We start from the raw sequence: 72,089 nt of genomic DNA on the forward strand, positions 1-72,089 counted from the left end.
ACAATCATGAAACAGTAGAACAAAATGGGAGCACTCACACCTTTGAATTTCAAAACTTTCTCAAGGGAAAAGTAATCAAAACATTGGATTACTCATGTAAGAATATATAGATCAATAGAATAGAAGGGAAAGTACAGAAATAAACCCATACATCTATGGTCAAATGATCTTCTACAAGTGTGTGAAGACTGTCTGAAGGGGGAAGAAAATCTTCTCAACAAATGCTACTGGGACAACAGGATAACCACATGCAAAAGAATGAAGCTGAAATGTTACCAAGCACTACATACAAAAATTAACTCAAAATGGATTAATGACATAAATTTAATAGCTAAAATTATGTTTCTTAGAAGAAAACAAAATTTACATCTTAATAACTTTGGGTTTGGGAAAAGGATTCTTAAATATGCCACCAAATGCATGAAGAATTATATTTTTAAAAAATAGGTAAGTTGGGTTTCATAAAAATTTAAAACTTTTATGTATCAAAGGACATTAACCAAGACAGTGAAAAGACAATGCACAGAATGGGAGTAAAGATTTCCAAGTCATATACCTGATAAGGGGTTTGTATCTAGACTATATAAAGAACCCTTACAATGCAATCATTAAAAGACAGATAACCCAATTTTAAAAGTAGGCAAAGGACTTCATTTCTCCAAAGAAGAAATACAAATCACCAGTAAGCAACTGAAAAAATGTTCAATGCCTTTAGTTACTAGGGAAATATAAATCAGAGAGATACTCTCACATCCAAAAGAATGGCTCCAATAAAAATAAAAAATCAGACAATAGCAAGTGATGACTAGAATGTGAAAAAAATCAGAATTATCATACACTGCTTATGAGACTATAAAAAGGTGCAGCTGCTTCAATAGTCTTGCTTTTTTTTTTTAAATGATTAAGCATGGCTCACAGTTGTACTATAGGAATATACAAAAGAGAAATGAAAACATATACTCATATAAAAAAGTTGTATACAAATGTTTGTTGAAGCCTTATTTCTAATAGCCAAAAGTGAAAATAATCTAAATATAATTCATAATAGATGAATAAATTAACAATATGTGGTGTATGTGTATGATAGAATTTTATTTATATAATTAAATCAAATGGAACACCAGAAAGATTCCAAATCTGTCTTTCATGATTTCTAGTCATTACCTCCTTCTTCTATCCAAAGTTAAACATTATCTCAACTCCTATTACATAAATAGTCTGGATAATTTCTTTAACTATTTATAAATGTAATCATATGCATGTGTTGTTTTGTTTATTTGATATACTGAACTTTTTTTATTAGAATTTTCCATTTGAAATTATTTTTCTTTTCACTTTTTGGATGATCATGTTCCTTGTAACAATAATTTGAATTTAAAATTTTACGTTATTGCTCTTAATTTGTAGTGTTTATTTCCCTACTATAATTGTTACAGGAAAACTACTTCTACTTTGGTTTTATCCAATGCCAACTCATAGCATGAATTATAGCAGTCATTGGATAATTGTGTTGAAATAATGAAAACCTAATGGCAAATGATTATAACAGATAATGAAAATCCATAAGAATCAAAATGTTACCAATGAGTTTGAAAAAATGCATACACATACACAAAAATAAACACAAAATGGCTTAAAGACTTAAAGACATGACACCATAAAACTCTTAGAAGAGAACATAGGCAAAATATTCTATGACATAAATTGTAGCAATATTTTTTTAGATCAGTCTTCCAAAGCAAAAATTAACAAATGTACCTAAACATAAAAGCATCCTATTTTATTACTTTTCTTTTTTAAAAGCTGCATCTCTTATTTTTAAACATTTTGTATGTATTTCTTGTGCATGTTCTATAGTAAAAAAATAAATCCCTGTAGTGGGATTTTTATTATTTTTTCAATTTTTTGAAGTATAATTGGCATATAACACAGTATAAGTTTAGTAATGATTTGATATATGTATATATAATGAAATAATTACCACAATAAGTTTAGTTAACATCCAACACTTCATATAGTTGAAATTTTTTCCTTGTGATGAACACTTTTGAGATCAGCTATCTTAGCAACTTCTAAATATACAATACAGTATTGTTAACTATAGCCATCATGGTGTATGTTATGTCCCAGAATTATTTATCTTATAACTGGAAGTTTCTACCTTTTGACCACTTTTACCCAATTCTCCCACTTACCTCTGGCAATCACAAATCTGATCTCTGTATCTAGGAGTTCAGTGTTTTTAGATTCCACATATAAGTGAGATCATGTTTCTATGAGTAAAATAAGTCAGACACAGAAGGCAAATACTATATGACACCATTTTTATAAGGAATCTAAATCAGTTAAAAACCAATAGTGTTTTTTGGTTTAAATTGTTATCATTGGTTGTCTCACAGCTATATCAGCTTTGAGTATAAAAAACTATTGGTTACTACCTAAAAATTAAATACTTTGTCTTGAAGTCTGATGACTATCTTTAGGAAAGTCCCTAATATCACCTCAAATTTTTCTCTTGCAAAAGAGACTTTTATAGAATCTAATACTAAAAGGTGAAAAAGTAGACAATAGTTTTTAATTAAAAATTTTACAACTCATACCATTTTCTGGATTGTTCTTGTCTATACAGATTTCTTTATTTACTGCAAGAGAACAGAAAGTTATCGTATACTTCTTACATACTATAGTTAATAAATAACCACAGGACATAGAACAGTTTGCCCAGTGAACTTATAAAATTAGTTTAAACCCTACACTTTATATGCTTTCAATCAGAAGACCATTAACCTACACTATCTTTTAATATTCTACTCATTGATTGCAAGTATTTTCTATGCTGAAATACTTAATAGTGCTGAGGGCTTCTGAATTGAAAATAAGACATATGCAAAGAACACCTGGAGAAAATAAGTATTCGGGAAATTTTTTTAGTGTGGCCCCTTTGACAATACTTCAAATACTGTGAGCTCCTCAGGCTACTGAGCAACCATTTCTGTGGTCAAGATGAAATATTCAAATGTAACAATTTCTGTTGAACGTCAACTTATGATTGTAATTTCTCACAGTTATACTATATCAATTTTAGATAATTTAGGAACTTAAGGAAGTAAGAGATACTGCAGGAGTCTTCAAAATAAGAAATTGACATTTGGTTTCCTTATTTTCTTGTCAAATATATATTTTACTTAGAAGTCACTAATGATATACCCATTGATGGTAACATATCTAAAGCACCTAGTATTTTGTAAATTACCTTAAAAATACAATGTAATACAATTTTGGAGCATAATTTTAAGGTTCGAAAAATAATACATATGGGACTTCCCTGGTGGCACAGTGGTTAAGAATCCACCTACAAATGCAGGGGACAGGGGCCCAAGCCCTGGTCCGGGAATTTCCCACATGCTGCAGAGCAACTAAGCCCACCCACTGCAACTACTGAGCCTGTGCTCTAGAGCCCGCAAGCCACAACTACTGAAGCATGCATGCCTAGAGCCCATGCTCCACAATAGAGAGAAGCCTCTGCAATAAGAAGCCCATGCACTGCAATGAAGAGTAGCCCCCGCTCGCTGAAACTAGAGAAAGCCCACACACAGCAACGAAGATCCAACACAGCCAATAAATAAATAAATAAATTTATTAAAAAAATAATGCATGTTTGTTGTAGATAATATAGTTAAATTAAAAAGTCAATATAGGAGGAGCTTCAAGATGGCAGCAGAGTAAGACGTGGAGATCACTTTCCTCCCCACGAATACATCAGAAATACATCTACATGTGGAACAACCCCTACAGAACACTTAATGCTGGCAGAAGAATTCAGACATCCCAAAAGGCAAGAAACTCCCCACGTACGTGGGTAGGGCAAAAGCAAAAAGAAAAAACAGAGACGAAAGAATAAGGACAGGACCTGCATCAGAGGGAGGGAGCAGCAAAGGAGGAAAAGTTTCCACACACTAGGAAGCCCTTCACATGTGGACACTGTGGGTGGCAGAGGTGGGAAGATTTTGATCCACGGAGGAGAGCACAGCAACAGGGGTGTGGAGGGTGAAACAGAGAGATTTCCGCACAAAAGATTGGTGCTGGCCAGCACTCACCAGCCCGATCTGCTCACCTGCCGGGGTGGGGGGGCGGCTGGGAACTGAGGCTCCATCTTTGGAGGTTGGATCCCAGGGAGAAGACTTGGGTTGACTATGTGAACACAGCCAGAAGGGGTGTGCACCACAGATATCCAGGAGTGTGTTTGGGAAAGGTCTGGAGCTGCCAAAGAGGAAAGAGATTTTTCTTGCCCCTTTGTTTTGTGGTGTGCGAGGAGAGGAGATTAAGAGCGCCACCTAAAGGAGCTCAAGAGACGGGCGCGAGCCATGGTTATCAGCGCAGACCACAGAGACAGGCATGAGACACTAGTTTGCTGCTGCAGCCACCAAGAAGCCTGTGTGCAAGCACAGGTCACTATCCACACCTCCTCTCCTGGGAGCCTGTGCAGCCCGCCACTACCAGGGTCCTGTGATCCACAGACAACTCCCCCAGGAGAACACACAGCACACCCCAGGCTGTTGCAACGTCATATTGGCCACTGCAGCCGCAGGCTCACCCTGCATTATGTATCACTCCAACCTCCTGGACTAAGTGAGCCAGAGCCCCCGAATCAGCTGCCACTTTAACCCTGTCCTGCCTGAGCAGGAAATAGACGCCCTCAGGCAAACTACATGCAAAGGTGATTCAATCCAAAGCTGAACCCCAGCAGCTGTGAGAACAAAGAGAAAAGGAAATCTCTCCCAGCAGCCTCAGGCACATTGGATTATATCTCCACAATCAACTTGATATACCCTGCATCTCTGGAATATCTGAATAGACAAGGAATCATCTTAAATTGAGGTGGTGGACTTTGGGAGCAGTGATATATATATATATTTCCTTTTTCTCTTTTTATGAGTGTGTAGGTGAATGATTCTGTGTGTGATTTTGTCCGTATAGCTTTGCTTTTACCATTTGTCCTAGGGTTCTGTCTGTTTATATATATATAATTTTTAACGTTTGTGATCATTGATGGATATGTTTCTTTGGTTTGGTTTCTCTCTTCTTTACTTCTTTCTTTCTTTTTTTTAATAATTATTTTTTATTTTAATAACTTTATTTCTTTATTTATTTCTTTTATTCTCCCTTTTATTCTGAGCTGTGTGGATGACAGGATCTTGATGCTTTGGCCGAGTGTCAGGCCTGTGCCTCTGAGGTAGGAGAGCCAAGTTCAGGACATAGGTCAACCAGAGACCTCCCAGCTCCATGTAATATCAAACAGCAAAAGATCTCCCAGAGATCTCCATCTCAACACCAAGACACAGCTCCACTCAATGACCAGCAAGCTACAGTGTTGGACGCCCTATGCCAAACAACTAGCAAGACAGGAACACAACACCACCCATTAGCAGAGAAATTGCCTAAAATCATAGTAAGGTCACAGACACCCCAAAACACACCACCAGAGGCAGACCTGCCCACCAGAAAGACAAGATACAGCTGCATCCACCAGAACACAATCACTAGTCCTCTCCACCAGGAATCCTACACCACCCACCAAAACAACCTTAGCCACTGGGGGCAGACACCAAAAACAACAGGAACTATGAACCCGCAGCCTGTAAAAAGGAGACCCCAAACACAGTAAGTTAAGCAAAATGAGAAAACAGAGAAACACACAGCAGTTGGAGGAGCAAGGTGAAAACCCACCAGATCAAACAAATGAAGAGGAAATAGGCAGTCTACCTGAAAAAGAATTCAGAATAATGATAGTAAAGATGATCCAAAATCTTGGAAATAGAAAAGAGAAAATACAAGAAACATTTAACAAGGACTTACAAGAGCTAAAGAGCAAAGGAACAATGGTGAACAGCAAAATAAAGGAAATTGAAAATTCTCTGGAAGGAATCAATAGAAGAAAAGCTGAGGCAGAAGAACAGATAAGTGACATTGAAGGTAAAATAGTGGATATAACTACCACAGAGCAGAATAAAGAAAAGAGAATGAAAAGACTTGAGGACAGTCTCAGAGACCTATGGAACAACATTAAATACACCAACATTCAAATTATAAGGGTCCCAGAAGAAGGAAAAAAGGAAGGGACTGAGAAAATATTTGAAGACATTATAGTTGAAAACTTCCCTTATAAGGACAGGAAATTGTCAATCAAGTACAGGAAGCACAGAGAGTCCAATAAAGGATAAATCCAAGAGAAATATGCCAAGACACATATTAATCAAACTGCCAAAAATTAAACACAAAGAAAAAATTAAAAGCAGCAAGGGAAAAGCAGCAAATAACATACAATGGAATCCCCATAAGGTTAAAAGCTTATCTTTCAGCAGAAATTCTACAAGCCAGAAAGGTGTGGCTTAAATTGATGAAAGGGAAAAACCTACAACCAAGATTACTCTACCCAGCAAGGATCTCATTCAGATTTGATGGAGAAATTAAAACGTTTATAGTCAAGCAAAAGCTAAGAGAATTAAGCACCACCAAACCATCTTTACAAAAAATGCTAAAGGAACTTCACTAGGCAGGAAACTAAAGAGAACCAGAGATGTACAATAACAAACCCAAAACAATTAAGAAAATGATAATAGGAACATACATATCAATAGCTACCTTAACTGTAAATGGATTAAATGCTCCAACCAAAAGACATAGACTGGCTGATTGGATACAAAAACAACACCTGTATATATGCTGTTTACAAGAGACCCAAATCAGACCTAGGAACACATACAGACTAAAAGTGAAGGGATGGAAAAAGATAGTCCATACAAATGGAAACAGAAAGAAAGCTGGAGTACCAAGTCTCTTATCAGACAAAATAGACTTTAAAATAAAGACTATTACAAGAGACAAAGAAGGTCACTACATAATGATCAAGGGATCAATCCAAGAAGAAGATATAACAATTGTAAATATTTATGCACCCAACATAGGAGCACCTCAATAAATAAGGCAAATGCTAACAGCCATAAAAGGGGAAATCAACAGTAACACAATCATAGTAGGTGACTTTAACACCTCATTTTCACCAATGGACAGGTCATCCAAAATGGAAATTAATGAGGAAATATAGGCTATAAATGACACATTGAACAAAATGGATTCAATTGATATTTATAGGACATTCCATCCAAAAACAATAGAATACACTTTCTTCTCAAGTGCTCATGGAACATTTTCCAGGATAGATCTTATCTTGGGTTACAAATAAAGCCTTGGTAAATTTAAGAAAATTGAAATTGTATCAAGTATCTTTTCCAACTACAACACTATGAGACTAGATATCAATTATAGGAAGAAAACTGTAAAAAATACAAACACATGGAGGCTAAACAATAACTACTAAATAACCAAGAGATCACTGAAGAAATCAAAGAAGAAAAAAAAAACCTAGAAACAAGTGACAATGAGAAGATGGCAACCCCAAACCTATGGGATGGAGCAAAAGCAGTTCTAAGAGGGAAGTTTATAGCAATACAATCCTACTTTAAGAAACAGGAAACATCTCGAATAAACAACCTAACCTTGCACCTAAAGCAATTAGAGAAAGAAGAACAACCCCCCCCCCCAAAGTTAGCAGAAGGAAAGAAATCATAAAAATCAGATCAAAAATATATGAAAAAGAAATGGAGAAAACAATAGCAAATATCAATAAAAATAAAAGCTCGTTTTTGAGAAGATAAACAAAATTGATAAGCCATTATTAGCCAGACTCATCAAGAAAAAAATGGGAAAAGACTCATCAACAGAATTAGAAATGAAATAGGAGAAGTAACAACTTACACTGCAGAAATAAAAAGGGTCATGTGAGATTACTACAAGCAACTATGTGCCAATAAAATGGACAACCTGTAAGAAGTGGACAAATTCTTAGAAAAACACAGACTTCTGAGACTGAACCACAAAGAAATAGAAAATATAAAGAGACCAATCACAAGCACTGAAATTGAAACCATATTAAATATCTTCCAACAAACAAAAGTCTGATACCTGAGAGCTTCACAAGTGAATTTAGAGAAGAACTAACAACTATCCATCTCAAACTTTTCCAAAATATAGCAGAGGGAAGAACACTCCCAAACTCATTCTAGGAGGCCACCATCACCCTGATACCAAAACCAGATTAAGATGTTACAAAAAAAAAAACCTACCAACCAAAATCATTGATGAACATAGATGCAAAAATCCTCAATAAAATACTAGCAAACAGAATCCAACAGCACATTAAAATGATCATACATCATGATCAAGGGGGTTTTATGCCAAGAATGAAAGGATTCTTCAATATATGCAAATCAATCAATGTGATATACCATATTAACAAATTGAAAAACAAAAACCATATTATAAATTCAATAGATGTAAAAAAAAATTTTGACAAAATTCAACCTTCATTTATGATAAAAACCCTCCAGAAAGTAAGCATAGAGGGAAGTTGCCTCAACATAATAAAGGCCATATATGATAAACCCACAGCCAACATCATTCTTAACGGTGAAAAATTGAAACCATTTCCTCTAAGATGAGGAACAAGACAAGGTTGTCCACTCTCACAACTATTATTCAACATACTTTTGGAAGTTTTAGCTACAGCCATCATTTAAGAAAAATTAAAATGAATCTAAATTGTAAAAGAAGTAGTAAAACTGTCACTGTTCACAGATGACAGTATACTCTATATAGAGAATTCTAAAGATGCTACCAGAAAATTATTAGAGCTAATCAATGTATTTGCTAAAGTAGGAGGATACAAAATTAGTGCACAGAAATCTCTTGCATTCCTATACACTAATGATGAAAAATGTGAAAGGAAAATTAAGGAAACACTCCCATTTACCATTACAACAAAAAGAATAAAATACCTAGGGATGAACATACCTAAGGAGACAAAAGACCTGTATACAGAAACTATAAGACACTGATGAAAGAAATTAAAGTTGATAAAATAGATGGAGAGATATACCATGTTCTTGGATTGGAAGAATCAACATTGTGAAAATGACTATACTATCCAAAGCAATCTACAGATTCAATGCAAGACTTATCAAACTACCACTGGCATTTTTCTCAGAGCTAGAACAAAAAAAATCACAATTTATATGAAAACACAAAAGACCCTGAATAGCCAAAGCAATCTTGAGAAAGAAAAACAGAGCTGGAAGAATGAGGCTCCCTGACTTCACACTATACTACAAAGTTACAGTAATCAAGACAGTATGGTACTGGCACAAAAATGGAAATATAGATCAACGGAACAGTAAGGAAAGCCCAGAGATAAACCCATGCACATATGGTCACCTTACCTTTGATAAAGAATGTAAGAATAAACAATGGAGAAAAGACAGTCTCTTCAATAAGTAGTGCTGGGAAAACTGGACAGCTATATGTAAAAGAATGAAATGAGAACAGTCCCTAAAACCAATGCCCCAAAATAAACTCAAAATGGATTAAAGACCTAAATGTAAGGCCAGAAACTACCAAACTCTTAGAGGAAAACATAGGCTGAAACTCTATGACATAAATCACAGCAAGATCCTTTTTGACCCACCTCCTAGAGAAATGGAAATAAAAACAAAAATGAACAACTGGGACCTAATGAAACTCAAAAGGTTTTCATAGCATAGGAAACCATAAACAACATGAGAAGACAACCCTCCAAATGGGAGAAAGTATTTGCAAATGAAGCAACTGACAAAGGATTAATCTCCAAAATTTACAAGCAGCCCATGCAGCTCAATATCAAAGAAACAAACAACCCAATCCCAAAATGGGCAGAAGACCTAAATAGACATTTCTCCAAAGAAGATATACAGATTGCCAACAAACACATGAAAAAATGTTCAACATCATTAATCATTAGAGAAATGCAAATCAAAACTACAATGAGATATCATCTCACACCAGTCAGAATGGCCATCACCAAAAAATCTATAAATAATAAATACTGGAGAGGGTGTGGAGAAAAGGGAACCCTTTTGTGCTGTTGGTGGAAATGTAAATTGATACAGCCACTATGGAGAACAGTATGGAGTTTCCTTAGAAAACTATAAATAGAACTACCATACAGCCCAGCAATCCCCCTACTGGGCATATACTCTGAGAAAACCATAATTCAAAAAGAGTCATGTACCAAAATATTCATTGCAGATCTATTTACAATAGCCAGGACATGGGAGCAACCTAAGTGTCCAATGATGGAAGAATGGATAAAGAAGATGTGACACATATATACAATGGAATATTACACAGCCATAAAAAGAAACGAAACTGAGTTGTTTGTAGTGAGGTCGATGGACCTATAGTATGTCATACAGAGTGAAGTAAGTCAGAAAGAGAAACACAAATACCATATGCTAACATATATATATATATGGAATCTGAAAAAAAAAAAAAAGGTCATGAAAACCTAGGGGCAGGACCTACTAGGGAATGGACTTCAGGACACGGGAAGGGGGAATGGAAAGCTAGGACAAAGTAAGAGAGTGGCATGTACATATATACACTACCAAATGTAAAACCAATAGCTAGTGGGAAGCAGCCACATAGCACAGGGAGATTAGCTTGGTGCTTTATGACCACCTAGAGGGGTAGGGTATGGAGGATAGGAGGGAAGGAAATGCAAGAGGGAAGAAATATGCAGATATATGTATATATATGTATATGTATAGCTGATTCACTTTGTTATAAAGCAGAAACTAACACACCATTGTAAAGCAATTATACTCCACTAAAGATGATAAAAAATAAAAAAGGAAGAAAAGAAAAGGAAAGGAGGAAAAAGCCTCCACATTGGCTTGGTGGTCTTGGGATGAAATGGATGCAGAAGACAGCTTGATTGTCAAACTGGAAACTTTTATTTTCCTTTTCCTTTTCTTTTTATCTTTCCTATCAGGGCTTCTGCACACTTCCCACCCCCTTCTTTCAAACAGGAAAGACGCTAATTAGCTGCTATTTTTGGTAAAACAACTGTTGTTTTAGACTTCTTGTTCAGTGAATGTTATAGTTTTTACTGCCAAATGAGCTTTGGCAGTTGATGTAGGGGATCTCTTGGGAACTTAACTTTTTCCCAAGTTTAAGTGTAAAACCTTTTTTGTTTGAATTGGCTTTTAATGGGTTCTTCAAGATTTGCTCTTGGCTCTTTGATGCGGGACTGAATAGCACTATGTTTCCTTTGAGCTTCCAATAAATAAAGGATCCCATGTCCTCCTGGGCACTTTTTGGTGATTTTGCTGTGTGTGGTCTCTAATAGCCAGATGCAGATTCCAGGAAAATGACTTATAAATGAATATAAATAACCTTATATTTTTAGAATTTTCTTTGGCTCATTCTACTTCTTGTAGCAGATGGCTTTAAAGAGCATTAGTTATGTATATATTAAATATAATATAAATATACCAATATTAAATTGATGTGTAAGTGTAATATATTAATATTTATATTAAAGTCTAACAATTATGTATATTAAAATATAATTTTGCATAGCATATATTATATACAAAGTATATGACTAATGTAATGTATTTCTATGTTTAATATATTCATAATATTAATATGATATATTATGTAATATTGATTGTAACATAATTATATCATAATATATAGAGATATAATTATTATTATCTGATATAATACATTATATTTAATATATTCTATATGACACAATATATTGTGTATTATTATAAGAACGTTATTATTATAAGATAATATATTATTATAATGTATTATAAGAACATTATATTATATAATTTAAATATAATACATATATAAAACTATATATATTTTAATTATACATTACACATACAAGTATGTATAGCTATTTATAATTTTATTTACATAGGAATCTCTTCATCATAACAACTGATGTAAAAATATGCTGTATTTAAATCAAATAGGCCATAATTTCACTACTTACACATAACTACTCTTAAAATCTTGAACCCTGTCTAAATCATGCTTACATATCTCTCAACCTGTTTTTCTACACTTGCATGTATGCAATCATTTATACACAATATATATGTGTACTACCAGTTTTCACTTCAATGTATATAAATATATGACATATATAATTATATTCCTGTGTATGTATACAAATATTAATCAAAGGTGTGTGTATATGTATGTATATCATATGTTTATATAAATATATCATACAAATAATGTATGTGTATATAAATACATGACTATATACATACATACACAGAAATATACTTATTTAAACAAAAAGGTCCTAAATAATCATAGTTCTCTAAGAATAAAAGTAGTTATGTCTCACTGTTTCAATAACTTTTTATACTTTTCTACTGTATGTGCTTCTATAATTGTTATGAACAATCCCCATTTGTTGAATGTTAAGTTGTTTTAATTTTTAGCCATTATTAATGAAGCTATGAAGAATTAAAAAAGGTCACTATGAAAAAGAAAACAATATTAATATTATTACATAGAATAAATCAGTAGTGACAATATTTTGGTCTACTTTGCTCCTAGTTTGCTTTTTCTATGAGACCTGATTATTTTATTATTAAACTATGACTACTTAATACATATATCTTTTAAAAAATTTTATTGTGATATAATTGACATATAACATTGTATTAATTTTGTCATAGTTACAAGTTGGTGTACCTTGTTTTTAATACGTTATATATTACAAACACAATATTCATTCATATGATTTGTAAAAGCTCATTATTTGCAATCATGTAATTATATCAACATGTTTATACATATTTTTTAATGTTGGTTGTTTTACCTATTAACTTTATAATATTAATAAATACTTATCTAATATATATTTGAAGAAGTAAAATGTTATACCTTTCTATCTATTATGTTGAAACAATATGTTTTGTTAAATTTCCACAATTAATAGTTTTTAGTTACTAGTTTTATCCACACTTTCTAGTCTTTCTGGAGTACACACTCTCCAAAGGAGAATACCTTTGTTATGACCAAAATGACATAGAGAAGTTAGCTACATATGATGGGGAAAACTGGAGATTTTAAATGAAACAAAGACTTTATTAATTCTGTATGTACATACATAGGTTAATTTACATATTGAATTGTTTCTTTAAATTAATGGGTCTTTCAACTATTTTTGGACTATGTTTTAAAAATGTCATCTTCCTTTTGGTAGATATGTCAAGATGGTTTCTACCCCATACTTTCTTATGAATACATACTCACACACTTATGAAGTCAAAGTAAAGTATGGCATAGTCCAGGGGAGAATAATACTAAGTTTGGTCTATAGTGTTAGGTTTACCTAAGGAGAACATTCAACCCATAAATGCTGATGTATTTTGGTTAGAGAACCATCTTTTTAGACATGGCAATATTTGTGTCTCTCAAAGAAAATGAAACATAAAAAGTCAAGTAAAATTTATTTAAATATATGATTTAAATTTACAATAATATAAATTAGATAAAAATAAGATGAAAGACATCAGAATAACTTGTCTTCTGTGCCACATTGTGATTTAAGTGACTTTTTAAAGCTGTCTCTTTTTAAATAACCACCACAACAATATTTGATAAATCCTACCATATCCTAATTCTCATATGAGGATATTTAAGCATAAAATGATGGCACTACTTTCTCAATGTCACATGCCACAATTCTAACTCCATAAGTAAAGAGAACAAGAAGAAATGGAATATGATATGTCTGCAAATAACAATTGAGCACAATTTGAAAATTAAATATACAAGATGAGAAAACTTATTAATACAAACAGAGACTATGAATATTGTGGCATACATAAAGAACTGAGATTCATCTATTAAAACTTCTTGCTTAAAGATTTAAAAATAGAGCTGAAACAATATTCAATATTACAGTTGAGGAAACAAAACTTAAAAGGAATATTCCTAAGTGGAGGATGAGAATAATTTACCATGTACTATATAAAAAATATAACACACACATTTATTTAAAAATGCCAGCCATAACAAAATCTCACGCATTTTTTATCAAGGAGATTAAGATGTTACCTATAAATGGATGGAGACCTTTCTACTGGTTGCAGATTCCCCTTCAGAACTGGGAAAAATTATTTCTCAAAGTTTTCACCAGGATAAAAAAAAATTCCAAATTAAATGTCATCCACACATTAAAACAGAAATAAACTATTGTTAGATGCTCAAGGATTTAAAAAGCATACCATTCATCTACACATATTCTTAGAGATTTTCTTTTTTTAACTAACCAAATAATAAATCAAAATACAGTCCTCAAAAAAAAATTGTATAATTAAGAACTGATTGAAAGTACTTCAATGTGTAATTAAAACTAAATTACTATAAAAATACACTTAACATATGGTCCATGAATCTTACTCCTAGATATTTACTTAAGAGAAATGAACACACATAGTCACACAAATACCTATAAATGAATTTTCACATAACTTTTTTTTTCTTAATAAGTCAAAACTGAAAACAATCTAAATATCCAATAACTGATGAATGGATAAATGAATGATAGTCCAGCTATAAATAAATTATATGCAAAAATAAACAAAGAAATAAAAACTATTGAGATATACAACATGGACATATATCCAAAGCCCTATAATAATTGAAAAGTTTAGATACAATGTCTCTGTATTTATGTGATATTCTTCAAAAGGTAAACCTATAGGAAAGAACACAAATCAGTGGCAACTGTGGACTTGGGGGTACTTGTGAAGGACATTGGAAGCAAAGAGGAAAAAGGAGTGTATGGAGAATAATAGAAATATTCTGTATCTTAGTTTTGATTATATTACTCTATGAATCTGTCAAAACTAATTGAATTGTACACTAAGAAATTGTCAATTTTATTGTAAGGAAATTATAAAAATAACTTTTAAAAAGATTTAAAAATACAAAAATCCCTACTCCTCTACTCTGTAGCTCTCGATCTGTGCAAGTCACTAATAACTTTAACCATTGATTTTATCATCTGTCAAATGGGATGATGTTGAAGGGAGAAGTAAATGAAACATATACATCAATATTTGGCACACAGTTTATGCTAGAAAAATTGGTGACTATTAATGTATGTGTAAAGTGATGATGATGATGATGTGTAAAGTGATAATATATGTGTAAAGTGATTTTATATACTTATAATTCCAGGAGACAGTCCAAATACAGGCATGAAAATCTGAATAGAACCTTAAGAAGTCTCTGTACCATTTTCCCATAATTTTACATGATCTACATAATTTTTCTGAGTGAATGGACACAGTAGGTGATATCAGTTTGAGCCTGGGATAGCCATACTGACATAGCTTTCTTGGGAAGACCCAAAATATGGGTTGGGTTGAATGTAAGGATCTAGGAAAGGAAGTGCAAAACTGTTGGTGAACTAATGCTGAGTAGGAGGGAATGCTCATTGTTTAGCATCTAATTATCACCAGTAAAGAGAGGTAGGTGAAAAAGTGTAAAATATGCAAAGATCATAATAAAATTATTGTGGAATTAAAACTTTAAACCCACAATCTCTTAATTCCAAAATAGTTGCATTTTTTTTCTAAAAGTTACTTTATGTTAGGAATTCCATAGGATAATTATTGTCTTAAAAGCAAATATTCACAGCCAGAACCCTGGCTGGCCCAAAATATGACTGATAGCTTCTTGATTGATATTCAGTGTATATATTAAATGTAGAAATGTTGTAAATTTTAGACATGATTAAATATTAAAAGGTCATATTCTTTAACAGAAAAAACTATTTTTAATAAAACACAGGGTTTGAAGTCCCTTTAAAGTAAAATGATTTTTTAATATTTGAATATTTGTATATATTATTATAAAATTTTAACTTTTGACATTTTTCCAGATACCTGTTACTTCCCAAGTTTTCCCCATATTAATGAAAGCATTTGCATTCACCTAGGTGCTCTTCCAGAAATCCAAAATTTATCCTCAATAAATCATTCTCCCACTCACAAATATGTTATTGAATCTTATCTATTTTATTTCCAAAAAAAATTTTTAAGCATCTAGGCTATAGCCACCATATAGGTTTTATGTGCATACCACTTCTATTCAACATAGTACTGGAAGTCCTAACCACAGCAAATAATAGAAAATAAAAAGAATTAAAAGACATCTAAATAGAAAAGAAAGTAATAAAATTATCTCTATTTGCAGATGACACAATCTTATATGTAGAAAACATAAGGACTCCACCAAAAACAACAACAACAACAAAAACTGTTAGAACTAATATGCAAATTCAGTAAATTAACAATTCAGCAAAGTCTTAGAGTACAAAATCAATACACACAAAACAGTTGCATTTCAGAGGTGGTTCAGACATAAAGCTGCATCTGAGAAAGACAGGGGTAGCCATTACTGGTGCTTACAGAGAGAGCATATCAGAAGCAGCCCTCATCTCTCTGTGAAGCTGGACCAACACAGCCTGTGCAACAAAACATGCTGACAGCCCATACAGGACCCACCTTCCCTGCTGTGCTGCTCCATACCAGGGAAAGGATGGCAGAGACTGAGGGGAGAGCTCAGTTGTGAGAGAAAAGAGAGGTTCAGACAAAGAAGCATCTGAATAGGCAGTCATTACTGGCATTACATGAGCAGCACATCAGAAGTAGTCTGGGTCTTGGACACAAGCCAGACTGCCACAGCTAGTGCTCCAACCTGTGCCAAGTGCCCACATCAGTCCCTCTTGCTCCAGTACTGCTGCCCTCTACATTTAGTGTTCCAGTGCTGGGATGGAAGAAAGCACACACTTAAAAGGAACTCAATCAGCTTGACCACAACCTTCAGGGATTTAGCTACTACTTGGGAACAGACCCCACCCCCAACAGGGCAGTGATGGCCACTAAGAAGAGGGAAAGCCCTCTTTCACACCTGGATTCAGCCCTAACTATTTCTCCAGCTCCACCTCTTACCAAAATTCCAGCACACCCTGAAGAAAGGTATGGCTTGTACTCATATCAATACCAACTCTCCCACAAAAGTTACTGGGCACACGCACACTGTAAGGGATCCTCTCATATAAGGACACCCCTAAGAGACTGCAAAAGGTAATTGTTTTACCTAGTTTCAGGCACAGAGAAAGGAAAATAAGATAACACAGAGAAATTGGCCTTGACTGAACAAGCAAGAGAAAACCCCTGAAGAAATAAATAATGGAACAAAAATATACAAATTGCCAGATAATAAGTTCAAGGCATTAGTAATAAGAATGCTAATTCAGTTAGGGAAAAGAACAGATGAACACAGTGAGAATTTTAACAAGGAACTAGAAAACATAAAAAGAACCAGTCAGAACTGAAAAATATAATTGAAATGAAAAACAATCTAGAAGGAATTAATAGCAGACTAGGTGATTCAGAAAAATGCATAAGTGATCAAGAAGAAAGAATGAAAATCCCACGATCAGAAAGAAAAACTAAAAACAAATTTAAAGAATAAGAACAGTGTAAGAGACCTCTAGGACAACATCAAACATACATTCCCATTATAGAAGTCCAAGGAGAAGAGAGAGACAAGGGGTTCAAAAATGTATTTGATAATATTATTGCTAATTTTTTTTTCAAACCTGAAGAAGGAAACAGATATCCAGCTACAGGAAGAACAGAAGATTACAGAGAGACCCACACCAAGACATTATAATTAAAATGGCAAAAGTGAAAGATAAAGAGAGAATTCTAAAGGCAGCAAGAGAAAAAGAGTCATATACAAGGGAACCACCATGAGACTATCAGCTGATTTTTCTGCAGAAACGTTGCAGGCTAGAAGGGAGTGCCATGGTATATTCAAAGTGTTAAAAGGGAAAAACCTGCAATCTAAGATACTTTACATAGTAATACTAACATTTACAGTTGAAGGAGAGAGAACTTCTCAGAGAAACAAAAACTAAAGGAATTTATCAATACTAAGCCAACCCTAAGAGAAATGTTAAAGGGTCTTCTCCAAGTGGAAAAGAAAAGAAAAGAAAAGACAATAACAAGAAGTAAAACTCTATAGGAAAGAAAAAACCCTACTAGTAAGGGCTGAATGTCAACTACTTAAATAAGCTAGTACAAAGATTTAAAGTCAAAAATTGTAAAATCACCTAAAGTAATCAGTAAAGAAATAAACATGATGTAAAATATGACATCAAAAACACAAAATGTGGATGAGGGGAGAACTACAAAGACAATTAGAAAACAAGCAATAACATGGCAGTAAGTACATACCTATCAATCATTCTTTAAATATTAATGGACTAAATGCTCCAACCAAATGCATAAGGTGGCTGATGGAATTAGAAAAAAATAGACCCCACTATATGCTGCTTACAAGAGCTTCACTTCAGAGCTAAAGACACACACAGACTGAAAGAGAGGGTGATGGATTAAGATATTTAATAGAAATGGAAATAACAAGAAAGCAGAGGTAGCAAAATAAATTTTAAATCAGAGTCTATAACAAAAGAAAAAGGAGAACATTATAAAGGGATTGATACAAGAAGATACTCCTTAGTATATACACACCCAATACAGGAACACATAAATCTGCAAATCAAATATTAACAGACATAGAGGGAAAAATTGACAATGATACAATAATAGTAGGGAACTTTAACACCCCACTTGCATCAAAGGACAGATCATCCAAACAGAAAACCAATAAGGCAACAGTTGTCTTAAATGACACAGTAGACCAGTTGGACATAGTAGGTATCAACAGGACATTCCATTCAGAGTCAGCAGAATGCACACTTTTCAAGTGCACATAGAATGTTCTCCAAGATAGATCACAGGGTAGGCCACAAAAGAAGTCTTAACAAATTTAAGAGGTTAGAAATTATATCAAGCATTTTTTTTGTAACCAAAACAGTATGAAACTAGAAATCAATTATAGGATGAAAAATGGGGAAAGCACAAACAAATGGAGACTAAACAACAAGCTATAATAAAACCAATAGATCAATGAAGAAGTCAAACAGGAAATCAGAAAATACCTCAAGACAAGTGAAAATAGAAACACAACATCCAAAATCTATGGGATACAACAAAAGCAGTTCTAAGAAGGAAGTTTATAGTGATACAGGTCTACCTCAAGGAACAAGAAAAATCTCAAATAACCAACCTACCATCTAAAGGAATTAGAAAAAGAGAATCAAAGCTCAAAGTCAGTAGAAGGAAGGAAATAATAAAGATCAAAGAGGCAATTTTAAAAATAGAGACAAAAAAATAGGAAAATCAATGAAACCAAGAGCTCTTTTTCCTTTTTGAAAAAATAAACAAAATGATAAACTTTCAACCAGGTTTACCTAGAATAGAGAGAACCCAAATGAGCAAATTAAGAAATGAAAGAGGAAAAATAACAAGTGACAAAAAAAAATCATGAGAAAGGAAATGGATAAATTTCTAGAAACATATAATCTGCCAAGACTGAATCAGGAAAGAATACACAATCTGAACAGACTAATCACTAGTAGTGAAATTGAATTTGTTAAAAAAAAAAAAAATCCAGCAAACAAAAGTGTGAGACCAGATGGCTTCACAGGAGAATTCTACCAAACATATAGAGAAGAGCTAATACCTATCTTTCTTAAAATATTCCAAAAAACTGAAAAGAACATTCCCAAATTCATTGTAAAAGACCACCATTTGGTATCATTACCCTGATATCAAAACCAGACAAAGACACTACAAGAAAAAAAAAAGAAAGAATATTACAGGCAAATATCTCTGATAAATACAGATTAAAAAATCCTCAACAAAATATTAGCAAACCAAATCTAACAATATATAAAAAATATCATGCACCATAATAAAATGGGATTTATTCTAGTGATGCAATGATGGTTGAATATTCACAGATCAATCAATGTGATACACCACATTAACAAAAGGAAGGCTAACAATCACATGATAATCTCAATGGATGCAGAAAAAACATTAGACAAAATTCAACATCCATTCATGATAAAAACTTTCATCATAGGTTGTATATATTAAGAGATACAAACTACTAAAAATATTGAATTACTATGTTTTACACCTGAAGCTAATACAATATCATAAATCAACTATACTTCAATTTAAAAAATATAACAGGAAAAATTCATGAGCAGAAGTAATATCCATATTGAAAAAAATCCTTGTGTTCCAGAGAAATCAATGCACAAAGGCACAGACAAGGATGTAACCTGGAAACAGTTAATTCATAAGCATACGAAAAAACTTTCACAAGTATATAAGTGGAGGAAACAGATTACCTAAGCTAACAAAAAAACAAACAAGAGCTGACCAGTTGTGGCTTTTACTCTGGAAGCTTAAATTTGGAAAATAATGCAGTATCATACAGAGTTTTGAGAACAAAAGATTTCAATTTACTGTTATCATAACCAGCCTAGTCACCTTTAACTTGTGAAATATCAAAAAGACATCTCAGATATACATGGACTCAGAAATATGTGCCCTCCTTGAAAACAATTATTGAAAGAAAAGCTTAAGAATGGAGAACTAGAAAAGGATTGTCCTTAGGTCTGAAACCAGTTAAAATAGGGATATGTCCAAATCAGTGCTTAGCAAATGCTTTTTAGTCATAAAATTCTTTATCTAGAGGAACTCGTTCTTGAAAACCCAAAATATAAGAGAGCTACAATTGTCATTTTCTAGTTAAAGAGGTATAAAGAACCAAGAGATCCACCCACTGGCAACCTCTGGGCTACCTTTTCAAACCTGAGGACTCAATGGAATAAAATTTGAAAACAACTTCTCAAAAAAAAATTATTGTAAATTTGCCTATAGAACTAAATGCAGATGTCAGAAGTAATTGTCAAAGGAGATTTATAATGGATAAATACATTTGAGAATTAAAAAATGTCAGTTGTGTTTCTGTACACTAACAAAAAATAATCCCATTTACAATAGCACCAAAAAGAATAAAACACTTAGGAATAAAGCTATCCAAGGAGTTGAAAGATTTCTATTATTGAAATTATTAAAAAAATGATGAAAGAAATTAAAGCAGACACAAATAAATGGGAAGATACTCCATGTTCAGAGTTGAAAGAATTAACATTGTTCAAACATCAATTCTACCTAAAGGACTTTGCCTGATTATAATGTGTAAATATAGTTTCATCAATGCTAACAAATGTACTACTCTGGTGAATAATGTTGATAACGGTGGAGACTATGTTTGTGTGGTGAAAGGGGATAAATGGGAAATCCCCCCAATATTTCTGTGAACCTAAAACTGCTATAAAAAATTCTTTAAAAAAGAAGTTTCCATGGAGTCACAACAGCCCCAAATAGGCAAAGCAATTTTGTGCAAAAATAAAGCTGGAAAATTGCATTTCTTGGTTGCAAAATATATTATAAAGCTACAGTAATCATAACAGTATGATACTGCCATAAAAACAGACATATAGTCCAATGGAACAAAATAGAAAGCCCAAGAATAAACCCATTGATATGCTGTCAACTGATCTTTGACAAGGAAGCCAAGATACACAAAGGGGAAAAGATAGTTTGCTATCTTTCCTAATATAATATTAGGAAAACAGATTATCCACATGCAAAATAATGAAATTGGACCCTTATTTTTTACTACCCATAAAAGTAAACTCAGAATGAAATAGAGACTTATATGTAAGACTTAAAACCATAGAAGTCCTAGAAGAAAACACAGTAAAAATTTCTTGACATTGGCCTTAGCAATGATTTATTGGATATAACACCAAAGGCACAGGCAAGAAAAGCAAAATGAACAAGTGAGATTGCATCAAACTGACAGCTTCCATGAAGCAAAGGAAATAATCAATAAAATGAAATTTCAACCTACAGTTAGGGATAAAAATTTTTAACACTTTCTATTTACTCATTTGTTTCAAGTGTTTTTAACTGCCTATTAAATCATTTTTATCATAGATGATTAAAATATTTTTCAGATAATTCTAACAACTCATTTATCTTCATTTTGGCATATACTGACTGTTTTTTTTTATTCTTTTGGATATCTTCATGGTTTTTTGTATAATTAATGATTTTCAATTGAGACCTGTACATTTTCAGGTTACGTTATTAATTTCTGGATTTTATTTAAACGTTCTATTTTAGTTGACTTTCTTTGACACAACGTCAGCAGGGGAAGGATGTTGTTTCATTAGTTCCAAGAAGAGGTAGAAGTCCAGTGTGGTAAAAAGAATAATGCCCACTCCTCCAGGAAGCCCATGTCCTAAAACCTGGAACATCTAAATATGTTCTATTACATGGCAAGGGGTGATTAAGATTGATTAAGATTGCAGATAACATTAAGTTTGCTAATAGACAATGAGATGCAGAGATTATACTAAATGGGCCCAGTATAATCACAAGGATACTTGTAAATATAAGAAGGAGGCAAAAGTGTCAGTACCAATGATTGATAGATGCTATATTTCTGAAATTAAAGATGGATGAAGATTCCACGAATGAAGAAATGCAAGAACCTCTAGACACTGGAGAAGGCATAGAAACATATTCTCCCACAGAGATTCCAGAAGGAATTCCGTCCTGACAACATCTTAATTTTAGCCCAGCAAGATTCTTTTCATCTTCTGAATTCCAGAATTGTAGCTAATAAATGTACATGTTTTAAGTCACGTCTGTAGGAATTTGTTACATCAGCTATAGGAAACTTATATTTTTCTAAATTGCCTCTTTACCAGTTCCTTACAGAGAGTGGAATTTTGTTGAATCTTCTTTTCTTGTGGCTATTAATATTCCCAAATGCCAGCTTCTCTAGCTCCAAGTCTGGAGTATATGAGGCAAAAATAAGACCACTGAACTCTATACTGTGTCATTCCTTATGTCCTGGTATCCCCAGCCAGGCTGTTCTCACCACCTTTAAGAGTCTTCTTATGTTTGTTTTACATATAATATCAACAGTTTATAGTTGAAAATGTTGGCAGTAATAGAGAAAAGTATATCTACTCCTTCTTTCTAGAAGCAGAAGCCATCCTACAATTAACTATTAATAGTTAACTACTCAAAGGTCAGTAGGTTTCAATCCTGACTACAAATTTTGTCATAATATTACCAACATTTGAGTATAAAATTTTAAATGAGAGAATGTTTTCAAGAAACCATTAGGGAGAAAAGAGAAGTCTACAAAATATAAAAAAAAAAAATTAAATTTTACCAAAATGTAATTCTAAATATAAAGAAACATAGTAAAACATACTCAAGATAGGTAGATAAAATTAATTAAGTAGGGAGAGGTGGAAAAATATAGCATCATAATGAGAGTTCTTAACATAATTCTCTTGATTATCAAAGATGAAGCCAACAAAAACTCTAATTATAAAAAAGTATTGAGTAATATGGTTAGTAAAATCCAATAAGTAGACCTATACAGAGTTTTGTATTCAACTACTAGAGAATATACATATTTCTCAAGCATACATTGGACACTATAAAATTTGATCACAGTAGTAGGCCTTAGTACAATTATTAGTAAATTAAAAAATAATTATTATGTTGAACATACCATACATGGCCTGATGACAATGCAATCCAACTGAAGTTAAAAAGAGAAAACATTTTTTTAAATCTCCATTTATTTGGAAATTAAGTAATACAATGTTATATGTCTATGAATCAAAAATAAATCATAATAGAATTTTTTCAAATATTTAAAACCAAAGAAGATAAAAACATTGCATATAAAACTTGTAGGATGAAGCTAAATCAACATTTTGAGGTAAGTTTATTGCCTTAAATGTTTACTTTAGAAAGAAAGCCTAAATATTAATTATTTACAATTTAAAAAGTTGAAGAACAACACAAAAATTCATGTATAATAAGAATAAGACAGAAAAGAACTGAGATCATTTTTTTATTTTGGCAGCACCCTGCCAGAACTGAGGCTATTTAAATATTAAATGATTTAATTTATATTATTAAATTAAATTAATATTAAATTATTAAAATAACTGAGGTTATTTAAATATTAATTTAAATAACTGGTAATATGCTTCTTAAAGAAATGCCAAGTTCAAATTTCTTTACAGGTGAATTCTGCCACACATTATATATTTAAGCACATATTCTAACCTTATTGAAAATCGTTTGGGAAATATACTATGGAGGAATACTCCAAAATAGTTTACATAAGGCTATTATTATCTGTATTTCCAAAACACATAAAAACTGAAAGAGAAAGAATATTACAATCACATTTCTCTGTAGATGAATTCCAAATAAAATAATAGTCAGCTAATCTGAGTGTATTAAAGAGAAAACCCTTCATGAAAAATTTGAGACTAATTCAGGAATATAAGGACTATTTACTGCTGGAAAATTCAGATTTTTCACTGCATTCAAAAAGGATATGACCTATGCATGCTTTCCCACCTAAAAAAATCATATCTCCCAGGCTGCTAAAGAATATTATGATGATCCTCCATCACAATTTTTATTCTTTTCTTTCTTATTATTTTGTGTTCTGACTTACATAAATTGACTATCCATAATCCTTGTTTTATAACATACATCATAACTTTTCCATGAATGGTCTTGTTTTATCCCTGTGTTGCAATCAATGAAAATTTTGTGGTAGGATTTCATTTACACACACACAAACACACACATCTGCATATAGATTTATCATTTAAATGGTGTTTATTTTTCTTAGTTTCAAGCTTTTTATTCTCTCTGGTTCTTACCATCCATCAACCTTTATTGCCAGAAGAGTTCTTAGGACTCCACAGTTCTGGGAGAGGGAGGCACAAAGTCTTTTTTGGGAGAACTGCCTATCTATCCTCCCTCACTGCAGATGATAGAAGCACAGTGTCAGGGTAGGATGGCAGATTCAGCTAGTATTTCTTTTTGAGAACAGGTGGCATGAAACAATCCCCCATGTAGTGATAGCATCAGGTAAACTGCAGACTTTTAGAGTGCTGTTAGGGGGGATGAGCAAGTCTGGCTGGATCCTTTCAGAATTTCCCTTCTCCACATCCTATTCTGAGGAATGTTAATGCTTCCATTGGGCACAGTGAGTCCACTCAGGGCACAAGATGCTGTGGAATGGCTCCCAGGATGGCATCCATGACTAGATTATACAGCATTCTTCTGCGCTTTGCCTTAGTTTTTGACTTTGTTAAATTACTGTGAGACAATGCAAAATAGCCATTATAAGTTATTCTTGGAATCTAGTTAGTAATCTAGCATTCACTGTTGGCATTTTAACTTTTTATTATGACTAAATAACTATTCATATTAAAGGTTTGTGAGAAGTTTTGTCACCTTTTCCCAGCCAGATAGCTTTTTAAATTGAAAATAATAATGAAATATTTGAAATTACAAAGATGTTAATGAGGTTACCTGAGTTAGCTTTGGTCACAAACCACTACTGTGAGCATATTGAGGTTAGACAGCATGAACTCACTGAAATTACAGCCAGGATACTGCTAGGACTTAATTCAACTTGTTTAGCTAATCTTGGGAATAGGAGTAGGCTGATTATGTGATAAGAATTAATGAATGCTCAAAATTGGTGCACAGAAAATTTTGAAGATGTAGCAATGTTGAATTAGGTCATAATAGGGTATAAATACAAAGAAAAGAAAGTGACATCAGAAGGCTAATATAAACTAAGACATGAAGATAAAGCAAACTGAGTAAAAGTAAAGGAGTGAGATGCACTATGATAGAGAAAGCATATGTAGATTTAGCTATGAATCAGATACCAAAGCCAAGTAACAAATTATTTGAAAATGAATTATGGAGTTCAGGCAAAAACAAAAAGTATATGGTGAATAAATACTACAAAATGATGATGTGACCTACAGAAGAGGAAAGAATGTTTAATCATTCATTTATTCAAAAAATATAAATTGCACTTCAGCAACACACAATACAGTAGGTACAGATGAATGAATGAGCCCTGCTTTCCTGATTAGGACACTAAATGAGAAAAAGAAACAATTATACATACATGTAGTAATAATAAGAATAGGGTGTGTGAGACTCTATAAAGGAAAGGATATTTTTGTATGAGTAGAGTAGGATAAATTTTCCTAAAGAGGTGATATGTAAGCAGGATAAGATAAGGAGAATAAATCAGTCATAACAGCACTTCAGGCAGAAGGTAAAAGCATCTGGAAAGAGTATAAATTCTTTAAAACTAATGTGTATGGAGGTTATTAAAAGAAGGGAGAGAGTTAGACAATGTGAAATTGGTGAGTTAGGCAGGATTCAGCTCATTTAGTGCTTTGTAGTTCACTTGAAGAAAACAGGATTTTGTCCCATGTGCAACAATAACCCTTGAAAAAATGTAATCAGTGAGTGGCATACAGAGTTTAACACATTAGAGAAAAACTCCTGGTTGCTGTGTGAAGAAAACAGAAAAGACAGATCAAAGTGAGGAGACAAATTAGAAAGTTGTTGCATTAATCTCCACTCTATGAAGAAATAGTGAAATAGACTGAGGTAATGACATTGGTGGTATAGTAAAGATATGACTAGGATTAAGATATATTTACAAATAAAATCAACACAATTTGCTTATGGACTAGGCTATAGAGGATATAACAAAGCAATGTTAAAAACAACTTGAAGGGTTTGCCTTGAACAGTATGTATACTAAGTGAAAGAAGTTAGGCAAATAGTAAAGAAGGGCACAATAAAATTTCAAAAATGTTGCATTTGAGACACAAAGTTGGAAAAGTTCAGATTTCACATGGTACTGTGTGTGTCAGCTCAGAAGAGATACCTGCATTGAATTTCAAATGATAATTAACACATTAACAAAATTCCAAAGCTTATAATGATAAAAGAAGTCTTAGAAAATTCCTAGAGTTCAGTAATCATTTCAAAGGAACCAGGGCAAAAGAATCTTTTTAAATTAGAAATTAGAAGAAGAAACAGCAGCTAGAGGGAAATAAGCAAACAAAAATAATATGGTGTCAAGAAAGTTATTTGGCAAATGGAAGCAGTGATATTAACATTGTGGGTCAAATTATAGGAGCTAATTTGAGCCTGAATCAGTTGAAGAGTAAATGTAAACTGATGTGGTGCTTTAGGCAAAATATCTTTAATGTACTAGCTACAAGGGAATGAGGTCTTTAACCAAAAAAAAAAAAAAAACCCACAGAAAACAACAAATAAAATACAAACCCTCTGTAGGATTTTACTATAACATATTTGTGTGTTTGTGAAAACATTACACTAGAACAGGGAAAATTTGAATATGTAAGAGAGACAGAAAGAGAAGGTAAAGTACAGTCTATGTTAGGGTAACAGTAAATGATGAGTTGGTAAGTGAAAATTAGACAAGAAATGAATCATTCATCTTTTTCTTTTTCTTTTTTTTTTATGTGGTACGCAGGCCTCTCACTGTTGTGGCCTCTCCCGTTGTGGAGCACAGGCTCTGGATGCGCAGGCTCAGCGGCCATGTCTCACGGGCCCAGCCACTCCACGGCATGTGGGATCTTCCCGGACCAGGGCACGAACCCGTGTCCCCTGCATCGGCAGGCGGACTCTCAACCACTGCGCCACCAGGGAAGCCCAAATCATTCATCTTTACTCAGTCCTGGGAAAAGAGTATCAATTGCTGAAGAATGCAGTTTTACTCCTCAATTGTCTTTGAGGAGAAAATTGCAGATGATACAGGGATTTTAAGAACTGTACTTTAAGTTGAACTTGGATATCATGGAACAAAATAAGAGTTTTCATAAAATTAGTAGCTTTTATAAAAGTATACTTCTTGTGCCTTATGCCACAGTTTATTATCATTTAATATAATAAATTTATTAAATAAAATAATGATTAAAATCCATAAAAATACAAGGTTCCCAATTGTGGCAAGAATTTAAACAATACATATATATGTGTATATATATACGCATACATTGTATATATATATATATATATATATATATATATATATACATAGTCAATCTGAGACACATTGATCACAAAATAACAAAATTTACTATTTTGAAAGTAATATTTACAAATATCAAATTTTCTAAACATTTCTAATAAAAATAATAATAAACAGTTATCAAAAAGCCTATTTTCTGAATACTGAGGAGATAGTTTAATATTGAAATAATTTTTTAGAAGACAGATTAAATATAAAAAATACTTTATGTACTGTTAAACATATTTTAGAATCTTGAAAAATTCCTGCCTTTTAATATGTTGGAGAGAGTATTAAAGAGAATAGATGGATACTATTTATGAAAGTTTGAGAGGCTTATAAAATGTGATTTATTGTAAATAATTCATGATGCACTTTGCATTACTAAAAAATGTGTTTTTTTTCAAATTTACTCTTTGTATATAAATAGCCATGCATGGTAGTCAAACTTTAAGAGATAATTTAATATTTTGTGCAGTTTTTTGCATCTGTTTGTCTCTGCATAAACAAAACATGTAAAATTTCTCCAGAAATTTTTCATATATTTTCTGTTATGGTTCCAAAAAAATGATAATAATCTCTTCAAAGTTTATAGGAATTTAATTTTACTTAGAAATTATTTTATTTTATTATAGAATCAGTTTTGTTGCTTTTGGTAAATTTGTGACTAAATGGAATAAGGCAATGAAAAAAAGATAATCAGGTAAATATTAAAATCAACCAATTCAAATAGGCGATGTTATGATAAATAACTCTCCTTTCAGATCTACATAGACAGTAACACAGACAGAGGATAGAGAGGTGAGTCCAGAAAATTAAAGCTAAGAAATACTGCAATTGAAAAAATATATACGTAAGTAAGGAACAAGATAATTCAAGAGTGATAATATAAACATTTTTTAACTTTAAAATTTTGTCTTGGAGGTGAAAATATCATGGCCTTTTTTTGAGATAATTTCTATAATGAAAGAACTTTAAAGAAGGACACAATCAGACTGCTGGTTACCATTGTGTATTATTCTGGATAGCTAAGGTTATGTTGAGGCTTAAAAACAAACAACAGTAACAACAAAACTATATAGTAATTTCATATTATAACAAAGTTTTGTTTCTATGTTTTGTTACTATGCAAAGTCAACTGTGACTCCAAACAATTTTCAGGCAGTTCAAAGACACCTGCTTGTGTTTCTACCCTTTTACTAAGAGGCATCTTACATGATTATTCCAGGAGAGAAGGAAAGTCTCACATAGGAAATCAGATCCTTGGCTTGGAAGTTGTTTACATTCACAACCAATTAGCAAGAATTTGTCATGCAGCCCCACCCAGCTGCAAGGGGACTGAGAAATGTACTTTTCTATGTATCCACAAGAGAAAGAGAATCAGATATTGTAAACCACAGAATTCCTTTAACAACCTAAAACATATGGATATGGATATGATGGTTTTCTCTGTATATTCAGTCTCTCTGGGAGTATCATGCTATATTGCAACTACTAGCATTTATAATTTTTTTCTTAACCTGTCCTGAAAAATCTTACTATGATAATAATGATCTTTAATGTAAAGATCCATTTCTCAACACTGACCCCACCCTAGAAAAATCAGGAATTCAAACATCATGTATAAACTTTAAAGTTGTGTGATCATTACATGAAAAGTTGCATCCTTTCACTCACTATCACAAAGTTGAAATTGCATATTTGTCATTTCTATCATTGGATGTGTTGTTTGAACATCCTGATACTGATTACTGAGCACACTACTCCCTCTAGAGCTTGACCTTCTAGAGTTTCTTTTCCCATTCTTTCCCATCTATCCATCTCTCTTTTATCCACATTCAAATTTCTTTCAAATTATGTCTCAGAATCACTTTTGTATATGCAAAATTAGTACTACGGATGAGAATGTATGGACTGCTCTGAAATTGAGGGTATTTTTTCTTCTCTTTAAAAATCATCTCACTTCCTTAGAAATCAGTTCTAGGCAACACTGTGTTAGTGTTGGGTAGTTTAAGTTTGTACCTAAATAAAATATTCTTTAAGCAGATCCTGGCATAAAACTATAAAATTTATGTTAGTTATTATTGTTGTTACAAACAAATAGCATTCCATATGCTTTTACTCTTATTCAACCCTTTATCACATGTAAAATTTTGTCAAAATTAAATTGTATTTTTTCTCAAATTTTATTGAGATTTTTATAGTTTATATTTTAAGAGTTTTCAATATCTTATTGTTTCATACTTATGTTAGCACCACTTATTTAGACTTTTTGTAAATGATACCAAATTCATTGATATTCTATGTTTATTTTACAAATATTTTTCCCATTACTGTCAATTCATATCCTGTAGTCTCTAATTTTTTCCTAAAAGGATTATAGAAATAGCATACTTTCTGACTCCTTGTGTGTCAGTGAATGCCCTTTTCTCGTCTTCCCTGAACAGGTCAAAACCTGTCACAGAGGGCATGCAAACATTTTCTTCACATAATGCTGATAATCAGCTCTTATCTTCTGGCATTGTGTTGAACAATCTAATGTCAACCTCACCATTTCTTCATTTTGATTGTAGGGTTTCTTCTTTCTCTCTTTTTTAAAGCACCAGTATCTAATTACAAATTTGTCTTCATCGATATTACCTATCATTGTCAACTCATTTGATCTCTTTACTAAAATCTTTGTTCAGATAGAGAACATTTAATTTAAAAAAATGTCCATATTTCCTAGTTTATGCTAATTATTGTTTGGTTACCTCTCCTAACACACTCCTTACCTATTCACTTTTTTCACACATTTTGTTTTTTACTCAGACACTTCAAACACATTCTTGCCTAAAGGTCTTACATTTACTTTTGCTTTTGTCTGTAACACTCCTCTATTTGATAGTCACATGCCCAGTTTCTATCAGTTTCTGCTCCAGTGTCACTTTCAGATAACACAGATACTTTCACAAAACTAGAAGATCAACATTCATTTACACAAATATTCACACTCCCAATACTCTTTATAACCTTGCCTTTCTTAATTTCACAGAACTTCTCATATAACGCTCCTGTTATGTGTTTATTTTAATTTTTTGTGTAATTATTCCTGCCATTGCATACACAAGATGAGCTCCTTAAGACTACGTTCATCATTTTTTTTTCTTCTCAAGTTTATCATGCTATCTCCAACTCTGAGAGAGGTTTCTGGAATATATAAATACTTTTAGATGATAAATGAACTGATGAATGGATGTATTAATGAACAACAGATGGGTGAATGAATTATTTCCTCACTTTACACCTGACAGAATACAAATTACGCAAGTGTAGGATCTCATCATTTTTCTTCATATTTGTTCATTTTACCGTCATTAAAAAATGTATTTTGGGACTTTCCTGGTAGTCCAGTGGCTGGGACTCTGTGCTCCCAGTGCAGGGGACCTGGGTTCGATCCCTGGTCAGGGAACTGGATCCTACATGCTGCAACAAAGATCCCGAGTGCCACAACTGAGACCTGACGTAGCCAAAAATAAATAAATATTTTTTAATGTATATTTTTCCTTTGGTTATGGAAAATAGCTCCACCTGGCCCTTCTCATTACTTTTTGTGTGTGTGTGTGTGTGTGTGTGTGTGTGTGTGTGGTACACGAGCCTCTCACTGTTGTGGCCTTTCCCATTGTGGAGCACAGGCTCCGGACACACAGGTTCAGTGGTTATAGCTCATGGGCCCAGCTGCTCCGTGTCATGTGGGATCTTCCCGGACCAGGGCACGAACCCACGTCCCCTGCATCAGCAGACGGACTCTCAACCACTGTGCCACCAAGGAAGCCCTCTCATTAATTTTTATTCTCCAATTTGCTGCTGATTTATGCTAATGCATGTTCATATTTGTCTGTATGTTTTTTATCTATAAGGAATCTATCCATAACTCAAGTTATTGATTATGTAGCCTTATACTTTTACTGTGTTAATGCAATGTCTCCTTGAGCAAAGTTGAAAATATGAATTAAAGTGAGATTACAAATGAATTCAAGTGGTAGAGTGAAACCTGATATAATGGATCAATCATTGCTAAAACTTTGGACTTTGTGTTTATGCTCTTTTAGAGGCCCCATCATTACTTTATTCAATAAATCTTTATCTTACAAGAATATCCTCACAAAGAATCACCATTTACTTAGTGCATCACCAATGTTAATTTGAAAAGTCACAGAGACCACAATGGTCTAATTTCCATTAACTCCAGCACCAGAAATTTTTCTAATCAAATTAGAAAAATTTGATTTGTCTTTTTAATTAAATTTAATGCTAACTGTTAATTTGACTAACTGTTCCACAGTATACAGTAGTCTCCAACCTATGAATTTCTAAATTCAGTAATTTTGTGAGATTTTATCAAGTATTAAAATAGACTTTTCCTTTTTATATGGTACATCATTAGCTGGTTTGAAATTTCCTGTCTCTGATCTTTCCAGTTTTGTCAAATTGACAAAATGGCCAGATTTTAAATAGAATAAGAATGTAAAATTTTTGTAATAAGAGAAGAAATTTAATATTTACCACATGTCCAGAACATAATAGGTCAAACTTTTAAAGTAGTGACCATAGATAAAAGAGTAAAAATTTTAACAATTATAACAGCTAATATGTACTGGTCCTTAAATAAGTTACAACTTTTATATGTAAAACAAAATTCACATTTATTTTTTTCATTAAATACTTATGATAATTCCATGGAGAGTGTTTTTTCGTTTGTTTGTTTTTGTTTTTGTTTTTTACCTTACAAAAGAGGGTAGTTAGGGTCATGAAATGTAAGTAATGGGCACAAAGCACAAAGTAATGATTTTGTATCTGGCAACACCATATTTTGAATTCAGATCTGTCTCCACATAGAACCCATGTTTTATTTACTTCCACTTACCCAATTTTATCTACTATACTGTTCCATATAATCATTCATTTCTTTTACATGAGCAACAATTGTTTCAATATTGATGATATAAAATCTTACTTTTAATGTGAATGTCTTTTTTTAATCACTTTTTTTTTACATCTTTATTGGAGTATAATTGCTTTACAATGGTGTGTTAGTTTCTGCTTCATAACAAAGTGAATCAGTTATACATAAACATATGTTCCCATATCTCTTCCCAATAGAGTCTACCTCCCTCCCACCCTCCCTATCCCACCCCTCCAGGCGGTCACAAAGCACCGAGCTGATCTCCCTGTGCTATGCGGCTGCTTCCCACTAGCTATCTACCTTATGTTTGGTAGTGTATATATGTCCATGCCTCTCTCTCGCTTTGTCACAGCTTATGCTTCCCACTCCCCATATCCTCAAGTCCATTCTCTAGTAGGTCTGTGTCTTTATTCCTGTCTTACCCCTAGGTTCTTCATGACATTTTTTTGGTGAAAGTCTTCTTTTCTCTTATTTGAGTAGAAAAAATATAGAGGGAAAAAGGTAGTTCCAAAAAAAGAAATTCAGGTTCTCAAATACTATGAAGGACTACTCAGGAAATGCAAACTAGGATAATTTTTCAATTGTTTTTCATATAAATAACAATAATAACAGCAATAATAATAATGATGTTTTCATTTCTTGAGAATTTATTGTCATATATTAATCAATTATTCTAGTATATCTCCCTTTCAGCATTTAGTATACCCTTACAAGAAATTTAATATTTTATAGATTAAGAAACTCAGACACAAATGTGTGAGAGTTTGTGTGTGTGAGTATTTACATTCACACATTCCCTTTTTCTTACTTATGGAATATGCCAAGTTTTCTGTTTCTTAACCTGAATGGTACAAATGAGTTTATATATCTGTGTCAGCACTTTGGTGTACTATGAACAGTCCAGCAGTTTGTGGACTAACAAATTTTGACCAATGTTTTCTGTTTGTTTTGGCTACAACTAAGAATACATTCTGACATAGGTACATCAGGGATAACTCTGCACTAACCAGATTGTATAAAGTGATAAACAGTGTAATAAAACTATAAAACTCATATCTAGGATCAACGAAATAATGCACGTTACATAGGACATAGAAAATTTTGTCTGACAATATATCAGAAATTACAGGCAGAGCAGTAAAAAATTCTAGGGCATAGTTGCACAAAGCTGAAGTGCATTTAAACTAACCATGAATGCTTTAAAAAGTTTATGAAAAATCATGTTACTCTCATAATGATTATTACATGTACAGGTTGTTTTTAATATCATGCTGCACTGTTATACTTTATTTATGAATGTTTTGTTAGTTTAAAGTATCCTGCAAAGTTTTTAACATTCAAAGTGGTCAAAGATGATAAAGACGCTAAACTTTGTCATGGTGTATAATCTACAATATTCCTAATTATCTTTGAAGGGGTTTCAACAACATCTTAGATGGACAAGAAACTGTCTTAATCCAGTGGTTTATAAATTAACTTTTAATATTATTAAATTTGTGTATTTTTCTTCAAAGCATTGACTTGCCAAGAACAGTTACCCTCCAATATCTTGATTTTCAAACTCATATTCCTCACAGAAGACATAAGTAGTTTTCTTATCAATATAGAATGATGACAAAAAAATTAATCAAGTCAATAAAGCATTAAGTAATAGCTATTACCAAATGATTGAGATAGTCCAATCCCCAGAGACCAGTCATATTTGAAAACACTTGTTATAGCATTCACTTTCTCTTTCCAACTTAGGAGCCAATGCTTAAACCCCTCCTCATCGTCTCATTTGTTAGACTTTTATTTTGGATTCAACCCTGAGTAATCTATTGTCAAACAAATGGAATATTCAGAAAAAATTATTTTGCAGATATGTTAATAAGTGGAAATAGGTAATGTTCTTTAAAAATCATAGTTTATTAATCACCTGGAATTTATTCAAGTCCTTTATACATCTGACAACAAAATTAGAGTTGTTCATAGTATTTTTTTCTCTGAAAAATATGATATGTGCCTTTATAATAATTATTGTTTGTAGTTCTAGTCATCTGAAGTTAATATAATTTCATGTATTAGTTTCCTAAAAGCTACATCTCTAAAATTAGAAATTATTTCTTTCATGAAGAAAGCGAATTTCAACAACATAATTTAACATTTTGAAATATAAAATATTAAATAATTTGGTATTATATTGGAGAAAATAGCTGACATTTGGGTAGATGTTATAATATGAGCAGTTTAATGTATCAGTTGAAATCTCAGGATTTGAATTCAAACAGATCTTGGTTTAATGTGAAGCCATATTATTTTCAATTTCCACACTTCATTCTATTCATTAATTAAATGGGAATAACTGTCCTACAATGTGAATTATTATAATAACGCACATGTATAATATTATTATACATTATTTGATCGTACACACATATATCCTATACAATATTCATTTATGTATTAGTTTCTTGTTACTGCTGCAGAAATTACCACAAACTTAGTGGCTTAAAACAAGACAAATTTATTATTTTATAATTCTGGTTGTCAGAAGTCCAAAATGGCTTTCACTGGGCTAAAATCAAGGTGTTGACAGGACTATGTTTCTTTCTGGAAGCTTTAGAGAACAATCCACGTTCTTGCTTTAACTTCTAGAGGCCACCTGCATTCCCTGTCTTGTGGGTCTCTTTCATCTTTAAAATCAGCAATAGCAGGTAAAGTCTTTCTCACATTACATCACTCTGATACTGACAACACCTCTCTTGCATCCCTCTTTCATTTGTAAGGACTCTTGCAATTACACTGTGCCCATGTGGAATCCAAGTTAAATGATTATATGATCCAACTTAGATGATTAGCAACCTTAATTTTATCTGCAACCTTAGTATCTGTGATACTGTAATTACATTTTTTTCTATTTTTTAAATCACAATAATGGAGCTACAAACCCCAGCATCAAACCACAATAGAATTTATTGCTCTCATATCTGGGAGAGTTGTCAAAACAGCTCTGCTGCTCTTGGTTAAGCTCATTCAAATGCTATTAGTAAGCTCTTTCTGGTCTAATCTGAAATGACTTTAGCTGGAACATTCTGGACATGTCTATTTACATGTTTTTATTCTCCATCAGACTACCTAGGGAGATTGTCACAAAAATTCCTGATAAGAAGGAGTAAGAGCAAGCCCAGTCAGATGTATGTCTATTAGTCTTCTGTTTAGGTCGATTTGCTAACATCTCATTGATAAAAAAGTGACAAGACTGAATATAAGATCAGATTAACTACAAAGTTATATGGTGAATGGTGAGAGGAAAGAAAGAATGAGGAATTAGGGCCATTTTTGCAATCTACGACTAAGGCATTTAGCTATATTAAAGACTTTTAACTTAGAAAGGTAGCATATTTAATGCAATATACATATCAGGCAATTCTAGGAAATAGGGAATCAATTGGGTTAAGAAAAAGTCATTTTAGTTAATATTACTTTACTTGGATGATTAAACCATCACTTTATTGTGTTTGATCTTTTCAAAGAACTGGTTGATTTTCTTTATTTTATGTTTCATTTATTTCTGCACTAAACTATTATGTTTTTCCTTCTTGTTTTAGGTTTAGTTTGTTCTTTATCCAATGTATTAAGGTGAAAGATGAGGTTGTTGTTTTGAGATCTCTCTCTTTCTCTCTCTACATAGATGTTCACAGCTATAGTTTTCTCTCTAAGCATTGATTTTATACTGTATTCCATAATGCTCTCCATAAATTTTAGTATGTTATGTTTTTATCTTCATTCATTCACTCATTTCAAAGTATTTTCTAACTTCCTTTTCTAACTTGGCTTCTTCTTTGACTCATTGGTTATTTAGGATTATTTTTAGAATCTCTAGTTATATGTGAATTTTCCCAATTTCCTTCCATTATTGATTTCCAGTTTCATTCTATTTAGGCTAGAGAATATACTTTCTATAATTCCAATCTTTCTTATGTTTTCTGAGTTTTTTTGGTCTAATATACACTCTATCCTAGAAAATGTTCTATGTAGACTTGTGAAAGAATATGTATTCTACAGTTGTTAGTTGAAATGTTCTATTGACTTCAGTGAGGTCCAGTTGTTTATAGTGTTGTTCATGGCTCATTTCTTTGTTGTTCTTTTGCTAGGTATTCAATTATTAAAAGTGTGGTATTGAAGTCAACAACTTATATTATTGAATTGTCTACTTTTCCCTTTAATTCTGTCATCTTTTGTCTCATATACTTTGGAGCTCTGTTGTTAGGTATACATATGTTTATAACTGTCATGTTTTATGGATGGATTGATGCTTTTTATAATAATTATAAGATGTCACTTGTCTCTAGCAACAACAGTTATCTTAAAGTTTAGAGATTCTCCTATTCATCTACCCACTGCAGTTTTTTTGTTGTTGTTGTTTTTTCTTGGTTACTGTTTGCATGATAAATTTTTACCCATATTTTTACTTTCAAATTACTTTTTCCTTCAAATCTCAGGTGTGTATCCTGTAGACAGCATGTAAATGGATGATGTTTCCTCATCCTTTTGGCTCATCTCTGAATTTAATTGGCATATTTAATCAAATTACATTTAATACAATTACAATATAAGATCTTTTTTGCCATTTTGCTACCTGTTTTCTTTATGTCTTATGTGTTTCTCTTCCTCTATTTCTCCATTGTAGTCTTCACTTGACTTCATTTCAAATTTTTGGTTAATTTCCAGTTTTCTGAAAATCTTACAAAATTTTTGTAAGTGTATATGTTAGTTCTATTAGTGAAAATTTTTGGAGGTCCTTACTCCACCATTTTTTATAATGTCATTTGCATCATTAGATTTTGTTTTTTACTCTCTACTGCAACAATTTCTACAGTATAAATGCATACTGATATTTTTCCATCTTATGAGATAAATACTCTTGAACCCATTATCCTGACAGCTGTTCTCCAAATACTTTTAACAGCTCCTCAGAATTTCTTTCCGTTCTTGCTCTTCTCTATCGTTCTCCTACTATCTTCTCTGAAATCAGGTATTCTCTTTCAGCACTCCACCAAAATTGCACCTGTCATGGTCATCTGAACTGCATGCTACTATATAAAATATTTATATTATGGAACATATTTTACACATTATACTTAGTTCTTATCTTACTTAACTACTCAGTAAAATTTGGTGAAAAGCAGCACTTTCTGCTCCTAGATAAAAATTTTAGTTTGTCTTCTGGGACAGTCCACTCTGGTGGTTTTCCTTGTGCTACACTTATCACTCCTTGTAGATATTATCTAATTGTTCTCTCTCTTTACCCCAGTGATTGTTACTGAAAAACACTGAGAATCAGTCCTTGATCTTCACTATGTATACCCTCTCTTAATGATGACTTTCTCTCATGTTACGTATATGCTGACAACCCGCAAATTATATACCCAGCACAGTTTTTTCTCTCATATTTAGATAAATAACTGTTCTATCTGCACTTTTCCTCATTTTACATAATGATAACTATATCCTTCAAGTGACTCAGATCTTTCTTTTCTTGACATGGTTTCATAGAGGCTGACAGAAGACACAGACTCTGGAGTCAAATAAAAATAACTTTATTATTCATAGCACAGCAAAAAGCATGAACTTCATGTTGACTTTGGTTGTTTTGTTCCCCAAGTATATTCAGGGAAATATGGATAAAAGACTAGAAGGGTGATGAAATCATAATGATTTTGTATCACAACTGAGGAACCCAAAGCTATTATACAGTGCTACAAGGAAGAATGCCTTGCCTTTGTCTGGAAGGAAAATATTTTTACTACAGTTTCCAGGAAATGAGTCTAATTTCTCCCCAAAAAAGAGGAATTTTTTAATTGTTCTTCAAAAGTAGAATGCATAAGTTATGGTTTATTCATACAATAGACTATTATACATGTATGCAAATAAATAAACTGTAAGTGTAAGCAACATATGATGAAACATTTTTAATGTTGAAGACATGATCATGACACAGGAAATTATGAGTTTATTAATTATCTATTCACTTTGGGTTAAAACAGGCAAAACCTCAAGCTGTTTACCACCCAAATATGTATAAATAAATAGTCCAGAACAAAAGCAGGTGCAAGATATATATATATGCCAGGTAGAATTTTCTCCCAACTGAGTGAATGTACAAGTATTTTATTCATCTTTATAATGGGTTTCATGTGTTTTTTTGCATTGATTTATAATGGTTTCTGGTAAGCTATGGATTATGTATTTGGAAAACTTTTGTTTATATATTTTTTGGTTCCTTTTATGCTCTGCTCTCAAAGACTATATTCTTGAAATAATCTAAATGAAAACCTTAGATCATAATCTACCTATTGGGAAGGACATATATTTTAATATTCAAAGCCCTAGGTTTAAATCCTGTTATTGTATAATTTATGGCATATGTTTATAAATCCTAAACATTATTTGATGAATAAGACTAACAATACACATTTACCAATATTCTTTTTAGGATAAAAGGAGGTAGACTTTACAAATGTCCAACTTAAAAACAGTGTTTTAATTACAATTACATTCTAGAAAACTTTAATTGTTTTCACATCTGTAGTTAATTGGTTTGCAATGGAAGTTTCCTAAAATATATCAGCAAATTGCTAAGTGCAAATCCTAGCATAAATGACAGCAAAACAGACAAAGCAAAAACCAAACAAAGAAGTCACAGAAAAAGAAAACTACAGGTCAATATCACTGATGAACATAGAAGGAAAAATCCTCAACAAAGTCCTAGCAAACAGAATACAACAGCACATTAAAGGGATCATACACCATGATCAAGTGGGGTTTATCCCAGGAATGCAGGGATTCTTCCATATATGCAAATCAATGTGATACACCATATTAACAAGTTGAAGGATAAAATCATATGATAATCTCAATGGATGCAGAAAAACTTTTGACAAAATTCAACACTCATTTATGATAAAAACTGTCCTGAAAATGGGCATAGAGGGAACTTACCTCAACATAATAAAGGCCGTATATGACAAAACCACAGCCAACATCATTCTCAATGGTGAAAAACTGAAAATATTTCCTCTAAGATCAGGAACAAGATACAGTTGCCCACTCTCACCACTATTATTCAACATAGTTTAGGAAGTTTTACCCACAGCAATCAAAGAAGAAAAAGAAATAAAAGGAATTCAAATCAGAATAGTAGTAAAACTGTCACTGTTTTTAGGTGACATGATACTATACATAGAGAATCCTAAACAAGCTAGTAGAAAACTACTAGAGCTAATCAATGAATTTGGTAAAGTAGCAGAATATAAAATTAATGCACAGAAATCTCTTATATTCCTATACACTAACAATGAAAAATCTCAAAGAGCAATTAAGGAAATACTCCCATTTACCATTGCAACAAAAGAACAAAGCACGTATGAATAAACCTATCTAAGGAGAGGAGAAGGCGGAAGATGGTGGAAGAGTAAGACGCGGAGATCACCTTCCTCCCCACAGATACACCAGAAATACATATACACGTGGAACAACTCCTACAGAACACCTACTGAAGGCTGGCAGAAGACCTCAGACCTCCCAAAAGGCAAGAAACTCCCCACGTACCTGGGTAGGGCAAAAGAAAAAACAGAGACAAAAGAATAGGGATTGCACCTGCACCAGTGGGAGGGAGCTGTGAAGGAGGAAAAGTTTCCACACACACTAGGAAGCCCCTTCGCGGGCGGAGACTGCGGGAGGCGGAGGGGGGAGCTTCGAAGCTGCGGAGGACTGCACAGCAACGGGTGCGGAGGGCAAAGCGGGGAGATTCCCGCACAGAGGATCGGTGCCGACCGGCACTCACCAGCCCGAGAGGCTTGTCTGCTCACCCGCCGGGGCGGGCGGGGCTGCGAGCTGAGGCTCTGAGGCTCGGGTTTCAGTTTCAGACGGAGCGCAGGGAGAGGACTGGGGTTGGCGGCTTGAACATAGCCTGAAGGGGTTAGTGCACCACAGCTAGCCGGGAGGGAGTCCGGGGAAAAAGCCTGCACCTGCCGAAGAGGCAGGAGACTTCTCCTTCCCTCTTTGTTTCCTGGGGCGTGAGGAGAGGGGTTTAAGAACGCTGCTTAAAGGAACTCCAGAGACGGGCGCGAGCCGCAGCTGAAAGCGCGGACCCCAGAGACGGGCGCGAGCCGCGGCTGAAAGCGCGGAATCCAGAGACGGGCGCGAGCCGCGGCTGAAAGCGCGGAATCCAGAGACGGACGCAAGCCGCGGCTAAAAGCGCGGACCACAGAGGCGGGCGGGAGACGTTAAGGCTGCTGCTGCCGCCACCGAGGGGCCTGTGTGCGAGCACAGGTCACTCTCCACACCCCTCTTCCGCGGAGCCTGTGCAGCCCGCCACTGCCAGGTTCCCGGGATCCAGGGACAACTTCCCCGGGACAGCGCACAGCGCGCCTCAGGCTGGTGCAAAGTCACGCCGGCCTTTGCCACCGCAGGCCCGCCCCGCACTCTGTGCCCCTCCGTCCCCGCCGGTCTGAGTGCGCCAGAGCCCCCAATCAGCGGCTCTTTTAACCCCATCCTGTCTGAGCAAAAAACAGACGCCCTCCAGCGATCTACACGCAGTGGCAGGGCCAAATCCAAAGCTTAGCCCTGGGAGCTGTGAGAACAAAGAAGAGAAAGGGAAATCTCTCCCAGCAGCCTCAGAAGCAACGGATTAAAGCTCCACAATCAACTTGATATACCCTGCATCTATGGAATACCTGAATAGAAAACCAATCATCCCAAATTAAGGAAGTGGACTTTAGGAGCAAGATCTATGATTTTTTCCCCTTTCCTCTTTTTGTGAATGTGTATGTGTATGCTTCTGTGTGAGATCTTGTCTGTATAGTCTTGCTTCCACCATTTGTCCTAGGGTTCTATCCGTCCATGTTTTTTTTTTATTTTTTTTCTTAATAATTAATTTTAATAACAATATTATACTTTACCTTCGTTCTTTCTTTCTTTCTTTCCGTCCTTCCTTCCCTCCTTTAGACAACGAATCATCCCAAATTGAGGAGGTGGTCTCTGACAGCAAGATTTAGGATTTTTCCCCATTTACCTCTTTTAGTGAGGGTGTATGTGTATGCTTCTGTGTAAGATTTTGTCTGTATAGCTTTGCTTCCAACATTTGTCCTAAGGTTCTTTCCGTCCCTTTTTTTTTTTTCTAAATAAGAATTTTTTAATTCAATAACTTTATTATACTTTATTTTATTTTTACTGTATCTTCTTTCTTTCTGTCTTTTTTCCTTCTTTCCCTCCTTCCTTCCTTCCTCCCTCCCTCCCTCCCTCCTTTCTTTCCTTCTTGCCTTCTTTCCTTCTTTGCTTCTTTCTTTCTTTCTTCCTTCCTACCCTCCTTTCCTTCTTTCTTTCCTCATACTTCTACTAATTCCCTCTACTTTTTCTCCCTTTTATCCTGAGCCGTGTGGATGAAAAGCTTTTGGTGCTCCAGCCAGGAGGCAGGGCTCTGCCTCTGAGGTAGGAGAGCCAACTTCAGGACACTGATCAACAAGAGACCTCCCAGCTCCACATAATATCAAACGGCGAAAATCTCCCAGAGACCTCCATCTTAACACCAGCACCCAGCTTCACTCAACGACCAGCAAGCCACAGTGCTGGAAAACCTATGCCAAACAACTAGCAAAACAGGAACACAACCTCACCCATTAGCAGAGAGGCTGCCTAAAATCATAATAAGGCCACAGACACCCCCAAACACACCACCAGACGTGAACCTGCCCACTAGAGAGACAAGATCCAGCCTCATCCACCACAACACAGGCACTAGTCCCCTCCACCAGGAAGCCTACACAACCCACTGAACCAACCTTAGCCACTGGAGACAGACATCAAAAACAGGAGGAACTACGAACCTGCAGCCTGCAAAAAGGAGACCCCAAACACAGTAAGATAAGCAAAATGAGAAGACAGAAAAACACACAGCAGATAAAGGAGCAAGATAAAAATGCACCAGACCTAACAAATGAAGAGGAAATAGGCAGTCTACCTGAAAGAGAATTCAGAATAATGATAGTAAGGTTGATCCGAAATCTTGGAGATAGAATGGACAATAGATTGGACAAAATGCAAGAATCAGTTAACAAGGACCTAGAAGAACTAAAGATGAAACAAGCAACGATGAACAACACAACAAATGAAATTAAAAGTACTCTAGATGGGATCAATAGCAGAATAACTGAGGCAGAAGAACGGATAAGTGACCTGGAAGATAAAATAGTGGAAATAACTACTGCAGAGCAGAATAAAGAAAAAAGAATGAAAAGAACTGAGGACAGTCTCAGAGACCTCTGGGACAACATTAAACACACCAACATTCGAATTATAGGGGTTCCAGAAGAAGAAGAGAAAAAGAAAGGGACTGAGAAAATATTTGAAGAGATTATAGTTGAAAACTTCCCTAACATGGGAAAGGAAATAGTTAATCAAGTCCAGGAAGCACAGAGAGTCCCATACAAGATAAATACAAGGAGAAATACGCCAAGACACATATTAATCAAACTGTCAAAAATTAAATACAAAGAAAGCATATTAAAAGCAGCAAGGGAAAAACAACAAATAACACATAAGGGAATCCCCATAAGGTTAATAGCTGATCTCTCAGCAGAAACCCTACAAGCCAGAAGGGAGTGGCAGGACATACTGAAAGTGATGAAGGAGAAAAACCTGCAGCCAAGACTACTCTACCCAGCAAGGATCTCATTCAGATTTGATGGAGAAATTAAAACCTTTACAGACAAGCAAAAGCTGAGAGAGTTCAGCACCACCAAACCAGCTTTACAACAAATACTAAAGGATCTTTTCTAGGCAGGAAACACAAGAGAAGGAAAAGACCTATAATAACGAACCCAAAACAATTTAGAAAATGGGAATAGGAACATACATATCGATAATTACCTTAAATGTAAATGGACTAAATGCTCCCACCAAAAGACACAGATTAGCTGAATGGATACAAAAACAAGACCCTTATATATGCTGTCTACAAGAGACCCACTTCAGACCTAGAGACACATACAGACTGAAAGTAAGGGGATGGAAAAAGATATTCCATACAAATGGAAACCAAAAGAAAGCTGGAGTAGCAATTCTCATATCAGACAAAATAGACTTTAAAATAAGGACTATTAAAAGAGACAAAGAAGGACACTACATAATGATCAAGGGATCGATCCAAGAAGAAGATATAACAATTGTAAATATTTATGCACCCCACATAGGAGCACCTCAATACATAAGGCAAATACTAACAGCCATAAAAGGGGAAATCGACAGTAATACATTCATAGTAGGGGACTTAAACACCCCACTTTCACCCATGGACAGATCATCCAAAATGAAAATAAATAAGGAAACACAAGCTTTAAATGATACATTAAACAAGATGGACTTAATTGATATTTATAGGACACTCCATCCAAAAACAACAGAATACACATTTTTCTCAAGTGCTCATGGAACATTCTCCAGGATAGATCATATCTTAGGTCACAAATCAAGCCTTGGTAAATTTAAGAAAATTGAAATTGTATCAAGTATCTTTTCTGACCACAACGCCATGAGAGTAGATATCAATTACAGGAAAAGATCTGTAAAAAATACAAACACATGGAGGCTAAACAATACACTACTTAATAATGAAGATATCACTGAAGAAATCAAAGAGGAAATCAAAAAATACCTAGAAACAAATGACAATGGAGACACAACGACCCAAAACCTGTGAGATGCAGCAAAAGCAGTTCTAAGGGGGAAGTTTATAGCAATACAAGCCCACCTTAAGAAGCAGGAAACATCTCGAATAAACAACCTAACCTTGCACCTCAAGCAATTAGAGAAAGAAGAACAAAAAAACCCCAAAGCTAGCAGAAGGAAAGAAATCATAAAAATCAGATCAGAAATAAATGAAAAAGAAATGAAGGAAACAATAGCAAAGATCAATAAAACTAAAAGCTGGTTCTTTGAGAAGATAAACAAAATAGATAAACCACTAGCCAGACTCATCAAGAAAAAAAGGGAGAAGACTCAAATCAATAGAATTAGAAATGAAAAAGGAGAGGTAACAACTGACACTGCAGAGATAAAAGAGATCGTGAGAGATTATTACAAGCAACTCTATGCCAATAAAATGGACAATCTGGAAGAAATGGACAAATTCTTAGAAATGCACAACCTGCCAAGACTGAATCAGGAAGAAATAGAAAATATGAACAGACCAATCACAAGCACTGAAATTGAAACTGTGATTAAAAACCTTCCAACAAAGAAAAGCCCAGGACCAGATGGCTTTACAGGCGAATTCTATCAAACATTTAGAGAAGAGCTAACACCTATCCTTCTCAAACTCTTCCAAAATATAGCAGAGGGAGGACCACTCCCAAACTCCTTCTACGAGGCCACCATCACCTTGATACCAAAACCAGACAAGGATGTCACAAAGAAAGAAAACTACAGGCCAATATCACTGATGAACATAGATGCAAAAATCCTCAACAAAATACTAGCAAACAGAATCCAACAGCACATTAAAAGGATCATACACCATGATCAAGTGGGGTTTATTCCAGGAATGCAAGGATTCTTCAATATACGCAAATCTATCAATGTGATACACCATATTAACAAATTGAAGGAGAAAAACCATATGATCATCTCAATAGATGCAGAGAAAGCTTTTGACAAAATTCAACACCCATTTATGATAAAAACCCTGCAGAAAGTAGGCATAGAGGGAACTTTCCTCAACATAATAAAGGCCATATATGACAAGCCCACAGCAAACATCATCCTCAATGGTGAAAAACTGAAAGCATTTCCACTAAGATCAGGAACAAGACAAGGTTGCCCACTCTCACCACTGTTATTCAACATTGTTTTGGAAGTTTTAGCCACAGCAATCAGAGAAGAAAAGGAAATAAAAGGAATCCAAATTGGAAAAGAAGAAGTAAAGCTGTCACTGTTTGCAGATGACATGATCCTATACATAGAGAACCCTAAAGATGCTACCAGAAAACTACTAGAGCTAATCAATGAATTTGGTAAAGTGGCAGGATACAAAATTAATGCACAGAAATCTCTGGCATTCCTATATACTAATGATGAAAAATCTGAAAGTGAAATCAAGAAAATACTCCCATTTACCATTGCAATAAAAAGAATAAAATATCTAGGAATAAACCTACCTAAGGAGACAAAAGACCTGTATGCAGAAAATTATAAGACACTGATGAAAGAAATTAAAGATGATACAAATAGATGGAGAGATATACCATGTTCTTGGATTGGAAGAATCAACATTGTGAAAATGACTCTACTACCCAAAGCAATCTATAGATTCAATGCAATCCCTATCAAACTACCACTGGCATTTTTCACAGAACTAGAACAAAAAATTTCACAATTTGTATGGAAACACAAAAGACCCCGAATAGCCAAAGCAATCTTGAAAACGAAAGAAGGAACTGGAGGAATCAGGCTCCCTGACTTCAGACTATACTACAAAGCTACAGTTATCAAGACGGTATGGTACTGACACAAAAACAGAAAGATAGATCAATGGAACAGGATAGAAAGCCCAGAGATAAACCCATGCACATATGGACACCTTATCTTTGATAAAGGTGGCAGTAATGTACAATGGAGAAAGGACAGCCTCTTCAATAAGTGGTGCTGGGAAAACTGGACAGGTACATGTAAAAGTATGAGCTTAGATCACTCCCTAACACCATACACAAAAATAAGCTCAAAATGGATTAAAGACCTAAATGTAAGGCCAGAAACTATCAAACTCTTAGAGGAAAACATAGGCAGAACACTCTATGACATAAATCACAGCAAGATCCTTTCTGACCCACCTCCTAGAGTAATGGAAATAAAAACAAAAATAAACAAATGGGACCTAATGAAACTTCAAAGCTTTTGCACAGCAAAGGAAACCATAAACAGGACCAAAAGACAACCCTCAGAATGGGAGAAAATATTTGCAAATGAAGCAACTGACAAAGGATTAATCTCCAAAATTTACAAGCAGCTCATGCAGCTCAATAACAAGAAAACAAACAACCCAATCCAAAAATGGGCAGAAGACCTAAATAGACATTTCTCCAAAGAAGATATACAGACTGCCAACAAACACATGAAAGAATGCTCAACATCATTAATCATTAGAGAAATGCAAATCAAAACTACAATGAGATATCATCTCACACCAGTCAGAATGGCCATCATCAAAAAATCTAGAAACAATAAATGCTGGAGAGGGTGTGGACAAAAGGGAACACTCTTGCACTGCTGCTGGGAATGTGAATTGGTTCAGCCACTATGGAGAACAGTATGGAGGTTCCTTAAAAAACTACAAATAGAACTACCATATGACCCAGGAATCCCACTACTGGGCATACACCCTGAGAAAACCAAAATTCAAAAAGAGTCATGTACCAAAATGTTCATTGCAGCTCTATTTACAATAGCCCGGAGATGGAAACAACCTAAGTGCCCGTCATCGGATGAATGGATAAAGAAGATGTGGCACATATATACAATGGAATATTACTCAGCCATAAAAAGAAACGAAATTGAGCTATTTGTAATGAGGTGGATAGACCTAGAGTCTGTCATACAGAGTGAAGTAAGTCAGAAAGAAAAAGACAGATACCGTATGCTAACACATATATATGGAATTTAAGAAAAAAAATGTCATGAAGAACCTAGGGGTAAAGCAGGAATAAAGACGCAGACCTCCTAGAGAACGGACTTGAGGTTATGGGGAGGGGGAAGGGTGAGCTGTGACAGGGCGAGAGATAGTCATGGGCATATACACACTAACAAACGTAGTAAGGTAGATAGCTAGTGGGAAGCAGCCGCATGGCACAGGGATATTGGCTCAGTGCTTTGTGACAGCCTGGAGGGGTGGGATAGGGAGGGTGGGAGGGAGGGAGACGCAACAGGGAAGACATATGGGAACATTTGTTTATGTATGACTGATTCACTTTGTTATAAAGCAGAAACAAACACACCATTGTAAAGCAATTATACCCCAATAAAGATGTTAAAAAAAAAATCTAATTTCAAATAATAAAAAAAAAAACCTATCTAAGGAAAAAAAAAACTCCTGTATGCAGAAAACTATAAGACACTGATGAAAGAAATCAAAGGTGTCATGAACAGATGGAGAGATATACCATGTTCTTTAATTGGAAGAATCAATATTGTGAAAATGATTATGCTACCCAAAGCAATCTACAGATTCTATGTAATCCCTACCAAATTACCAATGTCATTTTTCACAAAACTAGAAAAAAAATATTCATAGTTTGTATGGAAACACAAAAGATCCCGAATAGTCAAAATAATCTTGAGAAAGAAAAATGGAGCTGGAGAAATCAGGCTGCCTGGCTTCAGACTATACTACAAAGCTACAGTAATTAAGACAGTATGATACTGGCATTAAAACAGAAATATAGATCAATGGAACAGGATAGAAAGCCCTGAGATGAACCCACGCACATATGCTCACCTTATCTTTGATAAAGGAGGCAAAAATATACAATGGAGAAAAGATAGCCTCTTCAATAAGTGGTGCTGGGAAAACTGGACAGGTACATATAAAAGTATGAGATTAGATCACTCCTTAACACCATACACAAAAATAAACTCAAAATGGATTAAAGACCTAAACGTAAGGCCAGAAACTATCAAACTCTTAGAGGAAAACATAGGCAGAACACTATGACATAAATCACAGCAAGATCCTTTTTGACCCACCTCCTAGAAAAATGGAAATAAAAACAAAAATAAACAATTGGACCTAATGAAACTTAAAAGCTTTTGCACAGCAAAAAAAAAAACAAAACAAAAAAAAAACAAAAACATAAACAAGATGAAAGACAACCCTCAGAATGGGAGAAAATATTTACAAGCAAAGTAACTAAGCATTAATCTCCAAAATATACAAGCAGCTCATGCAGCTCAATATCAATAAAAATAAACAACCCAATCCAAAAATGGGCAGAAGACCTAAATGGACATTTCTCAAAAAAAAAATATACAGATGGCCAAGAGGCACAGGAATGGATGTTCAAAATCATTAATTATTAGAAAAATGCAAATCAAAACCACAATAAGGTATCAGCTCACACCAGTCAGAATGGCCATCAACAAAAAATCTAAAAACAATAAATTCTGGAGAGGGTGTGGAGAAAAGGGAACCCTCTTGCACTGTTGGTGGGAATGTAAATTGATACAGCCACTATGGAGAACAGTATAAAAGTTCCTTAAAAATCTAAAAATAGAACCACCATATGACCCAGCAATCCCACTACTGGGCATATACCCTGAGAAAACCATAATTCCAAAAGAGTCGTGTAGCACAATATTCATTTCAGCACTATTTACAATAGCCAGCACATGACTATGTGTCCATCAATAGATGAATGGATAAAGAAGATGTGGCACATATATACAATGGAATATTACTGAGCCATAAAAAACATGAGATTGAGATTTTTGCAGTGAGGTGGATTTACCTAGAGTCTGTCATACAGAGTGAAGTAAGTCAGAAAGAGAAAAACTAATACCGTATGCTAACACATAGGTATGGAATATAATATATATATATATATATATATATATATATATATGGTTCTGATGAACCTAGGGGCAGGACAGAAATAAAGATGCAGACATAGAGAATGGACTTGAGGACACTGGGTTGTGGGAGGGTAAGTTGGAGCGAAGTGAGAGGGTAGTATTGACATATATACACTATCATATGTAAAATAGATAGCTAGTGGGAAACAGCTGCATAGCACAGGAAGATCATCTGGGTGCTTTGTGACCACCTGGAAGAGTGGGATAGGGAGGGTGAGAGGGAGGTTCAAGAGGGAGGGGATGTGGGGATGAATGTGTACATATAGCTGACTCACTTTGTTATACAGCAGAAACTAGCACAACATTTTAAAGAAATTATACTTCAAGATGTTAAAAAAAGATAAATAAATAAATAAATAAACAAACAAACCTATCTTATGGCCAAGGAATTATGCTGATTTTTTGTTTTGTTTTCTCAAGGACAATGAAAACCTATGTACAAAAAGTATCATGCAAAAAGTAGTATGACAACTTTATTCACAATAGAAAAAACTGGGGGAAAATATCAAATATCCTTTAGGGAAGATAAGAAAGCACATTGTGCTATGTTCATGCAATGGGATGTTATGCAGCAATTGAATGGAACCAATGCTGTTACTCAACAATAATATATTCAATAGAAGAAGCCAAATACAAGAGTACTCCTTATGTGATTTCATTAATATGAAGTTGAATATAGTAGACTACACTAATCTATGACAGTAGAACTCATAACAGTGTATGTTTCTCAGGGTTCAGCAAGAAATGGCTAGAAATGGTGTACAAGAGCTTTCAGAGTTGATGGAAATGCTCTACATGATCATGAGGGGTTAGTGGTTATTTAGTTGTATTTATTTGTCAAAATTCATCAAGCTGTACACTTAAATACATATATTTTATCACACATATATTACACATAGGTTGAAAAAAATTTAGATAGACAAAGAAAGAAGATTTTCCAGGGATGGATATTTTGTCACTGACATTGTTCACAATTGTCAGAACATGGTTATAAGAAAAAGCAGGACAATTTTAGTTAGCTTTATTGTTGTTTTTAAACTCTTTAGAAACAATTTACTTTCCGTTACCTGCTCCTTGGGCAGATTTCCCCCTCTCTCCTGCACTGTGTACATCACTGCCAATTCCCCACTTCTTGAAATGGTCAAAAAAGAACTTCATAATATGACTCCACTCTGACCTCATAGCCCCACATCCAACTGATTCCTCAACGTTGTGAAGGACAAAACATTCCAGTTGGGATTAAATCCATCCTTTTTCTAGCAGTGAAAACCATCTTGGTTTAGGATGGATCATCCAGAATGATCACAGTCCTCATTAGCATAGTGATCCACTCAGAATGAAAAACAGAATTTGTGTGGGAGAGAATTAGCTTTAACTTGCTTAGGGTTGTAGGGTCTACAGACACGAGGCCTAGAAATGCCTAAGCCATTATTTTGCCATCTGGTAAAGTAATCTGGAATCAAGTGAGAAGAGAGGACAATATAGTCAAAATAACCACAGAATAGTGCTTTTAAATTAATGAATTTAATCCAGAAGAATTTTTCATGAATTCAGATTTTTTTTAAAAAATGGATTTTTTTTCAAGTTCTTCAAAACTCACTGAAATTATATTTTATTTAAAGGATTGGTTGTTCTAAATTCTGTGTTTGGTTATGAAATGTTAAAAGGTAATACTTAGTATATAAATACCATACCAAAAAAGATTTGCCTTAGCTTTGTTGATTTCTATTTTCATCTAGTTAATGGAACTTATCTAGCTATATCTTTTACATTTCTACAATTTTTATGTTTTTATCATTTATAGTTATCTCCTTGACTCATGAGCAACCCACTTTTACAACTATATCTTTATTTCATAATTAATTCTGTGGTTCCTTGGTGCAGAGGTAGATAACAAGAAATAATAGTAAGTTTACCTCTTATTTTACTTGTGTTCTTATCTCTGGATGCTTATACACAATTACAAATTTAACTAAAAGAGTTGAAGTTTTACCTCCAGTGATCAGCTTGATTTTGTGTGCTGATCACAAGCTGGAGGTCAACATCCAGCTTGCTGACATTTTCATTAAAAAGGGAAAAAAAGAAAATGAAAAAACTTTCAGATTAAATGGAGACACCATGACTCATCAACAATATTTTGCACCAAGATCCCAATAAATTTTCCTGTTTTAGCCTATGGATCAACACACTATTATGATTATGATTATGATTGATGCATACTCTTTTATACATCTCTGAGAGCCCTAAAAAGCCATTATACATTTCTATTTTGGCCATATGACTGTGAATACTGACTCAAACCAGAGATACTCAGTAAAGTTTCTGGATATTTTCCTCAAACATTATCATTTTCTAAAGAAAAACATGTTTTCCATATTCACCCACATGTTTAATAAAGCTACTTGTCCCAAATCCCAATTTATTTATTTTTCTTCATTTAACTCAAAATAAAATAATATCTTTATGTACCTAAATCTATAAGTCAAAAGATGATTCAATTATTTGGGTAATTATTTTGAGACCAAATCATAAGTTCATTTTTATATATATGCATATATTTATTAAAAATATTTAATTTAAAGCCTACATACATATGCTCCAATTTTATATTTTCAATGTTCAGAGAGTAACATGGGGTAATTTTATCTAACTACAGAGCCTATGTTTTCTATTCTTGTATTTTCCTTCTTATTTATACCTATCACCATTGGTCAGCACTTATTTACTTCCATCTCCATCCCACAACACTCTTATTAGCTAAATAAATATCCTCAAACTCAAACCTCCATCATTCTAAATTTGTGAGTTTTTCATTCCATAATTGTGCTGTTGAGTGGAAAAATAATCTTTTTAAATAAATGGCCATCTACCACTGGACACTTATAGCAACCATACTATACTTCTTACTTAGCTATTTAATTTATTTTGTGCAGTGGTACTCTTCCTTAATCATCTCCTTTCCAAGTTCCACTTCCATTCAAAAGTTGATTTCACAAGTCACTTCCAAAACATGCAGTCTTTATGTATTATACTGAAGTTCACCATAGTTTTAGAACATCTGAATGGGCTAACATTCTTCTCATATTCTCTAAAGTCTCTATGAAAGATAAATCATTTCAACTGGTTTTGACTCAAATGCCCTCTTCCCATCCTAGTAACCATCCTAGTAGCTTCACTCAATGAGTTTTCCGATTAATATCTAGCATGTGCAAACATATTCTTTACTCCTTTTTTTCCAATACAGTTTAAATTTGCACACATTTCCCACCTTAAACAACAAAAATGTTGTCTTCCATTCAAAATTGAGATTACTGAGAAAATATCTCATTTAATAATCAACTAACAAAGATGGATTCGACTATATCTATTCTGCTCCTTAAAGTAACTCTTGCCAAAATCACCAATCTCCTTGATGCTAAATTTAACAGAAAGTCTTTAGGTCTACTCTTACTTAAATTTCTGTTGCATTTGACAAATTTAATCAAATCTACATCTTTGAGTAGATTATTCCATTGGATGAATGAAGAATAATATTCCTCCAATATTTTGTTTAAATATGATGTTAACTATTTGAAGTATGTCTCCCACAAAATATGTTGAATTTCTATTGTCTCCTATTTATGAATATAGTTTTATTTAGGAATAAGATCTTTCCAGATAATCAAGTTGAAGTCATTGTGGTAAGTCCCAGTCAAATATGATTGGTATTTTTAAAAAGGGGGAAATGTGGACACAGACACAGACATGCACAATGGTAAGATGATGTAAGACAAACATGTGACAACAGAGAAGCAGAGATTGATCCAATGATATGCAAGCCAAGAATTGCTGACCACCACCAGAGGTAGGATGAGACACTGAAAGAAGGATTCTACTTCCTCGTAGAGTTTCAAAGGGAATATGGCCCTGTTCACACCTTGAGTTCAGATTTCTGAAATCCCCAGAACTGTGAAACATAAATTTCTGTTTTCTTAAGCATTCAGTTTGTTTCCTAACAAAAGATGGTGTTTCTTTGACATCTGTCCTTGGCTTTCTTCTGTTCTGAATCTTTCTATTCTCCAGTTGTCATCCTATCAATTACAATGCCTATAATTACCATCTATACTGGGAAAAATCTTTACATGACATTCAAGTCTTTTATTGTTCCAGACTTGTTTTAGAGGTTCATTACTTGACCTGTGCCCCATGTACTCCACTTTCTACGCATGCTAGTCTTTTGCCCAAGGACTAAGAGAATTGTATCTTACATCAGAAACCAGCTCTAAAAGCTAGTTGTCTTTGGGGAAACCACTAAACTTTCAAGTATCAGTTTCCAGATCTGCAAAATGAAGTTAGAAAAGTATCCAACAGTGCTGTCCTATCAGTCCTCTTACTTGCTCCTTTCATTTGCAGAGCATAACTAGGATTTTCCAATTCTGAGAACTGGGTGTATTGAAAAAAGATCAGCCCTCTAAATGAAGGTAGAAAAATTTATTACATGCACCACCATGTATTTTTATTTCTTAATTGCTCCCTCATCTTGCACTTCATAAAGATCCAGATTAAAATGACTAATTAGAGAAATAAAGTGTTGACAGAAGCACAAATTTCCAAATAGCTGATTATTGTTGACCTCTAGCAATAATTTTTACATCTAACCATTTAAAATATGTTTGGTTTATGATTTAATCATTCCCAATGAATATTAAAAATTGAAAAATTAGTATGTATCTATTTTGATGCATTTAATAGATTTCTACCGAGACACAATTCAATATTTATCATCAAATATGTTAATACAGTTTCTGAATATGACATATTTTTTCCTAATTGTTCAAAAACTGCATATTCTCTCTTGATATATTTAAACTACTCAGAATTTTGTTGTTGATTATATTTTGTTTGTTTGTTTTTGCACTAGTATTTGTCCTCAGTATTGTTGGATCAGTAAATATTCAGTTTTTGAAGCCCATGCACAAAGTTAAGTAGTTTAATTGTTGAACAATTTCCAAGAATTTTAGTTGGAGCTTAGAAGTATATATATATAGGACAAAATAAAAATGCATTAATAGAAATTATAAAGCTTACTGGTTCCACCTAGTGGCAATGCAAAGCAAATTAAAATTATCACTAAAATTATATTAAAATGTTATAAAACCTTTTAAAAGTTTACTTATATGACCTTTCTATAAAGGTGGATATTCAATGTTGAAAATAATACCCACTATTTTAAAAATGCATATAAATGAATTTTGGATTTCTATAACAATTCTTTTCTAGTAAAATAAAGTTTTTTATTATTTTAGAAGAGCTGTCTGAGCAATAAAAAACTAACTGAAATAGTATCTCTTGGTAATTATAAAGGTTTTTATGGTTTAATTTTTTCTACTAATTAAGAATATGTTTTCCATTCTATGTCTATTACATGCCATTCATTCAACTGCTGGGACCTAAGTAAATAGCCAAAAAATGTCTGTAAATGATCAAACACAAAAATACATAAGTCTGGAAGATAATATAATACTTCTTATACAGAAATTCATCTTTATTATGAGCTAATAAAATATATGAAGTACTTTCAATATCTAATCATTTTATTAGCAAAAGCCCTGTATTTTCTACAAAACAATGTTTAAGCAGATGAAATATTAGCAAAAGACCTGTATTTTCTACAAAACAATGTTCAAGCAATAAATATAATGATTTAAATAAATTATGTTTCCTTTAAATTGAATAATCAGTTATGGTAACCTCCCTAATTGATTTATCATCATAAAATATGATAAAATAATGATATATGAATAAATTCCAGTATAAATATATATGAATAAAATCCAGTATAAATTTAAATTTTTTCCAATATAAATATCATTAGAACACCTGTCATAGAAAAGTATTTTTCTTCTGCTTTAAAAGCACCTTTGGGATTCTTATGAAAGCTATTCATGGGTTAACAACTAAATACATTTTTATTGTCTCTTTAATGTCTGCAAAACATCAAACTGCACATAACATGTTTTACCATAGAGAAATCTTTCCAGTTTAGTTATGATAGACTAAGTTTTATATGATATGTGAAAATATCCAATCTATATATAAAATATATTGCTAAGAAAAAGAACCTTACCATATATTGTTGACTAATATTTTAGATATTTTAAGAGAAGAAAATAAAAGTAGAACTCAACTGAATATTCTTTTTTTAGATAGAAATAATATGCTACAACAAGCAAAAGTAATAAAATCCTCAGTATGTCAAATTTCAATATTGCTTCTTTAATTAATTTTACATATAAAAGCAAAACACTTAAAAACCATTCTGTGGTTGCAATTTACTTTACCATTTTTACCTTTACAGCTCACTGTAGATAAGCAACCAACGTCCTTTTACAGCTATCACACTGAGGATTTAATGTTGCTGCTATTAAACATCAGAGGAGAAATAATGGGTGAAAATATCATTATCATTTATTCTCATCATAATTTTATATTAAATAACATTTAATCATGAAGGGTCCAAGCAAAGGTATGTAATATGTCATTTGGACTTATAAGAATACTAATCCATACACTTAATTAATATAATATGGATTGCTTATATTTCATTATATATGTATAATTGATGTTCATTTTAAAATCATATTGTATAATCCTATTACTTGGTGACAAGGAAAATTAGAAATCTAAGTATCATGACTAAGGAACCTTCAATATGGCAGAGGAGTAAGAGGTGGAGATCACCTTCCTCCACACAAATACATCAAAAATACATCTACATGTTTAACAACTCCTACAGAACACCTACTGAAGGCAGGCAGAAGACCTCAGACTTCCAAAAAGGCAAGAAACTCCCCACCTATCTGGGTAGGGCAAAAGAAAAAAGAAAAACCAGAGACAAAAGAATAAGGACAAGACCTGCACCTCTGGGAGGGAGTCGTGAAGGAAGAAAATTTTCCACACACTAAGAAGGCCCTTCACTGGTGGAGATGGAGTAGTGTGGGGGGAAGCTTCAGAGCCATGGAGGAGAGTGCAGCAACAGTGGTGCAGAGAGCAAAGTGGAGAGATTCCCGCACAGAGGATCAGTGTCAGCCAGCACTTACCAGCCTAAGAGGCTTGTCTACTCACCCGCTGGGGAGGATCAGGGCTGGGAGCTGAGGCTCAGGCTTCAGAGGTCAGATCCCAGAGAGAGGACTGGGGTGGGCTGCATGAACACAGACTGAAGGGGGCTAGTGAACCACAACTAGCCAGGAATGAGTCCAGGAAAAAGTCTGGAACTGCCTAAGAGGCAAGAGACGATTGTTTCAGGATGTGCAAGAAGAGGGGATTAAGAGCACCAACTAAACGAGCTCCAGAGATGGGTGCGAGCAGTAGCTTTCAGTGTGGACATCATAGACAGGCATGAAACACTAAGACTCCTGCTGCAGCCACCAAGAATCCTGTGTGCAGACACAGGTCACTATCCACACTTACCATCTCAGGAGTCTGTGCAGCCGGCCACTGCCAGGGTCCCGTGATACAGGGACAACTTCCCCAGGAGAACACACGGCATGCCTCAGGCTGTTGCAACTTCATGCTGGCCTCTGCTGCTGAAGGCTTACCCTGCATACCATACACCTCACCCTCCCTGGACTGAGTGAGCCAGAGCCATGGAATCAGCCACTCCTTTAACCCCCTCCTGTCTAGGTGGGAAATAGATGCCCTCAGGTGACTTATAGGGAGAGGACAAAGTTTAAATTTGGAACCAAATCCAAAGCTGAACCCCAGGAGCTGAGCGAACAAAGAAGAGAAAAGGACATTTCTCCCAACAGCCTCACGAGCAGCAGATTAAATCTCCACAGGGAACTTGATGTACCCTGCATCTCTGGAATACCTGAATAGACAATGAATCATCCAAAAATTGAGGCAGTGGACTTTGGGAGCAACTGTAGACTTGGGGTTTGCTTTCTGCTTCTAATTTTTTTCTAGTTTTATGTTTATCTTAGTTTAGTATTTGGAGCTTATTAACATTGGTAGATTTGTTTATTGATTTGGGTCCTCTCTTCTTTATATATATATATATATATATAGTTGTTTTTCCTATTTCTCTTTTTTGGAGTGTGTATGTGTATACTTCTTTGTGTGATTATGTCTGTATACCTTTGCTTTTATCATTACTCCTAGGGTTCTCTCTGTCCGTATTTTTATTTTTTCTTTTTAGAATAGGTTTTAGTGTTTGTTATCATAGGTAGATTGTTTTTTTTTGAGGGGGGGTTTGGTTGCTCTTTTCTTTCTTTCTTTTATGTTTAGTCTATTTTTATTACTTTTTAATTTTTAATTATTTTAATAACTTTAGTTTCTTTCTTTCTTTCCTTTTTTCTCCCTTTTCTTTTGAGCCATGTGTCTGACAGGGTCTATATGTTCTGGATGGGTGTCATGCCTGTGCCTGTGAGGTTGGAGAGCCGAGTTCAGGACATTTGTCCACAAGAGACCTCCCAGCTCCATGTAATATCAAATGGCAAAATATCTCCAACAAATCTCCTTCTCAATGCTAAGACCCAGCTACACTCAATGACAAGCAAGCTACAGTGCTGGACACCCTAAGTCAAACAACTAGTAAGACAGGAAGACAACCACACCCATTAGCAGAGATGCTGCCTAAAACCATAATAAACTCACAGACACCTCAAAATACACCACTGGTTTTGGTCATGCCCACCAGAAAGACAAGATATGGCCTCATTCACCAAATCACAATCAACAGTCCCCTTAACTAGGTACCCTATACAACAAGCAAACCAGCCTTACCAACCAGGGGAAGAAACCAACAACAATGGGAACTATGAAACTGCAGCCTGTGAAAAGGAGACCCCAAACACAGTAAGTTAAGCAAAATGAGAAGAGAAAGAAATACACAGCAGTTGAAGGACCAAGGTAAGAACCCACCAGGCAAAACAAATGAAGAGGAAATAGGCAGTCTACCTGAAAAAGAATTCAGAGTAATGAAAGTGAAGATGATCCAAAATCTTGGAACAAGAATGGAGAAAATATAAGAAAATTTTAACAAGGACCTAGAAGAACTAAAGAGCAAACAAACAATGATGAACAACACAATAAATGAAATTAAAAATTCTCTAGAAGGAATCAATAGCAGAATAACTGAGGCAGAAGAATGGATAAGTGAGATGGAAGATAAAATAGTGGAAATAATTACCACAGAGAAGAATTAAAATAAATAAATAAATAAATAAATGAGGACAGTCTCAAAGAGCTCTGGAAAAACATTAAAGGCACCAACATTAGAATTATAGGGGTCCCAGAAGAAGAAGAGAAAAAGGAAAGGGACTGAGAAAATATTTGAAGAGATTATAGTTGAAAATTTCCCTAATATGGGAGAGGAAATAGTCAATAAATTCCAGGAAACACAGAGCGTCCCATACAGGATAAATCCAAGGAGAAGCATGCCAAGATACGTATTAATCAAACTATCAAAAATTAAATACAAACAAAACATATTAAAAGCAGGAAGGGAAAAGCAACAAATAACATAAAAGGGAATCCCTAGAAGGTTAACAGCTGATATTTCAGCAGAAACACTACAAGCCAGAAAGGAGTGGCAGGACTTATTTAAAGTGATGAAAAGGAAAAACCTACAACAAAGATTAATTTACCCAGCAAGATCTCATTAAGATTCAACAGAGAAAGTAAACACTTTACAGACAAACAAAAGTTAAGAGAATTCAGCACCACAAAACCACCTTACAACAAAGGCTAAAGGAATGTCTCTAGGCAAGAAACACAAGAGAAGGAAAAAAACCTACAATAACAAACCCAAAACAATCAAGAAAATGGGACTAGGAACATACATATTGATAATTATGCTAAAGGTAAATGATTAAATGCTCCCACCAAAAGACACAGACTGGCTGAATGGATACAAAAACAAGACTCATATATAGACTGTCTAAAAGAGATGCACTTCAGACCTAGAGACACATATAGACTGAAAGTAAGGGGATGGAGAAAGATATTCCATGCAAATGGAAACCAAAAGAAAGCTGGAGTAGTAATTCACATATCAGACAAAATAGGCTCTAAAATAAAGACTATTAGAAAAGACAAAGAAGGAAACTACATAATGATCAAGGGATCAGTCCAAGAAGAAGATATAACAATTACAAATATTTATGCACCCAACATAGGAGCACCTCAATACATCAGCAAATACTAAGAGCCATAAAAGGGGAAACCGACAGTAACACATTCATAGTAGGGGACTATAATACCCCACTTTCACCCATGGACAGATCATCCAAAATGAAAATAAATAAGGAAATACAAGCTTTAAATGTTACATTAGACAAGATGGACTTAGTTGATAGTTATAGGACATTCCATCCAAAAACAACAGAATACACATTTTTCTCAAGTGCTCATGGAACATTCTCCAGGATAGATCATATCTGGGGTCACAAATGAAGCCTTGATAAATTTAATTGAAATTGTATCAAGTATCTTTTCCAACCACAACGCTATGAGACTAGATATCAATTACAGGAAAAGATTGGTAAAAAATACAACACATGGAGGGTAAACAATACACTACTTAATAAAGAAGTGATCCCTGAAGAAATCAAAGAGGAAATGAAAAAATACCCAGAAACAAATGACAGTGTAGACACGACAACCCAAAACCTATGGGATGCAACAAAAGCAGTTCTAAGAGGGAAGTTTATAGCAATACAATCCTACCTCAAGAAACAGGAAACATCTAGAATAAACAACCTAACCTTGCACCTAAAGCAATTAGAGAAAGAAGAACACACACAAAAAAAAACTCCAAAGTTAGCAGAAGGAAGGAAATCATAAAGATCACATCAGAAATAAATGAAAAAGAAATGAAGGAAATGATAGCAAAGATCAATAAAACTAAAAGCTGGTTATTTAAGAAGATAAACAAAATTGATAAATCATTAGCCAGACTCATCAAGAAAAAAAGGGAGAAGACTCAAATCAATAGAATTAGAAATGAAAAAAGAGAAGTAAAAACTGACACTGCAGAAATACAAAACATCATGAGAGATTACTACAAGCAACTCTGTGTCAATAAAATGGACAACCTGGAAGAAATAGACAAATTCTTAGAAATGCAAAACCTGCCAAGACTGAATCAGGACGAAATAGAAAATATGAACAGACCAATCACAAGCACTGAAATTGAAAATGTGATTAAAAGTCTTCCAACAAACAAAAGCCCAGGACCAGATGGCTTCACAGGCGAATTCTGTCAAAGATTTAGAGAAGAGATAATAACTATCCTTCTCAAACTCTTCCAAAATATAGCAGAGGGAGGACCACGCCCAAACTCATTTTACGAGGCTACCATCACCCTGATACCAAAACCAGAGAAAGATGTCAGAAAGAAAAAAAATTACAGGCCAGTATCACTGATGAACATAGATGTAAAAGTCCTCACCAAATACTAGCAAACAGAATCCAACAGCACATTGAAAGGATCATGCACCATGATCAAGTGGGGTTTATTCCAGGAATGCAAAGAGTCTTCAATATATGCAAATCAATCAACGTGATACACCATATTAATAAATTGAAGGAGAAAAACCTATCATCATCTCAATAGATGCAGAGAAAGCTTTCGACAAAATTCAACACCCATTTATGATAAAAACCCTGCAGAAAGTAGGCATAGAGGGAACTTTCCTCAACATAGAAAAGACCATATATGACAAACCCGCAGCCAACATCGTCCTCAATGGTGAAAAACTGAAAGCATTTCCACTAAGATCAGGAACAAGACAAGGTTTCCCACTCTCACTACTCTTATTCAATTTAATTTTGGAAATTTTAGCCAGAGCAATCAGAGAAGAAAAGGAATATAAGGAATCCAAATCGGAAAAGAAAAAGTAAAGCTGTCACTGTTTGCAGATTACATGATACTATACATAGATAATCCTAAAGATGCTACCAGAAAACTACTAGAGCTAATTAATGAATTTGGTAAAGTAGCAGGATACAAAATTAATGCACAGAAATCTCTGGCATTCCTATACACTAATGATGAAAAATATGAAAGTGAAATCAAGAAAACACTCCCATTTACCATTGCAACAAAAAGAATAAAATATCTAGGAATAAACCTACCTAAGGAGATGAAAGACCTGTATGCAGCCAATTATAAGACACTGATGAAAGAAATTAAAGATGATACAAATAGACGCAGAGATATACCATGTTCTTGGATTGGAAGAATCAACAGTGTGAAAATGACTCTACTACCCAAAGCAATCTACAGATTCAATGCAATCCATATCAAACTATCACTGGTATTTTTCACAGAACTAGAACAAAAAATTTCACAATTTGTTTGGAAACACAAAAGACCCCAAATAGCCAAAGCAATCTTGAGAATGAAAAACGGAGCTGGAGGAATCAGGCTCCCTGATGTCAGACTATACGACAAAGCTACAGTAATCAACACAGTATGGTACTGGCACAAAAACCAAATGATAGATAAATGGAACAGTATAGAAAGCCCAGTGATACACCCACACACATATGATCCACTTATCTTTGATAAAGGAGGCAGGAATATACAGTGGAGAAAGGACAGCCTCTTCAATAAGTGGTGCTGGGAAAACTGGACAGGTACATATAAAAGTATGAGATTAGAACACTCCCTTACACCATATACAAAAATAAGCTCAAAATGGATTAAAGACCTAAATATAAGGCCAGAAACTATCAAACTCTTAGAGGAAGGCCTAGGTAGAACACTCTATGACATAAATCACAGCAAGATCCTTTATGACCCACCTCCTAGAGAAATGGAAATAAAACCAAAAATGAACTAATGGGACCTAATGAAACTTCAAAGCTTTTGCACAAGAAAGGAAACCGTAAACAATACCAAAAGACAACCCTCAGAATTGGATAAAGTATTTGCAAATGAGGCAACTAACAAAGGATTAATCTCCAAAATTTATAAGTAGCTCATGCAGCTCAATAACAGAAAAACAAATAATCCATTCCAAAAATGGACAGAAGACCTAAATAAACATTTCTCCAAAGAAGATATACAGATTGCCAACAAACACATGAAAGAATGCTCAACATCATTAATCATTAGAGAAATGTAAATCAAAACTACAATGAGATATCATCTCACACCAGTCAGAATGGCCATCATCAAAAAATCTAGAAACAATAAATGCTGGAGAGGGTGTGGACAAAAGGGAACACTCTTGCACTGCTGCTGGGAATGTGAATTGGTTCAGCCACGATGCAGAACAGTATGGAGGTTCCTTAAAAAACTACAAATAGAACAACCATATGACCCAGCAATCCCACTACTGGGCATATGCCCTGAGAAAACCATAATCCAAAAAGAATCTTGTACCAAAATGTTCATTGCTGCTCTATTTACAATAGCCAGAAGATGGAAACAACCTAAGTGTCCATCATTGGATGAATGGATAAAGAAGATATGGTACATATATACAGCCATAGAAAGAAACGAAATTGAGTTATTTGTAGTGAGGTGGATTTACCTAGAATCTGTCATACGGAGTGAAGTAAGTCAGAAAGAGAAAGACAAATACCGTATGCTAACACATATATATGGAATATAAGAAAAAAAATGTCATGAAGAACCTAGGCGTAAGATGAGAGTAAAGACACAGACTTACTAGAGAATTCACTTGAGGATATGGGGAGGGGAAGGGTAAGCTATGACAAAGTGAGAGCGTGGCATGGACATATATACACTACCAAACATAAAATAGATAGCTAGTGGGAAGCAGCCGCATAGCACAGGGAGATAAGTTTGGTGCTTTGTGACCACCTGGATTGGTGGGATAGGGAGTGTGGGAGAGAGGGAGACGCAAGAGGGAGGAGATATGGGAACATATATGTATAACTGTTTCACTTTGTTATAAAGCAGAAACTAACACACCATTGTAAAGCAATTATACTCCAATAAAGGTGTAAAAAAAAAAAAAAGCTTCTGGATAGCCAAAGTAACTATTAAGAAATTAAAAAGGCAAATTACTGAATGGGAGAAAATACTTTTAAATTGTATATCTAATAAGGGTAAATATTCAAAATGTGTCAAAAACTCATACAACTCAATAGAAAAAATCAAGCAATCCAATTAAAAATGAACAGAAGATCTAAATAGACAGTTTTCCGAAGAAGACATACAGATAGCCAACAAGTACATAAAAAGATGCTCTACATTATTAATCAGGAGGGAAATTAAATTCAAAACCACAATGAGATATCACTTTATACCCATTAGAATGGCTATTATTAAAGAGAAAAAGAGCAAGTGTTGGCAGGCTGTGGAGGAAAGGGAACCCTGATGTCCTGTTGGTGGGAATGTAAATTGGTGCAGTCACTATGGAAAACAGTATGAAAGTTCCCCCAAAAATTGAAAATAAAGTTACCGTGTGATCCAGCATTTCTATTTCCGAATATTTACCCAAAGAAAAAGAAAACAATAACTGTATAAGATGTGTGCACTCCTATGTTCATTACAGCACTATTTACAATAACCAAGACATGGAAACATCCTAAGCATTTATTGATGAGTGAATGAATATAGAAATTGTGGTATGTATATATATATATATATATATATATACACATATACATATACATGTATATGTATATGTATATATATGCACACACAGTGGAATGAAATCTTGCCATTTGTGACAACATGGATGGACCACAAGGACATTGTGCTAGGTGAAATATGTCAGAGAAAGACAAATACTGTATATTCTGTTATATATGGAATCTAAGAAAACAAAACAAAACAAAAATACAAGCTTATAGTTACAGAGAACAGATTGGTGGTTATCACAAGCAACGGTTAAGGGATAGAAGGATTGGGTAAAGGGGATCAAATGGTTAAAAAAGAGAAAGAAAGAACTTCTTTTGAGAATTTTTTTGGTGAACTTTTGACCTAAATTCTAGAAACCAGTTTTCCTTTTGGATGTCAAGCAAATTCCCTCCTTCAGGGGGCTGGGAGATACTTCATTATTCATTATTTTTCTTAGCATGACATCTAAGGAAAAGGTTTTGGAATGGGGAGGAACTTGGATATGTTGTATTAGAAAAAGGAAGAGGAACACAAATTAAGAAAAGATGCTCAAGATATGGAATTTAATTTCAAATGAAAACTACACTCAGTGTTCAGTGTTTTCTCTTGTAAAGTTGAGATGAAAAGAGGATTAAATTAGATAATAAAATCTAATAGTTTTATATAAAAATCAAGCCATTAATAGAATTTTATGAAAAAGGGACTTATAGGAAAAATAGAATATGGTGGAACATTCAACACCTGAATATAGTCTAGTAAGGAATACTGTTCTAAAAAGCCTAATAAAAACTTTAAACATTTTAAATCTCTAAAAATTTAAAAATAAGTTTAAAAACTTTAATGAAATGGGACACATGTAAAAACTTAAATGACCATATTTTTGATTCAAGAAAAACTAGTAATTTGCATGTGAAATATTGATAAGAGAAAATCAGTTAACTTACCAAAGGAAACAAATACACACAAGGCAAGTGGATGGGTTCAGTTTCACCTGGGAGGTTTTCTTCCTAGCAATTAGGAAGTACCATATAGATATTACCTATTTTTTTCCAGAGCAAGGAAAAATACCTAAAATTTACAATTAGTTTGAAAATGTAAAAATAAAACATGCACTAAAGCCTGGCAAATACAGTTTGAATAATGAGAAACTGCTGACACTTAGAACAACGTGTTAGAATTCTCAAATAAGATTTAATTGTGTGACCCAAATAAGATTTAATGTTAGCAAACATAGGAACATAGTCTAGCATATCAGTATGTGAAATGTACCATTATTTTGATGGATTCTCAAAAATATTTGATAAAATCTTATCTTCTTGATATTTTTTTTAGTTTTAAAGCACTACTTATGTAATTTATTCTTTATATTTCTCTCCAAATTAACTCCAAATAGTCACACAAACTTATCAAAAACAATATATATTGTGTTGCCAACCTTGGCTTTAACAATATACTTTTTAAAATTTCTTTCTTTCTTCCTTTCTTTCTTTCTTTTTCTTTCTCTCCTTCTTTCTTTCTTTCTTTCTTGCTTTTTTTCTTGCATAATTGGAGGTGCTGTAGTAACTGGGAAATGGTCATTTTAAATCCATAAACCAAACCAGACAAAATAATAAATTTCAAAGTGAACCAGAAATATAACTTTAAAAGAAGTCATACAAATACTAGAAGAAAAATATGTTTATACAAACCCCAATTTAAAATCTGCAAAATAAATGAACAGATTATTTTATATATATGTAAAAATGGTCCTTAAACACATGAAAATATATTTAATCTCAGTTACTATAAGAGAAATGCAAATCACTACTACACTAAGATGACATTTCTTAACTCTCAAATTGAAATTAATACATTTAGAACAGAAATTAATTAATACATTTAGAGCAGAAATTAATACATTTGACAACACATTTAATTAATGAAGCTGTGGGGAAATGGTATTCTTATTAATTGCCAGTGGGCATGTAAACTGGAACAGCTCATAACAAGGAAAATTCAGAAATATCAATAATCTATGTAAATATTTAACTCTTGACCCAACAATCCCAATTATAATAATTCAACCTGAATTTACACCTTGAAACATAACATATATATTTAATGTTATGCATTACAGCATTTTTACAGTGTATTGGTGAGACTCTAAATGTTCATGTATAGAAGACTGGTTGACTATAGACATTATTATACCCACACAATTGTTATATGCAGTTACATATGCAGTTTTATAAAAGAATAAGAAAGATCTCTGTGAACTGACACAATATAATTTGTTGTGTAAAAAAAGAAAATGAGAAAGCAAAGCTGGGCTTCCCTGGTGTCGCAGTGGTTGAGAGTCCACCTGCCGATGCAGGGGACGCGGGTTCGTTGCCCCGGTCTGGGAAGATTCCACACGCCGCAGAGCGGCTGGGCCCGTGAGCCATGGCCGCTGAGCCTGCGCGTCCAGAGCCTGTGCTCCGCAATGGGAGAGGCAACAGCAGTGAGAGGCCCACGTACCGCAAAAAAAAAAAAAAAAAAAAAAAAAAAAAGCTATAGTATAGTAGCTTTATCCATAAGAAATAGGGAAAATATAAAAACATACACAGATTTGCATTTTCTTAAAAACTATATATAATCAAACAGAAACTTCTGAGATTTGTTTTAGTCGACAGGGAGTGAGTGAAAATACAATGAAATGAGCAAGAAAGTAGTGATAATTCTCTAATTTGTATAGATAGTTTTGATCTTTTAAACTATTTTACAAAATTAAAACAGTAAGAATGGGTAAAAAATAAAAGAGAAAACAAACTATAGCCTATTTTACTAATAAACCTAAGCATAACTGCGTTTCAGATAAATAGCATAACCATACAAAATGGGTAAAATCCCAAGTGACTTTAAAATACAGTACTTTGATATTACAGCTTCAAGCTAAAGAAATAAGAAAAAGAAAAGCAACTATTAAACTACAGTTAATAGATGTTTTCCACAATAGTATGGAATAGCAATTCTGAACCTACTCTCTCTATATTGTAGGACTGAGAAAATAATAAATATATTGTAGAAAATGGAAGCCAGTTATCTCACTGTTTTTAAAGGAAGTGACAAAGAAGGAAAGGAAATGTACCCTGAACAGTTGCATCATAACTGAAGGTGACAGAATGGACTCAAAGTTTTATAAGTAGATTACAAAGATATTGGCACAGATGAAAGTAATAGAGAGAGATACAAATGGCAGATAATTACAAACAAACATAGAGAGAAGCATATACACAGATAGATATAAAAATTTCTAGGCATTGTCAACAGAGAGTGTCTAGAAGCACTAAGAACACCTATGTCAATATATGGCTGATTTCAGGGCTGGGCAAGAAAAGAGTAAGATAAGTCTAGGATAGAAACTATCTAAGGGACAAAAATTAAATGATATGGACAGATCAAAGACACAGGATCCAGCTATTATTTAGAAATTTTGAACATTAATGATAAAATATATTATAACTAACTCATTAAAAATAGGAATCCATTTTCCATAGTTATGTAAATAAATGAATAATAAAATCTAAAAATGACAATGACACATCTGTAGAGTAAAATGCCAAAAAAAAAATATAGAAGTAATACTAAGTAAATAAAATCTCTATTTCATTCATAGAAAATCTCTATTTCATTTCCTTCACAAAAATGACCTATTAGTGTCACTGGTTAAACTTGAATACTATTAAGATATTCACATATTCTTCAGTATTGATCACTAAGTACTTATTGATTACAAAGGAAAAACAGTAATTTTACAATGCAGAAACCTGAAGAAATCACTTTAACCTGATATACCTACCAAAAATGTAAAACCTCAATGTAATTTTGAGAAAGCATCAGACAAAATCAAATTATGGGATGCTCTTCAAAATAACTGACCAGGACTCTTCAAAAATATAAAAGTCATGAAAGGCAAAGAAATCAGAAAAAATCATCTCCAGATTAAAGCCAAATAAAAGACATGTCAACTAAAATCAATGTGTGATCATTTATCAGATTCATACTTGGAAAAAAGGGATCTAAGTAACATTATTTGGGTAATTCATATAAATGAATACAAACTATGGAATATCTAATAGCATGAAGCCAATCTTAAACTTTCACATTTTAATAATTCTACTGTAGTTATGTAACAGAATGTGTTTTAAGAAATGTACACTGAGGCTTCCCTGGTGGCGCAGTGGTTGGGAGTCTGCCTGCCGATGCGGGGGACGTGGGTTCTTGCCCCAGTCTGGGGAGACCCCACGTGACGCGGAGCGGCTGGGCCTGTGGGCTGTGGCCACTGGACCTGTGCGTGCGGAGCCTGTGCTCCACGGCAGGAGGGGCCGCAGTGGTGAGAGGCCCGCGTACCGCAAAAAATAAAATAAAAATAAAATAAAATAAAAGAAATGTACACTGAGGTTGCTTCCATGTCCTGGCTATTGTAAATAGAGCTGCAATGAACATTTTGGTACAGGACTCTTCATTTTTTTTTTTCTTTGCATGTGGGATCTTCCTGGACCGGGGCACGAATCCGTGCTCTCTGCATCGGCAGGCGGACTCTCAACCACTGCGCCACCAGGGAAGCACCATGACTCTTTCTGAATTATGGTTTTCTCAGGATATATGCCCAGTAGTGGGATTGCTGGGTCGTATGGCAATTCTATTATTAGTTTTTTAAGGAACCTCCGTACTAGAGTCTGTCATACAGAGTGAAGTAAGTCAGAAAGAGAAAAACAAATACAGTATGCTAACACATATATATGAAATCTATGGAAAAAAAAAAAAGGTCATGAAGAACCTAGGGGTAAGATGGGAATAAAGACACAGACCTACTAGAGAATGGACTTGAGGATATGGGGAGGGGGAAGGGTAAGCTGTGACAAAGTGAGAGAGTGGCATGGACATATATACACTACCGAACATAAAATAGATAGCTAGTGGGAAGCAGCTGCATAACACAGGGAGCTCGGTGGTTTGTGACCACCTAGAGGGGTGGGAGGGAGGGAGATGCAAGAGGGAGGAGATATGGGAACATATGTATATGTATAGCTGATTCATTTTGTTATAAAGCAGAAGCTAACACATCATTGTAAAGCAATTATACTCCAATAAAGATGTTAAAAAAAAAAAAAGAAATGTACACTGAGGTATTTTGTTTAGGGATAAGGGGTCAAGATATCTCAAATATAAAATATACCTATTATATGTATTATGTGATACATATATTATATATAATGATATATATTATATATAGGCAAAGTATATATATATATATGTATATGAGAATAATAGAGGTAAAGCTGAAAATAAAGGGGTCAGATTTAACTGTGGGTAAATTTAAGCAAAAGTATACCAAAGTCCTTTCTTTATTCCTCCAAATTATTTATCTTTGAAAATATTTAAACATTAAAAAAAATCACTTCTATAAAACTTCCATAGACATTTGTGTAAACTCTGAATGTTTTACATAAACTTCCAAAGAAAATAGATACAATATTTTGTTGCAGATTTTTAATAAGAACAGTGAACAATTTAGAGAAAATATGGCATATCCTCATTAAGGGAAAAGTAAAATTTTTAACAAGAGTACGCTATTGTATGGAAAAGTGTTACAATACATTATAATATATTATTAATGACAAAAAACTTACTAAACAATATGTACAATGTGGCATATATATATACATATAAGAACATATCTATATTCTCATAGTGATTTTTGTTTTTTTATTTTACAATTTTCATGCAATTATTTTTATATTCAGAAAAATTATCATTCTTAATTTACTTTAAAAATCTAACATAAACATATACAGGATTCTTTTTGTCATATCTTTGTTCATATAATGTTCATATAATGAAATTATAGTGTGCAATTAGTATGAAAAGAGGCACTTTAAGAAAACAGTATCTAAAGCATATAATATTATATATGTATACAGCATCAAATACCATAATACAAACATGATAGATTGCTCTAGGGTAGTTTAGAAGAAATGATGATAATATTCCAACATTTGAGCATCGGATTTATGTGCCCAGATTAACAATTTTAATTGAAATGTGTAGGCTTAAATTTAGATGACTTAAAGAACTTTAAAAGTAGAGGCTGTAATATTTAAGGTCAGCTGAAAGAATTGTCAATTTTTCTGGAATAATAAAGAACAAGTCTCTCTGTGAAATTAGAGTACAGCAAAAACAGGGTGTGAGTGTGAAGGCATTTGTCAATGTTGGCCACTGTTCAATCTAAAACCATTCCAGGAGTGGTCGGTAAATAAGTAGTAAAGTAAAATAAAAGTAAAGTAAATAAGTAGTAAAATAAAGTAGTAAAGTAATCATCATTTTAAAGTACGTATTATGTGCAACACAGTCTACATGATACTTCAACCTGAATAGCTCCTATTAGCTAAATTTGTTTGTTCCATTTCAAAAATTAGCTGTATTTAAATTTTTATTCATGTGTGTATTGTCTGCTTTCTTCATATGACCTTGCAAAAACACTACTGAAATTATTCACCACAGAGTTTCCTTATTGAAGGTATGAATGTGAAGGAATGTAAGTAGGAAATAGACTGGCTATAATTTGTCTCTTCTACTCTCAACTCATTTTGTCAGTTCTAAAAAGAGTTCCACAGACACCTTAAGCTTGGCAAGCAGATGAAGTTTAACTATTTCTTCTTTTTTAATTAATTAATATATTTATTTGGCTGCACCAGGTGTTAGTTATGGCACACAGGATCTTCATTGCAACATGAAGGATATTTTGTCGTGGCATGCGGGATCTAGTTCCCTGACCAGGTATCAAACCCAAGTCCGCTGCATTGGGAGCATGAAGTCTTAACCATTGGACCACCAGGGAAGTCCCTGAAGTTTAACTATTTCTATGTTAATTTTCATTTTATAAATTTAACTGTTTTCTTAATTTATCTGGAATCATGACATAAATGAACAACAGTAGAAGTTACTTTTAAAAATCTGCACTATTGGGGATTCCCTGGTGATGCAGTGGTTAAGAATCCACCTGCCAATGTAGGGGACACGGGTTCGAACACTAGTCTGGGAAGATCTCACATGTCGCAGAGCAACTAAGCCCGCGTGCCACAACTACTGAAGCTTGTGCGCCTAGAGCCCGTGCTCCACAACAAGAGAAGCCACTGCAATGAGAAGCCCATGCACCACAACGAAGAGTAGCCTCTGCTCGCTGCAACCAGAGAAAAGCCTGCGCGCAGCAAGGAAGACCCAACGCAGCCAAAAAAAAAAACTTCACTGTTGATCTAATTTCATTAAACATGTAAATCTGGAACCATAAATGAATTTAAAGAAAAGAGAACATTCACTTTAAAAGGGAGACTCCAATAGACAACAGTGATTTATTTTTTCCTGAGCTCTCTTTACTTGGAATGATCCAAGGTAAGGACATTATTGTTGTTGGTGTTCATTAAAATCATGTATTCAACTGTAATATGTTAAAAATTTTAGTGTGTTTTTCTTTTTAATGTAAGTACAGCCAATTTTTACCTCCAGCACTGATTATAATACTTCTTTAAAAATCCATGGCAGGAAATTTATACTCACAAATTTAGCATTGAAATAATTGGTGAAACTTAGGAAAATATTTCTCACATTTCATATATTAAATTGTTCATGCTTGTTTTCAGTGTACTTTTTAGAAAAAAGATGCATGTTAAGCCTTTAAGATAGATAGGCATAGTGAGTTCCTTCATCTCAGTACCCATTCTGATCAATAATATCAAATATTTCTTCACAAATCACTTAAGGGTTTTCTTTGAACTAACCTAGTAGTATTGTAAGGTTTGTGCTTTGTGGCTGCTAACTGTTGTCTCTGCGTTATTAGGGAATCAGACCCTGAGGTGGATGTTAGCAAGTAAGTGTTTATTAGGGAGGATGCTTGGGATGCCCCTCTGAGGACAACACAGTAAAGAAACAGGATTGGGCAGAGAGTAGACCACTCCTTTAAGGCCTCAAAATTGACCCTATGTTCTG

The sequence above is a fragment of the Leucopleurus acutus genome (genome assembly GCF_964270905.1).
Source record: "Leucopleurus acutus genome assembly, chromosome: 18".
NCBI lineage: Eukaryota > Metazoa > Chordata > Mammalia > Artiodactyla > Delphinidae > Leucopleurus > Leucopleurus acutus.